General features: G+C 37.4%; 2 protein-coding genes across 4 annotated transcripts; one reads left to right on the forward strand and one right to left on the reverse strand.

Annotated features, from left to right (window-relative positions):
• Positions 1 to 823: 823 nt before the first annotated feature.
• On the reverse strand, positions 824 to 29,856 carry GPR180 (G protein-coupled receptor 180). Of its 3 annotated transcripts, none has more exons than XM_057707728.1 (10): positions 29,605 to 29,853; positions 26,516 to 27,124; positions 23,954 to 24,112; positions 17,660 to 17,860; positions 11,120 to 11,300; positions 10,928 to 10,977; positions 6,848 to 7,005; positions 4,192 to 4,383; positions 2,240 to 2,317; positions 824 to 1,248 (listed from the first exon to the last, which is right to left on the reverse strand). In XM_057707728.1, exons 2-10 carry the CDS (start codon positions 26,658 to 26,660, stop codon positions 1,090 to 1,092), a joined length of 1,323 nt encoding a protein of 440 aa, XP_057563711.1. In that variant the 5' UTR covers positions 26,661 to 27,124; positions 29,605 to 29,853; the 3' UTR covers positions 824 to 1,089. The 3 variants fall into 3 exon arrangements, 1 of the variants encoding a protein (XP_057563711.1); XR_009049057.1 differs by having other exon boundaries at positions 1,180 to 1,248; positions 2,240 to 3,803; positions 29,605 to 29,856; XR_009049058.1 differs by lacking the exon at positions 824 to 1,248 and adding an exon at positions 3,696 to 3,803 and having other exon boundaries at positions 2,249 to 2,317; positions 29,605 to 29,856.
• Positions 29,857 to 30,051: 195 nt separating this feature from the next.
• Positions 30,052 to 47,240, forward strand: TGDS (TDP-glucose 4,6-dehydratase). Its single transcript, XM_057707770.1, has 12 exons — positions 30,052 to 30,206; positions 32,308 to 32,374; positions 33,409 to 33,477; positions 34,546 to 34,636; positions 37,780 to 37,922; positions 39,102 to 39,200; positions 40,161 to 40,220; positions 41,426 to 41,469; positions 42,065 to 42,230; positions 43,650 to 43,708; positions 44,464 to 44,561; positions 45,777 to 47,240. The coding sequence occupies exons 1-12, from the start codon at positions 30,121 to 30,123 to the stop codon at positions 45,860 to 45,862; spliced, it is 1,068 nt and encodes a 355-aa protein (XP_057563753.1). The 5' UTR covers positions 30,052 to 30,120; the 3' UTR covers positions 45,863 to 47,240.
• The last annotated feature ends 13,848 nt before the right edge of the window (positions 47,241 to 61,088 follow it).

Genomic DNA, 61,088 nt, shown 5'->3' on the forward strand with positions numbered 1-61,088 from the left:
GGCACTTGATAGAGTGTATACTCAATACTGGGGCATCACACGCTAAAATATGGCTTTATTACAAAGGATTCAAGATGGCAACTACTTAGAATCCAGTGCCAACACGGATTATAACAAATCCAGTGAGTATTTTGTTTTTCAATTATTCATAGAAAATTTAATCCTGATTAAGTATCCTTGGGCAGGAATTCATGGGTCGTTGATGACTGAAACCAACATTTATGTGAAATGCTTCTGTTAATTTAATCTGTGTATACAGCTTAATTATGATTGGGGATTCAGTGTAAGAGAAATGAATTATATCAGGATTAAAATTTTAGTACCATATCACAGAGTACTTTTTCCTTCTTTCTTTTTAAACATGTAAACCTGCCCGTCCCTTCACCTAAGTACTCAGATTTTAAAACCCTTTGTACAACCGATGCAATGTATCTAAGTTTTTCATAAACTGTCTGTCCAAAACCATTTGCTAATCAAGCTAAAACCTAACTAGAGCCAAAAGTAATAGAAAAAAATGGAGAATAACCCCACCCACAAATAAACAAAAGCTTATTCATTTAACTATGAATGTATTTTATATTAATTTTCTGAAGTAACTTAACTTTCAATTTCTTTAAACTCCAATATGAAATGCATTTTCCTTAAAGCATAAAAAGAAGAAGTTTTTAACCAGTGTATTACACTGATTTCATAACTGGACTTAGTTTAGATACGTATATGCAAGTAATCATTAACTGATTACTTTTTATAAGACTATCGAACCTGAGTTAACTATTGATATGAGGCATTGTAAGTGGTGAATCTCTTACCAAAATATCATATAATTCTTTTCATCTTTATTTCCATATGGAAATTGCATAAATCACCTTATAACAACACACTTTCTTGAAAATTTATTAAGTATATTTCAAAACATTTATTATCTTTTTTTCAGTTTAGCACTGCTTAAATGCAGTTGTATAAATAACATGCTCTGCTTTCTCTGTTCAATTTTTCATACCAAAAGTATGAAAAAAAAAAGTCACTGTGTTTGGATCCTTATTGCACTCTAGTAAATCAATTCACTCTTCCTCTAAAGAAAATCAAGTATCAGAAGTGAGGTCGACTTTTGTGACCAGATGATATGGTCAGTGGCAGTGTTACTGAGGAAAGTGAAGAAACTTCCCAGTACAGACTGTGGGATAGAAAGAGTCTGTAGAGAATGACCATGGAAACAGACTGGCAAAGGATAACACCTACTGTAATGACCTGAAAAGAAAAGAAAGGGAATGCTTTAGTGCATGCAAAAACAGAGAAATTATTTTCAATTTATCATGAACCTATATATACTTTACACATATATAAACTTACATATACTTTATATAAATATATATAAATAAAAAACTGTATCCTTCCCATCTTTACTGTGGGTACATTTTATAAAAGAAATTTTCAATAGGAAAATGTGGCTAATGTTCAGAACTAGAATTGTTCAAAAGTAAAATTCCTTTAACAGTTAGTTTATAGATGTCAAAATAAGACACAAAAGAATAATTTGCTAAACCATTCTCTCCTCAGGGTGCATGCACTAAAGAAATAAGAAAAATCAGGCTCCTGGCTAGTCTAGCAACAGGAATAAAGCATGCCCCTACCTGAATCCTGAAGAGTACTCTAAAAGCCCTTTCAGAGATTCTCAAGTCGCGTCTCTACTTTTGTAGACTACCTCCCTATCTATTTACGCTTTGTAAACACCTCAGGTTCAAGAAACATCTGTGTGTTCAACCACATACTGCATTGCTTGTAAAGGGCTCCTGGCAGAACTCCACTCTGAAATGATGGAGTCATTCACCTAAGAAGGTAGGTATCAACACAACCAAAATGTGGCATACCTGAGCATAGCACTCCAGTCTGCAGGCTGTTAGAGCAACTAGACTGACTTTTAGAAAGCTGTCTTGATTTTTAACATCATGCAGCAAAAAATTTTAATCATTTTTTTCTTAACAACAAAGATGTGTTATAACTTCTATAATTTAATTTATAAAACAGTATTATGAAATAGGCTAAAATAAGAATAACAAAAGCTATTTTCCATCATTTTGCTTATAAACTAAATTTAAATATTCACTGGTTCAATGTTGTGTTTCAAAGTTTTATTTTAAAGAATCCAAGAAACTGCTGAATGGCTAAATAGGCCTTTCCTACTGTAATAATTTCCCAACAAAGACTACAAAAAACTATTTTGATCATGTATATTATTTACCTTATCTCTTTGGTAGTCATTAAAAATGACAGAAATGCATGCAAGACCTGGATGGCACAAAAACCACAGGATACAGCCCTGAAACGAAAAAGAAGTCAAATAAGTGCAGCTATGCCTTTGTTTTCAGAATGTACCAGATAAAAAACATTACTAGCATATTTAGGAGGTCTTGATTGATCTCAATTGCCCTGTAGAGTAGAACATGCAATAAAATGTAGGAATATATTTGCTATTGGTGTGACAATGATATTTTATTTCTAATCAAATGGGTGATTTTTGGAGTATTTAAAATCCTATGTCTTTCACACACACACATTTTGGTATTTTGACATATAAGTAACAAACCAATAATTGAGAAAAGCAAGATACAAATATGTAATATTTCTATAAAAGACAAGTAAGGATATACAATCATATTTGCATATATCAATAGATACATAAAGAAATTCTGTAAGAATACACAAAAAACTGATTAGCAGTGGTTACCTGTTTGAGATTTAGTACAAAAGACATTAGAATTAGGCAAGTAGGAAGGGGAAACTTTTTAATACTATACCTTTCAAACATATATGTTCTGTTTTTCCTAGAATATGGCAACATATCCTTCTCCAAAATTAAATTTGAAATAAAATAAGTTAATACTAGTAGCTTTTGAAATGCTTAGTACGCTGAGGTTATAAGAAAAAAAAAAACCAAAATGTAGAAAAATGCATTTAGTATGCTACTATTTGTATAAAAGTGAAGGGAAATATAAACTAATATATATTTTAAATTCTCTAAAAAATAAATTAGGAATTAATAGTGATTACATGAGGAGGTGATAATTGCGTAGATAGGAGAGAGGTAAGAAACATGTTTGCTATTCTTTAAATACTTTTGGATGTTTGAACCTATTAAAATAGTTATATTAAAACATAAAAATAAAAATTAAAGTTTAAGAAGAATTTTTGGTACTGTTTTAAACAGAAGAAAAGAAAAAATTTAACTTAAACACCTAAACTATTTACTAACTTTTCAAACAATAAGCATTACTGTCTCTGTGAAGAATTCCAAAGTGAAATGGCATATCCTTGTCTGTTTGGTACTCAGAGGCCTGACATGGGTTCCTAGGGCTGCAGCAGCAGCTTTAAAACGCTCCACATTAGGAACAAAGAAGGAATTTGGCCCTCCGTCCACAGCAGCCTTGTTCTGCTGACACTGTGGACAAGGGTGGGCTGACCAAACAGCTTATCAGGATGCTGTTTTGAGTTGCCAAGAGGCTGGATTATGGATTCTCTCAATCTGACCAAAAAAATATAACCTTCAAGGGAGGGAGGCTTCTGTAATGTTACTGCCTCAACTTGTCTCCTGATCTTTTGCTTTATTAAATGGGTACAGAAAGAAAATCCATTTGCCTTTAGATCTCACTAGCATAAGAAGGACACGGAAAGGGGGAATGAAGTAAACATGGTCTCACATGGAAGCCATGAAATGGCTGAAGTGTTGAATGTACTCTGCCTCCTGGCTCCCTCTGCTTATGCTGAAGGACGGCTCTTCATGGTTTGTTATAAAACATTGCCTAATTCTGGGAGTAACAGTTCACAGTCAATTAATAACTGTTCTTTGAGAAATACAAACTGTATTCTAATTTTGTTATTTAAAAAATTCTGATGCTACAGAAAAAATGGAAAATCCCTACTGATAAAGAAATTATAATCCAGGCAAAACTGACCTGCCAAAGATTATATGGAAACTACTGTTTCACCAGTTCTATAAAATGGGGATAAATAATATCATCTACATGTCATAAGTTGTAAAGATTAAATGAGCTGAAGCACATAAAGGGCTTATTACAGTGCCTGGCACATACTAAAAGTTTACTAAATATTGGCATATGGTTGCTTATTAACTTCCCAAGTAAAGCAGAATGAAGTTGATAATTCAAAGAAGTCATTTTCTAACCAAACCCATACTTTGGCAAAAGTAATGTAGAACTCCCTTTTGAGTGTACTTCTCTCCACTGTGATGATCTGGTAGAGTCCACAGCCTAATGACAATGCTAGGCAAATCCTTAAAATGATTAGAAGGATCCCTGCTAAGTTGTGGTGTGAATGGTGGCTATGAGGACTGGTATCTTCAAACTGTTCCCAAAGTAGCAAAATACTCTGCAAAACACAATATTATGTTTAGAGAAAAAAGTCTTATCTACTTACAGTAAAGTACTTTCTTCACTCTCTTCTATATCCCCTTAAACAGTACATAAACATTCTTAAGAGGTTCTAAGATTTATCAAAACATATAAGATGCTGAATAACAAAGCACAGGCAGTTTTTTCCTCACTGATACCCTTAGCTGGAGAAAAGGGATTGTTATCAAATGAGACCACATATAAGACATGAAAATGCCACTGCTACCATGATTCAAGTAAGACATCTCTAATGATGAAAATAAGTTGAAAAGATGAACAGAATAAATATAAACTTTCTTCTAAATCAATCTCTTTCTTACTTCAACACCTTATTAGGAATCAAACCATTCTGCATTCAAGCCCATATTTATCAGGATAAACTTTCAAATATTTCAGTATCTTTTGTAATCCAGAAATTAATAAGTCAGAATTGTTGATTTCAGACCTCACTCTTTTTCCACTGTAACCTCCCTGGGTAAAGAAGAGTAGATTTTTAATATTCAGGGCAGAGTTATTCATCCTTATTTATTTGTTCACCTTTTCTCCCATATTGTTACTATCCCAGTGAAAAGCTCAGCAAGTTCCTCATTAAGCTGTTCTGTTTATTGCTATTCAGTTAGAAATCAGTGCCCACATTCCCTCCATCTTTACCAAACACCCATCACTTAAATTAGGATAATTTTCACCATCACATGTCAGTAGCCCTCTGTGTTGCTTTCACTTTCCAGCCCAGCCCTCAAAATGGGTCTTCAGTGACTTCTAAAGAATCAGAACTTCATTATTAAATCCAATTTTAGGCTTTATAGGGTTTACCAACAACTACTTCCTTTCCTCGTTTTCAAATCTTCCACCCAAATTTTACTCCTGCTACCATTCTTGCTAGGTGAACTCCTTTCTCATCCTGCACATATAAATTCCCTTCTTGGACCGAATATCTGACCTTTATTACTGAAAGTTATTCCTCCACTCCACCAAATTATACCTGATTCCTCAATGTGCATTTCTAAACTTAACTTTTTACAACAAAGAAGTGCTATTATGGAACTACCATTTCCTGCTATGTGAATAGATGATGGATATGTTAACTGGCTTGACTGTGGTGATCATTTCACCATATATGTATGTGAAACATCAAAACATCAAGTTGTATACTTATACATATATAATTTCTATTTTTCAATTATAATCCAATAAAGCAAAAAAAAATGAAAATAAACTACTGCTTCCCATGACTCACATTTTTACATATTCATACTCTCATAGTTTCACACACGTATGCTAATATGTGACCTGTGGAATATGTTGTGCGTATTTACGTGATCCTTTGCTGCCTGTCTCACCCACCCAGTCTGGCTGTTGCTGAGGTTCAGGGCCATGTCTAACATATTCTTCACAAATGCCCACATAAATGCTAGGGTAGTGTTATAATCTCAGTTTCTATTTGTTTATGATAATGAATTTAAATGATGATGAAATAATGAAAATTCAATTTTTAAAAAAGTTATTGAGAAATGAGAATTTGATATTAACACTACTCTCCATAAATCCTGGATCAAAAACATTAAGTTGGTAGAACTTGCCCTTATTTTAATCCCCTCTAATTCAATTCTTTCTCATCAGCCCTCCCTTCCTGGCATTATCTGCTTTTTCAATATCAATACCTGTGATATGGTCTGTTTCTAAATCAATCACGTAAATTCAATAGACCTTCACTCAGCACCTAAGGTACTAAATAAGCACTAGAGATTTGGGGATGAATAAAGCACAGGCCTTACCCTTCACTCGTGAGTTTTTCAATTTATTTAATGCATTAAACTTAGATTATGATGTCCTTTACAGAGCCCAGGTGTATATTTCATTTCCATCTATAGCTAATGATGGTCACAAACTCAATGCAAATTTTTATGTTTATATCTTTCTTCTTAATTTTTATACATCCAATGCATACAGGCATATGGAGATCCGAGAATAATGTCTATAGATTGCTATAGAGGAAAACAGAAAAAAGGCACAGAGGACCTTTCTAAAAGACCAAGTTCGCTTTTGTATTTGTTTTCAAAAACAAGATCCCACTCATTTTTATTCTACGTTTTCTTTTTTCTTTAATCTGATATCCACTTGAATTCTTTCATGTATAAAGAAGATTCTTGCCAATGAATGAATCTCAAATTCATTACCTGACATTTAATATTGAGTACTAAGTGTTAGAAAATATGAAAGAAAGCTCTCTTAATTAGGAAATGAGAATCTAACTGAATATTAGACAAACTGCACTTAAGCTGATAGGAAGCTCAGATTCAGGTAAATTACAATGAAATCCTACAATACACATCTACTAGCACTCAGAAAATTAACAGGCTATTTATCACTCTTTTTTGAGACACGTTCAAGTTTGTATTTCTCAGTAATGCAAAGCAGAGATACGTAGCGTCACCACTCACCTGTGCTATGACGATGACCACAGCGATGCCAGTGGACGCAGGGGTGGAATCCCACTGGAGAGGTCTGCTCTGAGGCTTCTTCATTCTGACTACTGTCCAACCCATGCATAGGCTCAGAAGCAAGTATAACATTTGAATTTGGGAAGCAATGTCAAAAACTAATGGGAAATGAAAACCAAAGTCAACTGAGTTTTCATAATACAAAGAATTTCATCCTTTTTTTTGGCGGGGGGCGGGGGGGGCACACTGCACAGCTTGCAGGATCTTAGTTCCCTGACCAGAGACTGAACCTGAGTCCTCGGCAGTAAAAGCACAGAGTCCTAACCGCTGAACTGCCACGGAATTCCCTGATTGTATCCTTTTTGCATTGAGAATATAATTATTTTATTAACTACAAAAGACAGGCATTTTCAAAAAGAAACTGATGAAATGTAATAATAGAGATTCATGTGTAATAATTCTAAAGAATTAAAATTTTGTCATTAAATTTGTAAACATTTCTGAAAATAGTTACAATGGCAATATTCCTATTTATAAAAATATGTGTCCATATCATATCTTTATTAAAGCCAACTTTAAATCTCTGTGTTTCTTATCTTCCTTAGTTTTTCTAACTATAATCTAAAACTCACTGCTTATTAAAAGAAACACATTTTAAATATAATTTCTGCAATGTGAAAAATACTAGTGTCTACATTTCTGGGTTGTTAATTTTTTTTGATGGCTGAATTATAATGTGAAAAGTATTTTCTAAGTCTATTAATAAGAAATAGCAGAGCTGCTGTAACATCCAATTACGTGGGCTTTAGTGTCAGAGTCCTGAAGACAAATGAAGTGCTCCAAGCATTAGTGTGATGTGCCACCAGGTGGCCACCAGTTACACTGCAGGGGAAGCCTGCCGCTGTAAGAAAAGCACGCAACGAAACTGCCTGCGTCCAGTTCCGTGCTACAAGAAAATAACAATCATTAATACTTCAACTTCCATGTGTACTTATTTTAGAAGTTCTATTTATTGATTTTTTAAAAATCATCACTTTTTCATCATAGTGGATTTTGATGTGGATTTTGGAATAAACGTGATCACAATTTAACAAAATAAAATTTTCCTCAAACTGCCATTTAAAACTTTGACATCTTTGGGTATATGCCCAGGAGTGGGATTACTGGATCATATGGTAGTTCTATTTGTAGTTTTTTAAGGAACCTCCAAATTGTTTTCCATAGTGGCTGCCACCCAAACTTAAACTGGATACTTTACATTTATACCCAAAGCATACCCAAAGAAAACCATAATCCCAAAAGAAACTTGTACCATCATGTTTATTGCAGCACTCTTTACAATAGCCAGGACATGGAAGCAACCTAAATGCCCATCAACAAATGAATGGATACAGAAGATGTGGCATATATATACAATGGAATATTACTCAGCTATAAAAAGGGATGAGATGGAGCTATATGTAATGAGGTGGATAGAACTACAATCTGTCATACAGAGTGAAGTAAGTCAGAAAGAGAAGGACAAATATTGTATGCTAACTCACATATACGGAATCTAAAAATGGTACTGATGAACTCAGTGACAAGAACAAGGAAGCAGATACAGAGAATGGACTGGAGAACTCGAGGTATGGGAGGGGGCGGGGGGTGAAGGGGAAACTGAGAAGAAGCGAGAGAGTAGCACAGACATATATATACTACCAACTGTAAAATAGTCAGTGGGAAGTTGTTGTATAACAAAGGGAGTCCAACTCGAGGATGGAAGATGCCTTAGAGGACTGGGGCAGGGAGGGTGGGGGGGACTCGAGGGGGGGGGCGTCAAGGAAGGGAGGGAATATGGGGATATGTGTATAAAAACAGTTGATTGAACCTGGTGTACCCCCAAAAAAATAAAATTAAAAAAAAAAAAAAAAAGAATCAATCCAAGGAAAATTATCAGAGACCAACTGCCAAAGATATGTTCAAGGGAAGTCATTCAAGCGTTATTTTGTCTTGATCACTGTCAAATCCGTATCATGGGTATATGACAATTCATTGTTCAAAAAATATGTAATACTCATGATATGTTAAGTGCAAGGGGGAGGATACAAACTAAATGTATAATTTGATTCTAATCTTACTTTCTAAAAACTGTATATCTTATATATGCAAAGAAAAAAGATTGGAAGGTTAAAAAAAAAAAAAAAACTTTGACATCTACAACCTTAACTTCTTTTATCTAAAGATATTCTTAGAGAAACAGATAAAACTAGCTGTAGTATAACACTTACATTAAAAGTTACAAGTCAAAAACCTATTAATAATAGACCCTTTCAGCTTTATTTTGACATATTTTTCTCGAGCTCTGCCACCCAAACTTAAACTGGATACTTTACATTTATGCTCATATACTTGTAATAGTGAATTCTAATAAGGAACTATCACTGCATTTCAGTGATATAAAATGTCATGGCCTTTCACATCAAGCACAATTTTCTTTCACCATAGATTTTAAATGATTGTGATGTTAATTACTTTTATTAAACATTTCACAGATACATATTCAGTTACCTAAAGAAGTTAGCCAAAGGAATATCACTACATAAGTAGCTAATTAGCAAAAACAAATACTGGGGAGGGGGAATGTTGATTTTCTGACTCATTTCTTTACATAGTAAGTAATATACATATTGGTATAACACCATAACTGTGAGGATAGGTAGAACACGGCTTATCTGTTCTTGAAAAGTAACTCGCAGATAAAATACACAGATCACATAAAAACCACATTCTGTGGAATTTGATTAAAAATCTTCAAATTTTAATCATTTAATTAACCAAACCTGTTGTCAGAACTAACCAAAAATGATCAACATTGATTTACTGTAGTTTTTAAAAAAGACTTTGCTTTTAACATACCATGAAGATGCCAGACAGCCTAAGACACTATTTGGTGTACAACAGACACTCACAAAACTTCAAAAGTCCTTGATTTTAGTAATAGCTTTGCTACTGATGGGCCTCTGTGTGCTTTGCCTCTTTGGACCACAATTTCCTCATATAAAATGCATAAGCTAAACTATGTCTATGCTCTGTCCAGCTTTAAAACTCTAGAATTCTATCAAACACCCTGAGTCACCTAAGAAAAAAATGGGGGTCAAAAGCAGGGTTCTAGTAATGTCAAAAAAGGAAAAGCAAATCTTGTTCATGCCCAAGAGGTGAACAGTATATATCCTCTTCACAAGGAAAAGAAAAGGTTCTCGAAGATTTAGAATCTTAAAATAGGTAGCAAGATCAGGATAAATGGGTCCTGAGACAATTGCAGAGATTACCATAAGATACCCTATCAAGAGTAAGGAGACTAGAGGAGAAATATGGAAATATAAGGAAAGTAAATCCTAGAATGGTTTCGTATTCAGAATCTGCTTCTTTAGAGCAAATCTTAACTTGTCTTTCAGGATTGAGAATGGCATATGACCTGATGTCCCTCTGAGGTTCTCTTTAAAAAGCCATGATTATAGGAACTTTTATTTTTTCACCATCATGTTTAATTGAAAAACTACCTCATAAAAGTTCCTCTTATAAATTTGAGACCGAAGCTGAGAGGTCAGTTCAACTATAGGTGTACTCTATGGCTCTGGGTTAGAAATAGAGACAGAGTCAAAAAAGGGATGAATGAAGGAAAAAAACTTTAGCTTTGTGGTCAGAAAAACTGGGTCGAAATCTTAGCTCTGCCATTTACTTAGCTGACTGACATTTTGGAATGTGCTTCCTGCCACTGAGCCCAGAGATTCTTATCTGCAAAATAGGGGTAAAGCATACTTACTTCACTGAGTTTTTACTGAGGATAAAAATGAGAGAATGCATATAAACACGCTCTAAAGATAATGAAGAGCAACACACACACTACCTATCACTAAAGAGGAACTGAAGGGGCTATATGGAAACTAAATCTGTAATCTTGTTTCCAGTTGAGCCAAGCTAAGCAAACTTGGATAAAAAAAACTACATTATGACAAAAAGTAATTGACAAAAAAGGAAAACATACAAGAAGCAGACAGCAAGTTTCTGTTTTAAAAAAATGCTCAGTAAGATACTCACATTCTGCCAAACTTCCCATAAAAGGTACCCCTATTCCATCTCTGGAGTAACTGAGGAATTGAAGAGGAGAATATTAGCATAAATGACAAATGTGAGAAAAATTATTCTTAATCCAAGCAAGCATCATTTTGGTGGACTAATTAGGATTAATTAGACATAATGATGAACACAGTTTTAATGGCTTTGAGTTACCTGGAGAAATGAATGTAATTAGCGAAAGCTGAACCAGCTTGTAACAGCAATGCAGTTGTCAGAACCTTTAAAACCATGTGCATGGGTCCTCCTTTCTTAATAGCCTGCCACAATGGCTGAGCATAAACGCAAGCAATCACAAAGTACACTAGGACCAGGAGGAAAAAGAACTCATGTAACCCTGTGAAGAGAAGAAAGGAACAAGCCAGTTACAGTGTTGGGTCGCTTTCAAATCTTCCCGTCAATATATTTCCACAACTTGTTTTTTAATTGGAGTCATTGTATTTACTTTTGTAAGACAAAAAAAGGAAAATTGTTGAAAAATAATTTTCTACTTTGGGATAAAGTCTTAACTATGAGAACACAGATTAAACTAAAGTCAATCTCTAAAAAAGCATATTGGTCAGGGAATAAGCCCAAAAACTAACCACAAGATCATAATGTTGTTCAAAATAGTAAATTAAAATAATTACTTCAGCATTCAGTTAGATATGCTTTTTACCCCAAAGTGGATATCTTTTATAAGATGTTTAAAAATAGATTTAGTCAGTCACTAATAGTTTTATATACCCTGATAATGATTCTCAAAGTGTGAGCCCTGGGCCAGCAGCAGTACCATCACTAGGGAAGTTGTCAGAAACGCAGATTCTTGGGACTCATCCCATATCTACTGAATCAGAGATTCTGGGAGTGGGACTCAGCACTCTGGATTTTAGTATATCCTTCAGTGATTCTGATGCAGCTAAAGTCTGAGAACCACAGCTCTGGAAAGTATTGTAACCTTAAATTCCCATTTGGACAAAGCGTCAAAATACCTGTCACTATCAGAGCCTCCTTCCAAAGTAAACGGCCTTCAGCTCTGTCAAAGAGGAAAACCTATGGGGACCATGTGACTCCACTCCACAGGTGACTGAAACTAAAACATGTAACCAAATGGCTACCAATCCAAAGACTAGCATTGGCCAACAGCATCACTTGGTTCTCAAAGATAAGAGGCTAATCATTTTGTCTTGGGACATCAAACCACAAAACATAGAAAGGATGAGGCAATAGAAACGGAAGTTGAAAAGGCCAAAGGAGTCAAACCAGGCCAAGATGAAATAAAAATTCTGAGTAAGCAAAAATTTTGAATGAGCAAAGGGAGCTGGTTGGTAAAGACAAGAACAAAGTACGTAAATGTGCAGATTTTATATTAAAAATGGTGCCAGTCATTAAGCAGCCTCTTGTTTCTACCAGCTTTTCAGTACAGTCTTCACGCATTCTTATGATAAACACCCCTTTTTCTGCATTACCTGAAATCTTTTGATTGTGTCTTCATTTTTCAGAAATTTCCAAAAATTTTATAACAAACCAGAGGGCAAGCTTTGAGTTTAACAGCTTACATTTATGTGGTTACATCTAAAGTTAGTCCCTAATATTAGGGCTTTTATAATCTATCTAAATAACACTGGATATAGTGACAGTGGCTACAGCTATCTCTACTGAATCTGTGGATGAACAGTCTAAACTGCACTCACTTCCATCCTTACTTGACCCCTGAACCTGCTCCGGTTTCCCATGTGGGATAAACTCCAAACAGGCAGAGAAGGGAGTATTTCCACTAGATGGAAAATAATTTTGGAAAAGTAATCCAGAAGATACAAATAGTAGGAAAAATACTCAATAAATAGTTCAATCTCAATCATGTTTTTGACATGGTTAGGAGAAAGAGAGAGAGAGAGAGAGAGAGAAAGTATTTCAGCCACTGGGTGTCTCTCCTGCTCTACATATACAAATGCTGATCGTCCACTTCTCTAGCCCAGGTGAGAAGGCATGTTTAGACTTCAGGAAGGGAATATCAAATAACAGAATGGGCATATTTTCTTTTAAAATTCCTGACATAGAGAGGTATTCTAGCTTTATAAATAATGGAATAATAAACCTGGGATTTTTATAGTAATGGAACAAGACAGAAAATATTATAACTGTGGGTCAGTAAAAGTATGCTATCCTGTGTTCTGAATCTGTTTTTATCTTTTCTTCTTAGTATAAAGAATTAAATATGGCATTCTATTTAAATTTTTATTTATTTATAATACTTTACAGTATATTCATTACAGGATAAAGTTTCAGACTCCATTAGGTTAGAAAGCACCAAGAAAAGAAAATCCTCAGACTATTTACTGAGAACCAGAATAATATAGAAGGAATGGACTTTTGAAAATAAGACACATGAAAATAAGACACAAATAAGACACATGCACTAGCAAAAAATGTTTTAGGATTATTCAAGATTACATGTATCCTCCATAAAAAGCTAACATTGTAACCAACAAATTATTTCATTGAGATAATATATTAAAATAACTTGAACTAGGACATTTGTCCTATACTCTTTTCACTGCATTTTGCATAAATTATTCTTACCTTGACCCTGATACTTGGAAGATAAAACTCTGGGTCTGCACTCAGTGTTCTTTTAAATAAACCTCCTCTAGGGAAAAAAGTCTGGTTTTTGTTTTTGTGTTTTCTCTTCAATAGACTCTATTTTTGTTCTGCCACCATCCTTCACAGGAAAGTTGTCTATGTTCACCTTGAAATTAAAATCTAATTTTAAAATAGGAGGATACTACTAATAAGAAAAAAAATATCGAACTGTACACTTTAAATACATGCAGTTTACTGTATGTCAATTATATCTCAATAAAAGTTCTTAAAAATAAAATAGGAGGATTCTAGGTATTAAATCTTATCTATACAAAAAAGAAGAAAAACATGCTTAAATAAGTATGCCACAGGTGACAAACACTTATGTTATATAAAGGAATGAGTAGATTTTAAGCACACTTAACAGGAAGAAGCATTGGCAAAATTCAGTAGGAAGAAAACCCCCAGGACAGCTTTAAAAAGAATTCAGCTCTGGCTAAATGATGGGAGATGGAAGAAAAGAGGGTAAGGAAAGAAGAGGGTTGATGGGTCATGGGGCAGCCCCTGGAACACTCTCGCCTACCCGTGATGCTTGCTGTCCCAGAACTCCAATGTCCATCCCACCCTCAAGTACCTCAAGATATATCCTGATGAGCTGAAACCAATTAGAGAAATTCCTGTATTCCCCTTGCCCAAACAGGTAAACCTAACTCTTCACTTTGACACGTTGGTTTACCCTTATCTCCCTTCTGATACCTTCACTTACATTTCTCTTCTGATGTTAGATAACAAGGTCATGTGTCAAGTTCTAGACTATGAAATGTGATGAGGGAGCTTCTGGGAAACGTTTCCTTGCTCTTAAAAAGGAGACATTAAATCCTGCCATTGTCTAGATGTAAGGCCCAGACTGCTGCAGTTAACTTTGAAGATGAGGAAGCTGACAAAGCTGATAGTCAGGATAACAAGGTAGAGAAATGCTACATAAATTACCCTGAAGAAGCCTCAGAAATTATTGTTATGTAAGAGAATTAATTTCCTTATTGTCTATACCACTTGCATTAGAGTTTTCTGCTACTTTAAGTTACAGAGCTAAAGGTAGATCCAACCCATTATCTTTTGGGATAACAGAGAAGAAAAAGGAAAAAGAGAAAATAATAAACATCTGGAATCTTAAGAACAGTGAGATGGCAGATGTGACAGAGCTTGTAATATTATTCCAATGAAAACCAGTCTACGTTAGAAAATAGTGCTTCAATTCTCAGGATTCTGAGTACTTCTTTTGGTCTCTACCAATCACAAATACAATTAACAAGGATTCTAAGTATTTAAGAGGCAGTTTTATTTTATTCTACCTTGAAGCATGATATTTCCATGTAGTATTTTGTCAAGTAGCATCAAACTTGCCTTAGTCTAGGTTCAAAAAAACCCCCAAAAAAACAAAAAATCCCCTAAGTCTGTAAAATACAGGACTAACTAGTTTGGCAGATATAAAATACACAGTTGGTTTGAAAGAAAACAAAATATAAAATTTAACCAGAGTAACATTAATTGCAGTTTTTTGTACCAGGTTTATTCTAATTCAAACCTCTAAGATACATGTTTTAAAAGTCAATTCTCAGTAAAAAGCATAGCAAATCAATTTTCTCTATTCAGGGCAGAAAATTAGTCAAATGAGGAAAAGTATCTAAAATGAACTAATTGGGAATTATTCCCTGGAAACAAATTCTATACCTGAGGCTACAGAATAGGAAGACTCCCTCTTAAGGCTCTATGTTGAAACCAACACATTACCAAAACAATGTGGAATATGGACTTTTGGATAAGTGCTTCTGCACACTAGAATCAACTTCAGAGCTTTGACCAACTGCAAACGCCTGGCTTCCACTCCAAAAACAAGTCTATCTCAGTCTCTGGGGGCGGACATTTGTATTTTTTCCAAAGCTCTCCAGATGCATGGAATTCTCATGGGTTGAGAACACCAATTTAGACTTCAATGTAGAATTAATCATATTTTAAGGCATTTAGGCATTTAAATAATAAAATGATGTGATCCCTGGAAATTATGCCAGCCACCTAGCAATGAATACTTTTGAGTATTTATGGCACTTTTCAATAATCAATCCTCACAGATTAGCCTTGCACAGAATCCCATGCTTAAGGAAAATCCATATTATAGTATGATTTTCTTCCCCTCATTTAAATACTTTTGGTGACATGACCAAAGTAACTCTCCCCATTCTAGTATAAGAAAGACAGATTTTAGATGTACTATAAGTATCAAATCAAAATTAGTCACAGAAGAAGATAGGTCAGAAGGAGTCAGGACTAAGAACTGAGTCAGAATGGTTAGTGGGAACCTTAAAGAAAAAGCTAGCCATAATTCAGGGTGTTGAAAAAAAAACACTAGAAGATATGGGCAAGGTTCAGGATGAGCCACGGTAAGGATGACTGGCACTCAGTAATCCAAGCATGGCACAGGGCACAAATGTGATTACTTGATGGTCCATGGTCAAAGTTCAGATATCAAATTGGCAATGAGGAGAGAGTCTGGAAATGAGAGGCTGGATAAGAAGGCAAGAAAAAGAATATCAGGATCCAGTGAGTCTCATGGATCCACATAATATATAAAACAACCTCTTAAGCCTCTAGCCTACTGCCTGAAGGCAGGAGCGGGACGGGCTAGTAGATTTGGACTCCACTAGAGGCAGTGGGGTTTGCATGTACAGTGAGCACAGAAGAGCATCACTTCCTGCTGAAGCTTGACCAGTCCTAAAGATAACTGTCATATGAAATAATGAAGCCTTACAGTTAAAAGAAACCTTAAAAGCAAGTGAATCCAACCATGCAGCCAATGCTATTATTAGCCTTGGGTTTCACCAATGCCTTTCCAAACTATGGAAAATTAATATCAACATCTTTTACTAAGATAAAAGAAATGGAAGGACAGAGTTAACTTTCAATAATGATCTACATTGATCCAAAATAGCATTAAGTGAAATTTAACCTTTACATTCATTTGTATTCAGAAACAATTGTCATTTCCTTCACAGAAAAGACGTTTAGAAGGAATTATTTTTAAATGTCAGGACACGACTCTGTCACTATGTATTTTCTCAAACTAAAGGATATTAAAAAAAAGTTTCTCTTTTCACACATTAAATTGCTTGTGACTTATTGTCTATAACACAAGCTCCTTGAGTTGCTTTTCTAGTTGTGGTAGTTTACACTTTGAACTTAACAAGTGGTTCAGTCTAATGTGGCCTCAACTCCTGGCCTACCTCCACCCACCCACCTTGATGGCAAATGTAATGTAATGGGATTGAATTTTTCTCTAAGCAGATTGACTCTTCCAAGTGGTTAATGAACTCATGAAGAGATAAACACCTAACCCTTTTCTTTGACAGATGGCCTAGACATTTTAGTTTCCCCATCCTGACGTTAATTTCCAAATCCATAATATTTTATAGCATGTCCATCATTAATCACAAGAAGTCATTCATTTCTGTTTGGGCTAGGAATTCACTTCAGTAGGGCAGAACATAAAATTCTGTCAACCTAAAATTTTGACAAAATATTTTATGGGAGTAGATTTGATTTCAGAAAGTTTTATCAACTTTGATCATTCCAAGAATGTTTGCAAGCTCCAATGAAGACAACCCCTAAATATGTTCAAACAACCTAGTGAAGGACAGCTATACAAAGTATGGAGTTTCTATCTCACTTAATCATTGGGTTACTAATTTAGACTGCTCAGTTTACTAACATTCTTCTGTTTATAAAAATAAAGCTAGCTTATCATAAAAACAAAAAGATGTAGAATGTAGAGAGAAACTAAAAACTATATGTAATTCTACCACCCAAAATGTGGAAACAATCTGTTAATATTTTTGTACTTCTGTTTATTCTCCACATTTTTTAACACACTTGATATTGTACAATATAAAACTTCCAGTTCTGATTTTTAAACTTAATAATAAAGCTGTTACAATTCTATAAGATGATTTATTTAACCATTTGTCTACTATTGGACACAAGTTGTTCTTAATTTTCAGTATTCTAAAAACACAACATAAAGATACTTGTGCATAAATCTTTTCCTGTATTTAGGACATATATTTAAATACATATTCTTACCAGATTCTCCAGCACTGAAATGATCAAATGGATTCCCTTCGGCATCTGGGTTTAGTAACATCATTTCAAATGGGATATCTTCCACCTGAGAATTCTCATTGTCCTCTTTGCAGGTATATTTGTCTGCATAGAACACGTGCCACGTTTGTGGATATGGAATCTGGGACACTGTCAGATTATGTTCAGTCTGATTCATGGCCACTTTAAAGAGAAAAAATAGCACTTTCAAAGCAAAACTCTCAAATGTATTCATTGTTTTAGTCACATAAACAATTTGAAATTAGAATTCTTTGTTTAGTTCTGATTGCCTCAGTAGTCCAAGCCCTGATGTAGTACTGAAATAAGTTCTGTAAGTCATAAAGCAGATAAAAATAATGTATTTTAATCAACCAAAGGAATCACTATAGAAGTTCTATGAAATACCACAAACGACTACAATGGTTTCACTGAAACTTTGAATTTCAATTTTAAATATTTTCGAAGTTTTCAAGTGAGTTAGCAACATTAAAAAATTTATTGTTGTGGTGGTAAAATGTATACACACAAAAGTTACTATTTTAACAATTTTTAGTTGTACAGTTCTGTATTAAGCACATTCACAATGCTGTATAACCATCACAGTGACATTTCTGAAAATTACTTATTTTGTTAAATTTAAAATGGAGCATTCAACTTTGGAAATTATTATATCTAAAAACTATGACTGACAAACACCTTCAAAAGATTTTCCAAAATCTCTCCCTGATTGGTTATTCTTTAAAAAGGAACTAAAAGTAAGAAAATAGAGGTTACAGGAATGTAGGAGTTGTTATACTGGGTCAGATCTATATAGGGTGTTGGGCAGGGCCAGGAACTCATAAATTTTGGCCTCACACAGATCTGTACTTGAATCCTGGCTCCAATACTTACCTTCTATATGACTTTGGGCAAGTTACATAAGCAATGACACATTTTTTTAACTGTAAAATGAAGATAATACTTAGAGCAAAGAGCTGATGCAAGGATTAAGTTAAATGAGTCACTTAGCATGGTATCTGTCATATAGTAGTTGCTGAATAAAGGCTATTGTCCTTTTTCTTTCAATAAGATGGTTATACCAATAAGTGGTTCTCAATCCAGGGCAATTGTTCCCTTGTAGGACATCTGAAAATGTGTAGGAAAAGTTTTGTTATCACAGCAGTTGAGAAGATACTTGAAGTGGGGCTGTGCTAAACCTCATGCAATCCAAGGTAAAGTCTCACATGATAAGGACCTGTTCTACCCACAATGCCAACAGCACCCCTTTTGAGAAACACTAAATGATGTCTAAGATCCCTTCTCTATCTAAAACCATGATTCTGACCTAAGAGAAACTCACTACCACCATCAGTGTTGTAGGAGAGTGGTGTCTCAAACACTGTGTAATGAAGACAACAGAAGAGGTAGAGGAGCATGTCTTACTAACCTGTGACTCATGATATACATTACTTAACCTCTCTTAATTTCTTTCTTCAGTAGTAAACTTAAGATACTTGCCCTATCTGCCCAAAATTCTTGTGAGGAGCAAATGAGATAGTATATAGAAATCCTATGTGAAGAGTCTGATTCTGTACAAAGTATTCTTAAAATACACCATTATGATGGGCTCAATTTCTAAGTCTCGATTGCCCCTACTGTATGCCAGTTAGTCTTGATCTTTTTCTCAATTGAAAAAGCAAAACTTTTTAATAAATAAAATGCATTTCTTGAGATAACTGTGGAAATTTGCATATGGACGAGATTTTAAAGGATATTATGAAATTATTCATTTTCTTAGATGCAGTAATGGTATTGTTATGGTAATGGTAATGGTTATGGTGAAGAATGTCCTTACTCTTATAAGATGTATGTTTAAATATGGTGAACTGCTCAAGGCACCCAGCTTATTTTCATTTCAGTTAAAAACAAAAATCACACACATACAAACATAAAGCAAATGTAACACAATATTGATAAAATTATTAAATCTAGGCCAAGGATATACAGATGTTGGTTGTACTATGCTTTCAACTTGTGTGTATAATTGAAAATTACCCTAATAAAATATTATTTATAGGTTGTTGTTATAAATGAGATATAGATTTATCTCGTCAGGATTCAAATTCTGAGGACTTAAGCTTTATGTTTGGGAATTTCATTAACAGTAGTTAGACTGGACAAGATGATTTTATTAAGAATACCACAGCATTGTCTTTTTGGATATTTTAATTTAGCTGACATTATACTGTTTTTCTTATTGCACAGCTTCTGGAAAAAAGTAGCAAAGACTCTATTTTCTGTTAAATATTTGAAGACCTTTTATGAGAATTCAATATATGATCAATAAGCAGCTCAGAAATAAGGCTTTTGAAATGTGCAGCTCAAAATTATATAACCTGGACTTCATTATATAAAGGCTCTGCTATGTTAACACTTTTTTCATCGGTAAAATGACTTGCACTTTTTCTCTTAGATAAAACAATATAAAAATTTAACCATTATATTTTCACCAATACACTTTTTGATGTTTCATTTTAAATTATGTGGATCTACATCAAATAAAAACAAAAGTGTGCTTCATAAAGTGATATTGCCCTTAGTTTTTGTCTTGCTGCCTTTTTCAGTAAGCCTAGGAAACAAGCCTCTTGACAAAACTGCATGTTCATTGTTTTTGAAACAAAAGGCTACAGCACAGCACACTTATTGTATGCTGATGTAATTAGTTCCTCAAATATCAACAAAACTTGAATTGCAGACAATGGTATTGAATGGCTAATTGCCCAATAATATATAAAGGAAATGAATACTGTTAACAAAATTACCTAGAATAATAAAATACTAACACCTTTAAGCGATTTATAAAATATACCAAATGTACAAGAGGAAATATATGCATATTACGTAAAATGAAAATACTGAAAATGTTTTATATACAAAGTTACATTTAATTTTTGTAATCTGACAGCAAATTTTTTTTGCATAAAACTATCATTTTCTGTGCACTTAAATATCTTCTTTGCTTTAAAAACCTACAAAACAGTTTTTATCATTTAAAAAATTTGTTTTATGATAGTACTAAAAGAGAAAAAAGAAAGACTGAAAAATAATTTCTCAAACACTAATTTGGGAGAACATAATCATAACCAACATTCAACACTGAGATTTTTCAAATCTACTAATGTCTTCATAATTCACGGCAGCGATAAGGTTTTACATAGGAGTTAGGCATAGTTAATGAGCTCATCGCCAAGTAGGTGAAAGGCTATTCTTAAAAGTCTCATTAATGGTCAGGAAATGAGAATTATTTCTATAAGGAATTATTTTCAAATATGTGATACTACTACACTGTCAAGAATTTAAGGATATATTTTTTGTTTCAATGCATCAAGGCTTCTAAATAACAATATACTATAAATATGAAAATAATATATAAAAGTTGAAGAATACAGATTTTGTTAAGACTTGGTTTATGTTACCGGAAAAAGAGCTGATTAAATGTGTAGAAAGTGATATATATGTCATTAGTACTTAATTTATTTCAGACCTCTAAATTTAACAAAACAATCTTCATTCCTCAAAAATTCCTGTTTCCTGAGATCTTCCGTTCCAACAATTCCAAAGAATACCCTTGCACTTAACAGAGTAGGGAAGAGGAAGGGAAAATAGAAAAAGAAACAACAGCAAGAGGTTTTATAAATTATAGCTCTCTATATACACAACTCCACCTAAAGAGTCATAGTTAGAATCACAGCATTTTAGGACTTTTAGGAACCTTAGAGAAAACCAGTCCAACTTCTCTGTTGTACAGATAGGTAAAGTGCAGCTCAAAGATAAGATCTTGTTACAAGCTACTAGCACTGATTCTCAGTTTAGCTGTCTTTCCAATGCACCGTCTCTCTATATACGTAAGTCCTGCAACTGAAGGTATTTGACTGATACAAAAATTATGTTTTTGTTAGTGTATATAGTATATGGTATAATATTGATCATGTAATATAAGAAAACAAATTGATTCCTACAGCTCAAAGCTTTAAGCCATCTGATAAGTTTTTAATAGAGAAAGAAAAAGACTTTGAGGAGCCAAATACAAAGCAAATGACCTACTATTCAAGCACTAAGCACTAACTAACCTACCCTCAAGCACTAAGCTCCATGACAATTCATCCTACAAATAGTTAGCCAGTGCTTAACTGAGCACTAGGGTATCATAAATTCTCACTCATAGCACCATATAACTAGCATTCATAGTCCTTATCACAAGGGCAGTTTCACATTTATTCACAGTGATCGGATTCATACCCTCGGCACCCTTAAGGACTATGAGAGTGTCAGTATTTTGGTCCCTTGATCTATCACTAGTGCCTAGCATAGTGGAAGTGCTGTGAATGAACGGATGAATAGACCAAAAGAGCCCTGCTGCTCTCACTAGCCGATTTTATAAATAAAATGTAAACTTGTAACTATAATAAGTGCTGTGGAGGAAAACAAGAGGCTATAAAAACTCAAATGTTAACTTAGTGGATGGAGGAGCCAAAGCGGGGAAGGAAGAGCAAGCAGAGGAAAAGCCTGTGCAAAGCCCCAGCGTAGCACTGAAATAAAACCAGCTCTACAAGTAAAATGAGGCCAAAACGGCCAATGCTGTGAGATGCAGCTGGGGCTGGGGGTGGGGAGTGAGCAAATGCCAGACTCAGATGGCTTTGCTGATCAGGTTAAGGAGGGCCGTCTTTGTCCTAAAGCAGCTGTAACCCACTGAAGTACTTAAGGATGTGGTGAGGATGTGAATGTGACATGATCAAACCTGTTATTCAGAAGAATCACTCTGGTTACAGAGGGGGACCAGCAGAGCTGCAGTGGCCAGTTAGGAGCCACTGCAATAGTACAGGCAGCCTGGAATAACATGGTGGGGGTAGAGATGAAGAACCGTAGATGAATTCAAGAGATACTGAGAAGTAACTGACTAGATAGGAAGGGGACAGTGAGGTCAAAGAGGGGATTGTTTGAAGATTCCTTGGTTTCTAGCTTATTCACTAGATAGACGGTGGTGCCAGTTCCTGAAAAAGGGAACACTGGAAGAGGACCAGGTTTGGATGGGCAAGGTGGTGGACTTTACGAGAACTGGCAACAGAAGGCTAGGATTTTTTATACATACGTGGAGCAATCAGATGAGCAAATTGGTGGAGAGAGGAAAAGATAATTGACAGTGAGCATTGATACAAATTTCCCAGATAAGTTCTAAAATTCAGGGTTGAGGTCAATAACTATGTAAGGAACTGTCTCTCTGATATGTGAATCCAGTCATTCAGGCCTCTTCAGCATACTGTCAATGTCATCTCACAAACCTAGACAAAAGATCCCCATAGTGGGTGGCAATGATTGGGGACTTGTACTCTTCCCTACTCAGGCTATGAGGGAACCAGACAGCTGCTAAGACTAAGAAGAATGGATGTTTAGAAATGGCAGTGCTTTACGACTAGACTAAAAGAAGATTCAGAGACTCATCAATATCAGAACATGGCAGGGGAAACACAGCGGGGAAAGGAGAGAGGAATAATTCCTGTTTTTCTCATGGATGTTTCACATTCCTAATCAACAACCAGTTAACTTCCAAGGGATAAAATGGATAGCATGGCACAGGCTCTTCATTTCTACATTAAAAATATCTGCACTCACTCTGGATGGCTAACACCCTAATGCATGGGACAGTGTTGATGAGAACGGAAGAGCTTAAGAATTCAGGCAACTAGAATGATAAAAGTACAGCCTCTCCAGAGGCAAACCTAAAGTTTACAAATGATGTGGTGCTGGTATATTCCAAAATGACACATTGTGTCATCTTATGACTTGGTCCCAAGTTCCAATAACATCCCATGTTGCAAAACAGGATCACTTGGGCTAAATTATACAATTAACTGAGATAATGCATGATTAGTGTTTAGCTCAGTGCTAACAGATAATAAGCATTCAACAAATGTTATCATTCACTCCATGCTGCCACTGGGTCAAAATATATCTGCCATATTGGTATGAATTATGTGACCTGTAAGAAGTCTGAATGAAGGAAAGTACACCTTTATAAATTACCTGGAAATTTTTTCAAATACTTTGAATAAGAGAGGAAAAAGGCAACCTATCTTTTGATCAAGGAAAAAATTAGTTTCCTTAAACTTTGGCTTAGAATGTACTAGATAGTGTGATGTGTGCCATGCCATGAAACATCTTGATATGTAAATACTATACTCCCAACATTAAGGAGGAAAGAAACATACATAACGATCAAAGAAAAAAGGATATACTCACTTGTCAACTGCGCTTTGGATAATTTTTCACTACAACTATAACCATGACTGCTTTTCTGTAGCTTTTGCCATTCCTGGGCTTGGAACAGGTAGAGTTTAGCTTCCTTTCCAACAGCGACTGCTATGTCGTTGATTCTGACACACAGAAGAGCATGGTCACCTGGACATTAAAATGAAAATTATCAACTAGTTTGGTCTTCTATGGAACTTAGATGGTAGGACAATTCAATACCTCTATTTATCAGAATGGGAATTAAAAGAGCACAGTTTTTCTTAAATCTCACTTTAACTAGGCAGGTCACAACAGAATGACCATCCCATTCACATGCAAGTCAAGAGATTATTCACATTAATTATCCAAAACAACGTGTGGTGTTTCCTTATACTTCAGCTGATAACCGATGGTTTTTTACTGAATAAACAGCAACATCTACCGTATGTAGACACTCACTGTGATAGAATTTTGCCTCATTTTACAAACACTTCACATCTTTAACACTTGTCTTTAAACTATCCATAGAAATTTCCTGTCAGTTTCTTTTGTTTTTTAATATAATATGGCTGTTAATATTTAATTATTCTTTTAATATAAAAAACCATATCTAATAGCAAGAAAGTTTACATAAATGAGCTTTGGGATAGACCTGATACAAAATTTGACATCTGTGACTTTTACAAAGGAATTTTCAGAACAATGTATGTTGTAAGACAACTACAGAATGAGCCTTGTTTCATAGAGCAACTACATTTAAGGCCCAGAGGAGAAATGGCAAAAAGTAGTTGCCTCTAGGGAAAGGGATTCTGGGCGAGGAGAAGTGAAACAGGACGGTTTTTTCATCTGAAGATCTTTTTATTCTCCTGTTATTGTATTTTTTTTTACTATTATCACTTTGACTAAACATTTTAAATAAATTTAAAGGTATAGTATGTATCAAAAACCATCTAAATCTCTGACATAAACTAATTCCGTTATAAATTATCAACAGCCTTAAAAGTGACTCTAAGGCCCTATTAACATCTTAAGTCACATTCTGAATTAAAGTTCATATTTCAGTACTATATGGTCTTTGTATTATTAGCTTCTTGAATTCAAATTCACTGAAAATTGGTAATAGTAAAATACACACACAAGAGAGAAAGTGTGTATGTTAATATACTTGGAACACTCTATTCCTCAATCTTACCTGAGAAATCTGGATTTACTACGTTTCTCCTCTATGTTTATCAGGTAATCAGCATGAAATACTGTGGTTGTCTAAGCCTGTCTGGGAGTCGCAAGTAACAAGCCTTGTCACAGCTTCCATACATGCCAGATTTTCTGTACCATTTATTGTAGTGACATTACTATCACTGTCAATAGTCAAAGTATAGTTACAGCCAGTTGATTCAGTAACCAAAAATGTTACCTAAAAAATAATAATAAAACTCCCGAGTTTCTACTTCATTAACCCAAGGTCTATTCCACAATGGATTTTGGAAAATGGGTTGCATCTCCTTTTCCTAGTTATTTTTTAAAACTTCAGATTAAAAATAATAAAGTTTCCCCTCTCTTCACACCAACAATTCTGTAATTCAATACTTTAAATTTCCTTTCCAACCAATTAGCTTCCTGTTTTTATTATCTTCTCCTAAGAATCCTCTCTAGGACAATATTTTGATCTTGCATCTTTTAATGCTAAAGACTCTATGAATCAAGGATCTTAACCTCATCAAAGCAAATAATTATTTGAAATATAGTAACAGTCAAATTAAGAGTACCAGGAGTATGTACCAAGAAAACCACTCAAATTTTGAGGGTGCAAATAAATGATGCAAAAATTAGAATGAATGCAGATTCATTCATTGAAGAATTATGGATTTTTGAGGGAGAGGAGAGGGAAGAATCAAATGCAATCTCATTTCAGAAGGGCCACAGAGGATACAAGTTATAAAGATTCCAGGACACTTGCATGCATTTCTGTCAAATTAATTCTAGGCCTCGTGGTCCACAGTAAAGCTACTCCTTTCCTAGGGAAGTAACCAAACTATTCCAGCCATTGTGACAACTAGATGATCAGGTGTTTTTGTTTGTTTGTTTGCTTGTTTGTTTTGGGGTGGTGGTGTTTCCAAAACCTCTCTGCTGCAAGTAGGTTTTAGCAAACTGATCTTAAAAAGAACAAAACCCAGGAAATCTGAGTTCTGGGACTTATATTCATTCACATGTAATTACGGTGCATACAATCAGGCTGAGATCGGAGTAAGCAAACGATGCTTCTTTCAGCGAAGGATCTCGAAACTTGCAGCAAGAGAGCCATCAGCACATTCGTTAGTACGGAGAGGACTGGGGAAACGGTCTTTTAGGTGCAGAATACAACCACTAAGCGGGGGAGGTGCTGACAAGGATCTGGGGAGCAGCAACACAGGTGTTGGCCATAGACGTATCCCACGATTCCGGGAAGCTGCGGTAGGGGAGGCTGCCGGCAACGCGGGAAGCGCAGGTGAGCTGGGTGAAGTCCCCGGCCTCGCCGCCGCCGGCTCCCGGCTGCCCACGCGCCTTCATCCCTCTCCCGGACCCCGCACCTACCGTGGAATCCGAAGCGGCCGATGCTCTGTCCCTGAGCGTCTCGGGCCGCGGCGCTGCTGAAGCTGCCCCGCAGAGTCTTACCCTGGCTTCCCGGTGGCCACCAGCAGCAGGTGAGGGCCACCGCCAGCAGCCGCAGGCCCCCCATGCCCACCTCCTGCTTGGCACCCACACGCCAGCCCCTAACCGCCTGCGGCCGCGGCCCCACGTCGACAGCTTGAGATGGAGGAGGGGAGGGGAGAGGGACCGGCGTCGCGGGCCAGCCTCCAGGCGACTAACAGCCAATGAGGTGGGCCCCTCCGCCACGAGCCGAGGATATCCACCAATCAGAGGCTGAAGTGGGCGGGACTGCAGATACGCGAGTCCCATCACTCCTCCGCCTGTTGGCTAGTTCCCGCCTTTTTTATGGAGACTCTGGAGGATGTTGCTTCAGGTTACGGAAAAATTATTGCCGTCCTCTCTGCCATTTGCGTGGTGCCACTGCGCATGCGCGGGCGCGACTCGGGCCCCGAAAGGTTTTTCCAGGGATGTATGGGATTCCAGAAGAACTAAGCTTTGTTGTACAGCATAAACTGGCACAACACCGTAAAGCTATTATACACCAATAAAGATCTGAAAAAAAAAGAAAGAAAGAAAAGAACTAAGGAACCCACAGCATCATTTCTGGTGAGGCAAGGAATACTCCAGCAAAGAAAGCCCTACTTGCCTATGTAACCTACCGGACGTTCCCAATTTAATGTCTCAAAAGCACATAACTGTCCCTGTCCACAGTTTAACGTCTCGCCTCTTGGCACCTCCAACCGACTTTTTCCTCCTAGGTTTCCTGTCTTCTTGAGCTATGCCATCATCCAACAGGACAGACAGCTGAGAATTAGCAAACCCCCCTTACCCCCACCCCTTACACCCCTACGTCAGATTAATTCAATGAAACAGAAGTTTATTAGCGCCTCTTCTGGACAGTTAGGTTAGGAAGTACCAGCCACTATCCTATTCAGGCTACCATCTTATATCCAGGCCACCATCTTACCATCGTTTACTTGGCCTATGGCAACTGACCTGACAACAGTCAATTTTCTCCAAGTGGTTATACACAGTCTATCTCTACCCTAGAGCCACAGAAAGCTTGGGAAATGCAGTATGACCGCATCACTTTCCTTCAAAATCTCTCAGTTGCCTTATGACACAACCCAAACTCTTTAGAATATGACTTTCAAGTCTCTCAGATTTCCATCTCTCAACGTTTGATGTCCATCCTTACTGAGCCACTGTCAGTTTGCTAAACACACTCCAAGTTCTCCCCTCTGAGCCTATAGCACTTGCAGATCCCTCTGGCTGGAATACTTCACATATTCTACCATTCAACCCCCACTTCATCTTCTTTTCCTACTTTACTTTCCTAAGGCATGGTAAAAAGCCTTTCTCAAACCCTCAAATCTGTGTTAGATAGCCCTGGTACTAGAATCCCTTACTGCCCTACCATGGCAGTTACCACACTATATTGTAAATGTATATTCATTTATCTGAATCCCTTACTATATTATAAGCTGCAGCTTGTCAGAGACTATGTCTGTCTTCATGAGAGTAGAAGCTCAAAATCATTTCATGAATAAATGTATACAAATTATTTTCATTTGACAACAAGCTTTTATTACATATAAGTAAGTTCTCACAACAGACCTCATCATTTAGAAAAAGAAATCTTTAGGGAACATTGCATATCATATACCCAGTGTTTTCTATATCTCTGGCTGACCAGGAATAAACTGGAGGTATTAATATACAAGGCTTTTTAAAATAGCAATATTTTTAATTATAAAAATAATTCATGCAGCTTAGAAAAAAATTCACAGTCAAAAAAGTATGGAAAATAAAGAGTATGAAGTAAAATTGGAAGTCCTCATTTCCTCCTTTCCCTGCTCATATTGATACCCAAAGGTAACTCCTTGTTAATAGTTTAGGGTGGTTCCTTTTAAGACGTGCATTTACAAATATGTGGTGTTTGCAAACCGGGGACAGGAATAAAACTGGTCCTGAAAAAAGTCTGAAAATGGACCTTGAATAGTGTGAATCTTCTCTTTCTTCTCTTCATAATCAACTTTGTTTTTCTCTCTCACTGAAGACAGGCTTCTTGATTCCTCATTCATTTGAATGAGTATAGCTACCAACAAGTCGCAAAATTTTATAGGTCCTCAGAGTTCAAGAAGAGCAACCAGACTATGCTAAAACCTTAGTCCAATTCCAAATGCCAGGAAGAGGATACAGTTAGCCTATGGTGAGTCAGGTGTACATCCTGTGGTCTGCCTGGGTGGGTCAACTTGGGGAGTCGATAAAGGGTAGGGAAGTCTGGTCAGATAAAAACATAAGTATCCACTACAATATATCTTGGTCCTCATTCCATGTTGGTACATTCTTTTTAAAGGCTATATGTCAGCCCATTGCATTTAAGAAGTGAGACAATACTAGTAGGCATTTAGATTGTATCCAGTTTTTCATTACTATAAGCAATATAGCAATGAACATGTTTTTCTGCAATTATCTATATTATACATCATGAAACTTGGGGATCATAGAGTGATATGTATATTTGAACTTTTCATATATGTTACCACTTGGACTCCCTAAACGGTTGTAACAAATGACACTTCCATATATAACGGGTATTACCATTCTTAGGCTTTATCAGCACATTAAGTGGAAAACAAAACCAAAAAATCAAGATGTTCATTCCTTTGAATAAACAGTATTTACTGATGGTTTATTCTGTCCCAGGCCTGGTCCCGAAGCCTTGGGATTATAGCAGGAAACAAAACAAAGCCCCTACCCTCATGGAACAGTTAGATGGCTATGGAAAAAAATAAAGAAGGGTAAAGTGGCTCGGCAGGGCTGGGTACGGTTTGCGATTCTAATTGGAGTGATCAAGGAGAGACTCTCCGCTAGGGTGGGATTTAAGCTGAGACCTGAGGGTAAAAACTAGGCAGACATCTGGGGAAAGGGCAAGGAAGGCCAAGGAGGGCAGGGAGGCTGGGGCAGAGTGAGCAAGAAGGAGAACAGTAGGAAAAGATCTAAGGCTAGGATCTAAGGAACGTCTTTACCATGATTGCAGGCAGCCCGCACTGTCTGTAATAATATCGGCGAGCAATTCCGATCTCCAATCTCCACACTTTGCAAGAAGAGAACTCCCTGGAATTCTCAGCTCAACCAGCGAGTAATCCGTGGAGATCTCTGTAGTTCAAGAATGAAACGACGGTAATCATTCCTATCTCCGACCATCTGTGTAGCTAAGTAAAGCGTAATCTACGCTGGTGTCATTTGCACCGTAACGTTTAACACCCACCTTTCACAGCTACCCGAGTAATGCCCATACCCCCCCCCCCGGTGTTGGCAGAAAAGAGCTGCGCACGCGCAGTAGCCGCGCGGCCCGCACACCCGAGGGCCCCGCCCAGCCCTCAGTGGGCGGGGACAAGTCGGCCCAAGCTCCGGAAGCGGCCTCAGTCTGCCCCTTTAACGTGTCGGAAGGGGACCTAGACGCGTCGCAAAAAGTCGCGGTGGAACTGCCCTACCATCTACAAACTTGGCGCTTTACGGTACCAGGTTTGCTGAGCTGGGAGATGTCGGCTGCGGGCAGGGCCGAGCCCGTGGGCCCTCCCAGCAGCTTTGCGAAGCGGGTCCTGGTGACCGGCGGTGCTGGTTTCATGTAGGTAACGGCGCCGCTGGCCGAGTTCGGGGCTCCCCAGAAACCCCAACCGTTTCCTGCGCCTCTGCTCGCCCTTGGCAACTTGGGGTCAGCTTTGGGGATCTGATTGACAGGGGGAGGGTCTTAACGCACGACCGGGATCATCCCACCTTCTCCCCCTTTCCCGGCCTTCGAAGACGTGGCTCCTTTGAAACTACGACTTCTTTAAAATGTTTCCCAACCAAAGCAAAAGTGCTGTGGTACTGTCCACCTTTCTACCTGGCCTGAGGTATACCTGTCACTCTTCTGAGTGCGCCCACCTTGCAGTAAGCTTCTCACCGACTGCCCCAATCCCAGCCCAGCCTTGTCCTCCCTTTCCCCCAGCCCCTACTATACACAGGCTTTGTACGTATAGGCTCCGTGAAACGGATTTTGGACTATGATAGGGGTTTCATTTATTCAGCAGACTTTTAAAAAAAAAAAATCCTCTGCTGGCGTTTTAATCTGTATTACTCGTTTGAAGCTTCTTTCCTTCTCACAGCCGTATTTAATCAGCAAATCGTCTCTCACTAACTTCCAAAGCAACCACTTCTCACCCTCCTCCCCTAGCCCCTGATGGTGTGTGCTTTTTCCTAGACGGTTGCTGTAGCCTCCTGATTGGTCATACTGCTTCCACTCTTGTTCCCTTAAAGCCTGCTCTCACGCACAAGTCACTGTTTATTAAGTAAATAAATCCGTACTTTCACTCCAAAGATTCCTATCGGGCTTAGAATAAATTCCAAACACTTTACCAGGTCCAGAAGACTCACGTGTCCAAGCCAGAACCTGATCTCCTGTCATTCCACCTCTTGCTTTTCTGAGCCTGCCACACTAACCCTCTTGCAGTTCCTGAAACACAGGAGGCTAGTTCTCCCTATTTTGAGACCTTTGCACTTGCTTCCCCTTTGCTTAGGCTGTTTGCATCACTCAGTTCAGATGTTTACTTAGACATCACCTCCTCCTGGCCTTACCTGACCACCCCTCTCCCAACTAACACACTACCTGAAATGGTATTTCATATTTGTTCACTTGCTTGTCGCCTGCATTCCAACCCTAGGATGTGAACCTGGTGAGGGCAGAGACTGTGGTTCCCTCAGCACCTGGAATAATGCCCCCCCCCCCCCCCAATTAGGATATTAGATCACTTCTTCTAATCTGACAGTGACTTGGAGGAGGGTGCCAGGCAAGTTTCACTTAATGAAAAGAGGAGCCTGGGCATGAAAGGGTGGTGGTCTAGGAAAGGTACGTTCTGAAAAATTCTGTGGAAAGGCTGTCAGGTGCAAAGTCTGAATTCATAATTTTATCCTAGGAGCCCAACGGTTTGGTGTATGATAAAATCTGGTGGGTCATCTCACTGAGAGATGTCTCTGACTCCACTTCAGGGTCCTCTCAAACCCACTGTGCCATTATCCACATTCACCTCAGGATGGTTTCAGCAGTTCTTAGCCTTGGAAACCTAGGTTAACTCTAGGAACCCCTTCCCCCTGCCCCACCCCTCCAGGCTTCTGCTTTACACTACCAAATTCTTATACCAAGAAATAGCAATTGCATGGCACAACAGTGTAAAGCAATTATATTCCAATAAAGAGCTTAAAAAAATGGATTGAAAAAAAAAAGTAGCATTTGCAATATGGTTACTGTGAAAATGGACGACTCCTATGCTCCTAACAGCTTAATTTTTACAGAGTTATACCTACAACCTCTGAAAAGGCACATTATAGCTTAAGTCCGTCTGCACTGACCACCACCCACTGTATTTGTGATATTGCTTTCTCCCACACTCATAATATTCATGGACAGCTTCGTTTCATTAATTATTTTCTTATACCCAGGACCAGTAAATTCTCTTTTCACCAGAGTGAAAGGGGAGTGTAAAACTGTTGAGAAGATGAATGAAAAGTATGGATGTGTGTATATTCAGCATAGTTACATCATTTCTGTTTGTCTTACCTTTTACATCATTTCTGTTACAATTTGAAGGTATCTTTGAATAGTTTCCTAATACTCAGCAGCTTAGGGTAGCATTTGAGAATTTAAGGGAAAGGTTAAATTTTCTGCTAACAAGATATGCTTTTTTCTATAGTGCATCCCATGTGATTGTCTCTATGGTAGAAGATTATCCAAACTATATGATCATAAACCTAGACAAGGTAAGTTTTATAAAAATGAGCTCCGTGTAAAGATAAAAAAACACAGCTCTGTGTGCTGAAACTTAATGTTTTTTAAAAGTATTAGAATCCTGTCATGCTGATATTTTAGTTTTTTATTTAGTCACTTTGGCAGCTTAGGAGCCTGTATAGTCATGTGTTCATACAGTTTTTAATTTTACATAAAGTCTTGAAACTTTTAAATTTATGATAGCCCATAACATAAAGGTTTTAAGTGCAGTATTTTTACTATAAGAAAATCTTCACTCAATTCATGTTTAGTGTAATCTTGGGATTGTTAACCTTTTTTGGCACTGAGATACTCTGATTATTTTATTTTATTACATGGTTTTATAACTGCTACCTCCTGAAAATTGTATATTTATTTTAAAAACTAAAGTGCAGTTAATTTAGTTTTGAGAATTTTTCTGTAATAATTGGAATCTCCCTGGAGATTCTAAAAGCCTTGATTGGTAATCACTGGATTGTTGACTTTAAACACAAGATACAAGTAGTTACCTTAATTTCATAAAAAATAATAGTAAAACATGTATAGACAAAAAATAATCTTTAAATCTTAATAATTTTTGCCTGCCGTAATATCATGGACAGTAAATCTCCCCCCGCCCCCCATCTGTATAGATTGATTTACCAACAGTTAACTCAGGAAAAAGTGTCGTGAGTTACAGTATGTGTAACACAGGTGTAATTGTATTCAGTCACTGATTCCTTTTCAGTAAGGAATGGTAAACTCTTACAGCCCCCAGTGGCTGGAGGCCAGTCTGAGCAGGAAAATTTTTTAAAGGAGAGGCTTATAAAAATTATTTTTTTTGTATTTTGAAAAGCAACAAAATTACATGCATTTTGTTTTTTACCTTTAAGATATCAGAAACTTCTAAAAACATTGAGAGCAAACACTTTAAGACATGTTCTTGTGTTATGATCAAAAAATCTATAGTATTTAAAATAAACTGATATTTTATAGGAAAAGGTATTATCACTTTTTGTGTTGTTTTCCCCCCCTTACTTATTTTAAGCTGGATTACTGCGCAAGCCTGAAAAATCTTGAAACCATTTCTAATAAACAAAATTACAAATTTATACAGGTATGAAAATGTTCTTATAATTATATAATTATTTTATACTATGCCTCTTTGTCATTCAGACATTATATCTTTCTGTTTTATAAACTTGTGTAATATGGGCTTGGAAAGCATGCTTATTAAAGACCTTTCTAATTTCCAGGAGTACCACGGGCTATAGAGAGTATTACTGGTAGATTGATACTGCATATAAAGCTACATGTGATTTTGGTGCATTGGCACATCTATGAGTAGCTGATTGAACTTCCATGGCGTATGATTTTTAGGTCCTCACTAGCCTTCTTAATAAGGCCTTGCAAGGATTTAAAGAGATTGATATAGAGTAGGGTGTCACTCAGGCCAATCAATAGTCAAAAACCCCACCATACAGCCCATGGTAGTCCAAAGTATAAACCAGGCAGCTAGGTCACTAATTCAGAAAGGGAAATTTTAATGAAAAATGAAACTGTCTTATGATTTACGTGTTTTTAAGTGATTCTATAAACTCTTTTTAACCACAAATCTTAAAGGATATATAAAGCAAACATTTCATAATTTTTTTCTTATTTGAAAGTGTCTCCTTCAGTAACTGAAGAAATATTGAGAATACATATTTTTAGAAGAACTAATGTATATATAACATTAAATATACTCATAAATTTACTTAATTGTGGTGAAATCCATCATTCCAGTTGTTATATTTTAAATATATTTCAGTAATGGTTATCTCAAACTTTAAAAAATATGTTTAAATTTTGTGCTGTTAGCATAGTTACCTTAGGTTGGCAAGAATGTTAAGAAAAAAAGTTAGCACAGTCCATAGTAGTAGTTGGTGCTCAATAAAATACTGTTTCAGATGCTTATTTGCAAAAACATATTTTGAATTGACTATCTTGTATCCTAGGGTGCTAGAGAAATACCTCATTACTATACTTGACCCCTCAATTGAATTTTCAAGATATTCTCTTTTATACCTGGGTTGGGGGGATTAATTTTTTCTTATAAATTTTTTGTTCATGACATGAAATTGTTATTATGATTTGGAGTACTCAATGAAACTTAGTTTTTTCATGTTTGCTAATTTTTATATAGGGTGACATATGTGATTCTCACTTCGTGAAACTACTTTTTGAAACAGAGAAAATAGACATAGTCCTACATTTTGCTGCACAAACACATGTGGGTAAGCATTGTTTTATGTTACAGTTATGATGGGTAATTTTTTTTCCTGTAGCTAACTAGCCAAAATCAAGGTCCAGTAATGGCGTTGAACAAGTAGGTACTTAATGTGTGAAAGAACATATTCCATGTTTTACCAGAAAAGCCTGTGGGTACTCTGTCATCAAGATACTTGGCACTTTTCAGATCGCTTGTGTTAGTGTAAAGTAAAATGTAAACTTGAATGTTATTTTAAAACAGTTTAACCAAATCCAGAATAGTGAGTACATCTGGGGAAATGGGCCTTCAGCTGTATTTTTATGTTGTTTTGCTTAAGGTGGGTGGTAGAGACACAGTTGAACATAGTATTATTTATTATCTGTACTGTTTTGTCCTGAGATATCTTCTAATAATTTGTCTAGTGGTTTATATTGTGAAATATAACATATATTCAGAAGAATTTAGAAGTAAGGTTAAATGAATAATGATAATGGAATACCCATGTAGCCATCACCTAAACAAAAGAGAGACTGTTGCTGAACCCTCTTTGGTAGTAGTATTACTACTGCCTTATTAACTGGTTTTTAAGATATAATTTCTCTCAGTGTTTTCTACAGTTTTATTGTCTCTATTTATCTCTAAACAGTATAGGTTACTTTTGCCTGTTTTTAAATTTTATAAAAATGCATATATAAAATTACATGTAGGTGTTTTGGTCTTGCTTTTTCATCCTTGTAGATTTGTCCATGCAGTTAGGTGTAGGTATAATTTGTTCATTTTCAGTGACATACAATATTCCATTCTAAGTATATACCACAATTCCTGTATCTGTTTTACTCTTTATGGACATTAGGATTGTTTGCATTTTGGGGCAATTTTGAACAGTAGTACCATGAGCATTCTTATACATGCATCTTGGTACACATAAGTACACGTTTCTCTCAATATAATGGGAACCGTAAGGTCTGCACACTTCAACATGGAGATAATTTCCAACCATTTTCCAAAGTAATTGTACCTATTTCTTCTCCTGCAGGAGTGTATGAGACCTCCTATTGTTCCAGATCTCACCAAAGCTTAGTTTTGTCAGTCTTCTCACTGAGTAGTGTGTAGAGTGGTATCTCATTGTGGTTTTAATTTGTATTTCCCTGATTACTAATGAAGCTGTGTACCTTTTATATATTTATTAATAATTTAAATTTCTTCTTTTGTGAAATGCTGTTGAAATCTGCCATTTTTAAATTAGGTTATTTACTTTTTTCTGTTGATTTGTAGGAGTGTGTGTGTGTGTGTGTATACTGGATACTAGTTCTTTGTTATGTGTATTACAAACATCTCCCACTCTGTGGCTTATTTTTTCATGTTTTTGCTAGTGTGTTTTGGTGAACAGATGTTCTTATATAAATTCTTAATGAATTTATATATCTTTTATGTTATACTTAATGCTTTTTGGGTCTTAAGAAATTCTCTTTTGCCCCAAGGTCATGAAGATATTCTCCTATATTATCTTTGAAAAGCTTTATAGTTTTGCCTTTCACATTTAGATTTGTAATCCATCTGAAATTGATTTTTATATGCAGTATGAGATAATCCAATTGCATTTTTTTTCTATTTGAATAACAATTAGATCTCTACCACTTATGGAAAGTTCACCAGTTTCCACTGCCCTGTCATATATCAAGTATTTTTATATGGGTGTCTGTTTCTCAACTCTCCATTTGTCTCTTTGTTTATGCCTGTGCTGATTACACAATATATTGACTAATATAGTGCTTTCATATCTAGTAGAACAAATCCTTTTACTTAGTTAATGATAAAGCAGTTTTCCTTCCAACAATTTATGAGCTACTTACCAATACTTCCTGTTGTTGGGACTTCCCTGGCAGTCCAGTTGGTGGAACACTATGCTTCCACTGCAGGGGGCACAGGTTGAATCCCTGGTTGGGGAATGAAGATCCCACATGCTGCACAGTGCAGCCAAAAAATAGGAAAAAAAAAAGAAAGAAAGAAAACCCAAACTTCCTGTTGTCAATGTTTGGTGGTTTTATTGTATTTTTCCCTGATTATTATAATGAGATTAAAAACCTCTGCATTTGTTTTTTGAATTATCCTCCTTCCTTTCCTATTCATATATCTCTTTAAAAAGTTTTCTGTGTAAGTCTCTTTACCATTTTCTAGTGGATTGTCAGTTTTTGGGTAATTTCTACAAGTCCTTTATATATTCTGAATCCAAGCCTTTTGTGACTACCTTTTTTCAATCTGTGATTTGCCTTTTCACTTTCTATTTATTTATTTTTATTTTACTTTATTTTAGCTATGCTGCTTGGCATGCAGGATCTTAGTTCCCCTACCAGGGATCAAAGCCTGGCCCTTGGCAGTGGGAGTGTGAGTCCTAACCACTGGACTGCCAGGGAATTCCCCTGTCTTTTCACTTTCTTAATGATATCTTTTGACCAATTGAAATTCTTCATTTCAGCCTTTTCTTCTGGGGTTAGGGCTCTTTGTCTTCTATGTAAGAATTATTTTCCTACCTCCAGGGCCGTGAAGATACTCACATATATTGTTTTCATAAAAGTTATTGTATTGCCTTCTACATTCAGATTTTTTCCCCATATGAATATCAGTTTAACCCAACACCGTTTATTGATAAGACCCAACCGTTCCCCATTGCCGCCTTTGTTGGAGATCAAGTAGCCATATATATGCATGGTTCTGTTTCTGGGCTCCTGTTCTGTTCCATTGGGTTTTGTCTATCCTTATGCTATTACTACACTGTAATTACTGTAGCTTTATAATAATTCTTGATACCAGCAAAGCAAACCCTCCTTACCTTTTAGTTGTTCCAAAATTTTTTAAAATTTAAGGGCATTTAAAATTTTAGATGTATCATTTCTTTTTTTTTCTTTGTCTTTTTAGAATAAAATAAAGTATTACCTGCAGATACAGCACTGATAGTTTTCTAGGTTCTAAGAATTTACATGTTCTGTGTAATTTGGGCTTAAAGAAATCATAATTAGCAATGCACCTTAATGTTATTTTTAACACTGTTGCAGTTGTGGTGAATGAAGAAAAGTGAATAGAGCTCTCCCTTCAGCCTGAGTCTGCTGTTTAGTAGTATTTACTCTGTCCCTTGAGTGGAATTGTTCTAGCTTTTTCTGCTTTTTTTAGATCTTTCATTTGTCCGTGCCTTTGAGTTTACGTATGTTAATGTTTATGGCACTCACGTTTTGGTAAGTGCTGCTCATGAAGCCAGAGTGGAGAAATTTATTTACGTCAGCACAGATGAAGTCTATGGAGGCAGTCTTGATAAGGTGAGCTCAGAAAATGTCTGTTTCACCTACTTACCCTGTACCACCATACAAACCTGTCTTATGAAAACCTACTCTGGACTTTTTTCATCCTCTGATAATACACACTTATGGGACTCTTCAGAATGTTACTCCATTATGTCTTCTGTTCATATCAAGTAATACCACCCCAAACAGGGAATCACAGCCTACTCTGGTACAAATTTGTTCGTAATTTGACTGACAATATTTTGCAAGCGAGCAGCAGCTCTTCCCTGATCACCCAGTCTTAGATCATGAATGTCATTCCCATGGGCCAACGCATGTGTAAGTTATGTTGCAGCTTAGGGCCTGTCTCTCTTCTCTTCCGCTCACGAAGGCACATTGCACTGTCTAGGAGTGAGTGTAAAATTGTTGTAGAAACTAGAATCTCTTCTTTGTTAATCGTTTGTAAACATAATTTTTATGCAAAAAGTGGTTCCATTCTTCAGTCTGTATTTCTCATAGTCAGTGTTTACAGTGACCTCATTTTGTTTTGCTTTATTTTTTAAACATATCTATTTACCAAAACGCTTACATAGTTAAAAAACAAAAAACAAAAAACAAAACAAAACAAAACCAAGTAGCTTGAAAAGACTTATAGTGAGAAAAAGCAGACCCTGACCACTTCCCCTCAATGCTCAATCCCACTTCCAAGAAACAACCATTTGCAAACTCTCTTTGCAATTTTTATCAGGTAAGCTTCTTTCTTCTTGTACTCCTGTCACCCTAGTCAGATCTGACACAGTAGCCAGAATGCTTTTTAAAACATAAGTCAGGTCTTGATATTACTCTGATCAAAACCCGTCAGTGTTTTGACAGAGGCCATCAAGGTTCCACATGCTCTGGCCCCTAGCTTTCAGACCTCATCTCACATATCTTTTCCCTTACACTAGCTGCCTTATAGTTCCATTGGCAGGGCCTTTGCACTTGCGGTTCTGTCTGCCTGCCTTAGAGGGTTGTTGTGAACTTTAAAAGAAGTTACGACATGTAAAGTGCTTAGAAGAATGCCAGGCACATGGGGTTTCAAACATTTATTGGGTTTCAATAAATGTTTTTTAAAAGTACTGATTAACATTTCAAATTTGTAACATGTTCTCTGACTTTTCTACTTAGTAAATATACATAATACTTATTTTTTAAATATATCCTTTTTAAAATTAGGAATTTGATGAATCTTCACCCAAACAACCTACAAATCCTTATGCATCATCTAAAGCAGCTGCTGAGTGTTTTGTACAGTCTTACTGGGAACGATATAAGGTAAGAATTGACTTCAGAAACTCTGGAATCATTTTTCTTTGGACTTAGGTGTTAAAACTCCAAGTTAGCATTAGCAGCATTTCATTTTTTAGGGTAGCAGACATAGATTCAGAAAAGTTATATGTTAAGGAATTTAAAAAACTGATTTCCTATATTGTGTGGACAAGGCAGGGACCTACTTCTTCTTATCCAGTTCATTTAAAGGAACAATTTGTGTATATATTATTTTCTACTTCACTAATAGGTAGAGTGTTACAGCTAGAGTGAAAAGCTCTGTTGGAATATCCTGATTCCCAGGAGTCCTCTGAGTGAAGGAAGGCAGAGGGAGGGCAGATTCCCTTAGCTGCCGCTGCTCCCCTTGGCCCCTCGTGAATGGGAGGTAGATTTGCCCTGGTGGCTGTGTGAGTGTCCCTGCGGGAGCCTTGCTCACAATGAATCATCAGCTCGAACCCCTGCACTTGGCTTCCCACCGACCTTCCAGAGGTATTAGGGGCTGGGTCAAAAAGGTGAACCAAGGAATTACTTCAGGTTCTCTAGTCTTTGTGTTCTGGGAGCATTGGTCTTTTCCCTCCATGGTAGCTCTTTTCATTTGTAACAGTTGATACAGCAGAGAAAACCAACTTGAAGTTTAACATCTCAGGTGGTCTCTGAAATAATCAGGTGGAAATGTCCTTAATTTCCTGCTAGCAGACCTACAAACCTGCCTCCATCTATATTCAACCTTTCGTTTTCCAGTAAAGAGACTATTCCTCCTCTTCCTTTTGGAACCTCTGCCTTTATCTGAATCTCATCCTTTCCTGTCTTTTCAGGAGCCTTACATTAGAAAAAAATCCCTTCGCTTCTGTCCTAAAGGTGTGTGGAATTATTTAGCCAAAAGTGCCCATATTTTAAGACTGCTTATCTTTAGATAATCATTATTATTGGACCTTCCTATTACCTTAATGTCGAATTCTCTTTAAGTTTCCAGTTGTCATCACACGAAGCAGTAATGTTTATGGACCACATCAATATCCAGAAAAGGTACATTTTACTTTTGAATTCATGAAGTGTTTTAGTGATTGTAGCTTCTCATTGTTTAAAATAATCTCACTTCAATTATTTGTCCAAAATTATTTATGTTGTGATTAACCATAATTATAAATGCTGTATAGGCCACATGCAAATCTCATGAGGTTTAGAGTTTGAAGACTTGAGTTTAAGTCTCAACTTTATACTTATCAGCTGGCTCGACCTTAGTTAAGCCCTTTGAGCATCGTCTTTAAATTGACAGGTAATGATAACACTTGGGAAGGATTTTGAAGGATCCAGTGAGATGATGTATGTGAAAATGCCTGTACTTTGCAGGATTCTAAAGCGCTATAGAGTACTCCCATCACTGCTGTCACGCCAGTGAAGACTCCTTCCTGGTTTGCAATCAGACCACTTGTCAGGCTGTACGGAAACATAGACGCTAGTTAGAGCATTATGCAGGAAGCTTGCATATAAATTTGTCTGAGTCAGCTGATTAACTCTTCCCCAACTCTTCTGTGTTGCTTGCAGGCCTGAATGTCTTCCAGAAAGTAGTTTAGCAAATAAAGAAATGTAGTTAAAAGGCTGAAAATGTGTGTGTGATTGATTCTGTATTATTAAGCCCAATGTTAAGTAACTACTAGTCTCTCTGCCTAAATTTAGAGCTGGGTTTTCTCACTTCTTAACTGTTGCATTGATCTATCTGCCCAAAGGAATTATCATGATCTGCTGATATTAATATATGCTTGGCTTAATTTTTTGGAGTATATTTTAGCATATTTATTATAAATTTAACAATGTCTTTTCTCACTGTGTTTAACATAAGTTTTCTTTGAATCCAGTGGCACTGGAAGTACTTTTTATTAATTTCACAAGCACTTACTGAGTAGGTACTATATGTAAAGTAAAGAGCACAAAGGAAGCTCGTAGTGAGAGCAAACTCTTCAGGAAGACTTCTTCTGAACTTTTTCACTATTTTTATCATTTTATCTTCATTTTTATCTAGCAGATAACTGGTTTTTGTGAAATAGGGAGCAATCTTAGAGTTCTTTTACTTATCAAAATTATAATAGGTATTTCTTGAATCCTGATAAGAAGTAGATTTATCTCTAAGGGTATTTCTTAACAATAATAATCTTTTAATCTTATGATGAGTTCAGGTTTTTATTAATGAATGAATTTCCAAAGTCTGAAATGATATTTAAATATTCTTTTAGGTTATTCCAAAATTTATATCTTTACTACAACACAACAGGAAATGGTATGTTATTTACCTTTATATGCATGTTTTTCTGGTATGTTAGAGTATTTAGTGTCAGTCTTTCTTGAAGACCATAGTGTTAGAGTTGGAGGCCTTAGAATTTAATGTCCCAACAAATTTAAGAATTCCTTCTACAATCAGTGTAATAGTTTTTTAAATTATTACAAAGTGTAATTCATCTTTATAATTTGATTACTAAGATCATTTGAATTCTTATATAATCTATCCTAAAACTTTGCGTTATCACATTGATTTGTCATCTACCTTTATATAATTTTACTTTTTCAAAAGATTTATTTAATTCATAGAACTATGGATAGTCTTCGAAGTGAACTTAAGGTATAAAATTGATGAATAATATTTTTGCACTTACATGTTTGCCACTTTCCTGTTGAGTACCCACAGGGCGTTTGGAGATCAGTTAAGAATTATGGGTAAAATTTAGAAGTCATGAGAATTTGTATTTTCAGTAAGAGCTGTCTAGGATCTTCATGGGAATTGCCTTCTCTGAAATTGTACCCAGTCATTGCCTTACCCTGGTTTGAGAGCTTACTTTTTTTACACTTTATGATTCCCTTTCATTTCATCTTTTTAGCTGCATTCATGGATCAGGGCTTCAAACAAGAAATTTCCTTTATGCTACTGATGTTGTAGAAGCGTTTCTCACTGTCCTCAAAAAGGGAAAACCAGGTGAAATTTATAACATTGGAACCAATTTTGAAATGTCAGTTCTCCAGCTTGCCAAAGAACTAATACAGCTGGTATGTATATATTATAAAAGGGTGATATTTTCAAAACTGTCACTAAATTAGTGACAGTAATCACTAATCGTCAAAATCAACAATTTACAGTTTTTTCATTTGAAAAGTGAACAGGTAGATAAAGGAACTTCATAATTACATACGTATGCTGAGATGCGGCATTATTTGAAATTGCATCACTCATTTAGTCACAGCTTTTCAGCAAAAAATTCCACAACATTAAATATACATACCCATTATGAGACATATTCAGTTTCAGAAAATCGAATATTAAAACGTGTGCCCTAGAATCAAGGAACAGTCATATGTAAATAAAAGTTATGAGTGTATGTATGTATTAGCATCGATTATAAATCTCAGGATTCATTAGGAAGAGTGACTGAGAGTATGGAAAAACTTGTTTTCCTTTATGCTACTCACAGAGCACTCTGTACTCCAAATGTGTGGGTTTTCCTCACTCAGCAATTCTCAGACACGAGCTCAGTGTCCTACAATTCAACTCCATTCTGACATTACCTACCTGAAGATAGTGTCAGATCCCACAGGTTAAGGGCTCAGTCTCACAAGACTGCCCTAACTTCACGTCAGTCCTGAGACCTGGCTGTCACCCGTGCTTCTCATCAACCAGGTATAACTCTGAGGTAATCTGTTACAGGGGTTCACAGAACTCAGGAAAAGAGTTTACCCACTAGATTACCAGTTTATTACAAAGGATGGAGGAGAAGCCTAGGGCAAGATATGAGGGAAAGGGCATGGAGCTTCCTGCCCTCTCTGGGTGTGCCACCTTCCCAGCACCCCTGTGTGTTCAGCAGCCTGGAAGCTCTCCTCTTGGGTTTTTGTGGAGGCCTCATTGAGTGGGCATGATGATTAAACCATGGCCACTGATGCTTAATTTAGCTTCCCGTCCCCTTCCCCTCCCTGGAGGTGGGGGCAGGGAGGCTGAGTTCCATCCCTCTAATCACATGGTTGGTTCCCTTGGCAACCCTTAGGGGTTTCCAAAAATCACTTATTAACCTAAACTCTGGTGTGGTTAAAAGGAACCTGTTATGAATAGCAAAAGACACCTTTATCTCTCATCATCAGAAAATTCCAAAGGTTTTAGGAGATCTGTGCCAGGAACAGGGATGGACACCAAATATATATTTCTTACTTTAAATCAGAGGATCACACTGAGTAATAACCAAAGGCCAAAAAAATTGATTTTCGCTTGTAGTTTATAGAATGTGTATTCTCTCTGAGCTTCAGATGGAATTTAGGTTATAAAGTAGAGAAAGTGTTAATAAAATGCTATTCATCTTAGCTGTCTTCCCCACTTGGAGGATGTTGTTTTTCTTGCCTTTTGAATCAGTTGCTGAATACCATTTCTATTCTCTGGTCTCATTTTATAATTTGACTCAAAAATCTTCTCCATTTTGACAGATCAAAGAGACCAGTTCAGAGTCTGAAATGGAAAACTGGGTTGATTACGTTAATGATAGGTGAGTAACAAGTTAAAACATTGGGGAAAGGTTGTGAAATCTTAGGTACTTATAAGATTATAAAATGTATGGACTTACCCAGAAAAGTTTATCTTTTTTGAATTTTCTGCTAAAATATTTTTTCCTAATTATAAATGCCATAACAATAAACTAGCAATATTACTGACTGTGTGACTTAAAGTTATTGACCCTTTCCAAGTCTGAGATTTCCTTGAGTGTGAATTAGGGATAATAATATCTTGCTTATAGAAGTATTTTAAAATTTAATTTATAATGTTTATAAACTACCAGATCCAGGGCATGGAACATAAGAGTCCTAACAAATTTATGTGTATTTTTTTATTCATTCATCAGACATTCAGGTATGAGGCATTGCATTCATACCTAGATTGTGGTTGAAATAGGAAAGGGATAAGCCACAGAGGGGGTTAGGCATCTGGATTATAGAAGATTTTTAACATATACTTTATTTTACAGATTTTCTATAGTAAGTGTGTCATCAGGGAGAATTTTTTGAGAAAAAATTTGAATTATGGGCACACATTATTTCTCTTAGTGTTTGAATTTGTAAATAGGGAATTTCCTGGCTGTCTAGTAGTTAAGACTCTGTGCTTTCACTGCTGAGGGCCCGAGTTCATTCCCTGGTCTGGGAACTAAGATCCCACAAGCTGCACAGCGCAGCCAAAAATAAATAAACAAGTCAATTTGTAAATATATATCCACAATATCATTTTAAATCTGTTTTGTTTTCCAAGACCTACCAATGACATGAGATATCCAATGAAATCAGAAAAAATACATGGCTTAGGATGGAGACCTAAAGTGCCTTGGAAAGAAGGAATAAAGAAAACAAGTAGGTTATGAATTGATCATTTGGAGGGGAGGGGGAGATTCAGAAAAATTTTAAGGCACAATATTTCAGCCACTACAAAGTGTTGTGGGGAATCACTTTCACTTTTCAAATTTTTACATTTAATGTATTTCTAACATTAGTAATTAAGTATCTTGAATTTCATAGACTAGCTTCTGATTAGGCTTCCTTTGTCTTATTAGCACTTATCAGATACCTATTTCATTGATTCTTAGATGCACATTTTTCACATCCTCAAGAGCTATGTTTTACAATCACTAGTGCCTTATTATTATTTCAACTTTTTTTCTTTCTTACTAATATGTTAAAGTAATGGTATCTTATGATCAGGCATCTGAGATTGGTAAAATAGAGACAGTTGCAGTCTTTGAGTGTCTTGAGTCTTTTTATACTAAAACAAACAAATAGGAAGCGAATTTAGTATGTGCAGAAATACCCATTAAAATAAGTGTATATATAGTCTGTGCATATATGTTAAATTCTGTTTAGAAATGTACTCATGAGAAAAGATACCCAAGTGTAGGAAAAAAAGCTTGGTTCAGAGCTTGACATACAAAATACTTGTGTTGAATTTTAAACAGCAAATTCAGGGACTTCCGTAGTGGTCCAGTGGTTAGGACTCCTTGCTTTCACTGCCACGGGCCCTGATCAGGGAACTAATATTTTGTAAGCTGCACACGCAGTGCAGCCAAAAATAAAAAAAGCAAATTCAAAGATAATTTATTATTTTTTTAACTAAAAAAAACTTTATTAATAGGATAGCAACATAAAATAATTTTACATATTAACAAAAGGAAGTTCACATCATCTCACTATCCCTGCCATGCAGTGTTGTGACATTTACATGAACAAAATACTACACTTTATTCCTGTGACTTTAAAATCACTACAAGTGACTTATCTCCGTTTCCCTGTGAATTCCATAAAATCAGAATGTTTTAATACTTATGCCAGCAAATTCAGTATTGAAGGACTTCTGAAGTAAAAGAGTAAAAAAAAAAAATGGTTGATTTTTAAATCTGGGTTTTCAGGTGATGAAATATCTTCTGATTAACATCATTGATTTATTCAAAATCAGATTGTTTAGGGGATCCTTGCCTACACATTAGCTGATAGGCAAGACTTTACTTAGCAGGAGCTCAGTCAGTATTGGTTAACTGATGTTTAGTTTTTTATTTTTGTCTTTTGTTTTATCAGTTGAGTGGTACAGAGAGAATTTTCACAACTGGAAGAATGCAGAAAAGGCATTAGAACCCTTTCCAGTACAACCACCATTGGTATAGTCAGGACAGTTTTCAGAGAAAGAAGAAAATTATCCTACCTCGACAAGTGATATGAAATCAAGCAACCAAGTCAAGTGTCATCTTTTCATTTGAAATTAGATTATGACTTTTTGTGTAAAACTGAAATGTAAAATGCCTCAGTTTTTAGAAGAGGCTCAGTATTAGCATAAGATTTAAATATCAAAATTTTCTCAGAAACCTTTTCTTCTGAAAATTGAGAACCAGTAGGCATAAAGACTCCTCCATAGGTATGGGCCAGGAAGAAGGAATCTCCTGGTTCTGAGAACAAGGACAGGTAATAGCTCTGGGCATGTGACAGCCTTTGCTGACATTGAACTCAGCTTCCCAGGCTTTCCCACTGCCTAGAAAGTCTCTGAAGTTTTTTAGGCAATATAGGATGAGCCTCATGCTCTAATTATCTTTTTAAGGTCCAGTGTCGCGCTACAACTGCTTTAAAAATGAAAGAAATGGAAGCATATCTAGCACTTTTTTAACTTTTGATAATTTTGTAAAATTAAGTTAAATATTTTTTAAAAGAAGGATGTAGTTTTTATATTTTCAAAATCAGTCATTGAACTATATAAGTAACCTTGTATCAGAGAAATTTTATCATGTATTTACTGTTTAAAATAAGTTTATTTATAAAATTATCAATATTTTAATGTATTTAATGTATAATGTGGCTTTTTAAAAAATAATGTATGTTTTTGTTTTGCTGTAAAAAATTTTTAAAAGTACTTGATTACCATGTATTTTTGATTCCTCTCTCCCCTAAAGACTTTAAGATGATCTGAAAAGGTAACTGATTGGATGTTACATTGAGAAAAGGAAAAGACTGTGCCCAGCTTTCTGGCTTCAGCGTGTGAGTGGTGGCTTGTTTTCTCTGTGGAGTAGGATGCAGGGTTATTAACTCAGAGGTGATCGAGGAAGGGCAATAGGAGTGGAGGAAGGGCCTTGGGATGTGAAGATTGGGAAAAGAGTAGTAAGCAGATCCAGAATTAGTAAGGGGATTTGCCAAACAGGAATGAAACACAAGCTGAAATTGAACACTGTAATCCAGAATTCTGATACGTGTCAAAATAGATTGAGCCAGAGCTGGGCACAGCATGAGGGGCAAGGACTAGAGACCTGAGTGAGAGCGACCGAAGTGATGGTCCCCTGGTCTTAGTTGTGTCGGGAGGAAGTGCTTCTTGGAGGTAGCTTGTAGCTGTAGAGAAAATGGAGGGGGGAGACGGCCGAAAGGAGCAGGGGTAAAAGCTCAGGGAGGCAACTGTAGGAAGTTACAGGCAGAAAATGGGACCAACTGAGAGCAAATAGTCTTTGATGGAATTTGGTCATTGAGGGTCGATGACAAAATAAAAACACTTATTTTGTGTCATTTGTTCTGTCATTTGTTTTTGCACATATTTTTATAATCTTTCAGGCAGTGAAAATACCCTATATGATAATATGATGATGTTCATATGTCAGTTTACATTTATCCAAACCCATAGAATGTATAACACCAAGAGTGAACCCTAAGATAAACTGTGTACTTGGGGTGATTATGGTGTGTCAATTTGGATTCATCCTTGGTAAAAAAAAAAAAAAAAAAAAAAAAAAAATGCACCATTCTGGTGAATGATACTGATGGTGAGGGAGGCTGTGCATATGTAGGGACAGGGAGTAGCTGAGAAGTCTCTGTACCTCCCTCTCAAGTTTGTGCTAAACCTAAAACTGCCCTAAAAAATTGTCTTAAAATTGAGGGAAAAAAAGAACAGCTTTAGAAAAGAAATTGGCTAAGTTGAAAGCTTTTAGTCTCCAAGAGCCCTCTGAAAGCTGTCTCCCTTTCTCCCTGCCCTATACTCAACTTGCTGCCATCTGGCTTCCATTCTATCTCTGCTGCAGGAATTCTCCCTAGAGTCACCAGTCTCAAAAACCCTCCTGGAGAAGTGTCATCTACTCTCATCGCTTTAATTACTGTTTTTTCCCCCCAATTTCAACTCCTTATCTCTTTGTCAAGATATAGAGCTTCTTTTCTGAGCTTCTGATCTCCAGTTTGAAGTCCGTTTAATAGGGGCTCAAAAGTTTAAACATAGAATTGCCATATAATACAGCAATTCCACTCCAAGGTATATATCCCAAAGAAGTGAAAGCAGGATCTCAAACAGATACTTGTACACCAGTGATCACTGCAGCATTATTCACAGTAGCCAGAAGGTGGAAGCTACCCAGATATACATCTACAGATGAATGGATAAATATGATGTGGTCTATACAAACAGTGGAATGGTATGATTCCACTTATATGAGGTACCTAGAGTAGGCAGATTCGTAGACACAGGAGAGCAGAGGTTTACCGGGGGCTGGGAGGAGAGGGGAGCTATTGTTTAATGGGTATAGAGTTTCTGTCTGAAATGAGGAAAAATTCTGAAAGTGGATAATGGTGATGGTTGCACAACATTGTGAATGTACTTAATGGCACTGAATTGTACACTTAAAAAATAGTTACCATGGTAAATTTTTTGTTATATGTATTTTAGTACAATAATAATTTTTAAAAATGTGTACCCAACAGCATTTTTATCGGTTGTTAAACTGCAAATTCCTGAACTCCATCCCAGACTTACAGAATCAGAAACTTTAGGGATGGGGCCCAGTGATTCTGTTGCACCGTAATGTTTGAGAACCCTGCTCTACAACGTGAGATGGGGAGATGAGGCCAGAGAGAAGTGTGGTGGCCAGGTCATGGAGGGCCTTGTCTGCCATGAAAACAGTACTTGGACCTCATTCTGCCAGAAGAGAGTTAATTCAAGATTTTAAGGAAGAAATCAACATCTTTAGATTTGTGAGATTTATCTGATTCCTAATTTCAAAACTAATACGTTCCCATTGCAGAACACTTGGAAAACTAAATCAATAAAAAATGCAAACCACCCACTGTTCACCACTGGAAGATAACCCCTGCTAATATTCAGAGGTAGGTTCTTCGTTTCATTTCTTGGAACATATATAAGCATTTTAAAAAACTAAAATGAGGTCATAATGGACATACTATTTGGGAACCTGCTTTTTTTCACTAAGCAGTATATCATGAACACGTTTACATATTTTGAGCTCTTTTGCCATTTTTATTGACTGTAGGATTACGTTTTTGATAGCTCATTCTGGCAACAGTATGAAAGATGAATTTAAAGGAAGGCAGGATTGAGCTCCTGCAGGGATCCAAGTTAAGAAGCTGTTGCAATAAATCAGGCTGGTGATGATAAGGCCTGAAGCACAGCACTGCAGACAGGTAGCATCGGCGACAGATGTGAGAACTCTTTAGATTAAAAAACGTGTTGATGTGGGAGGTGCACTTTCTTGACTTGGGTGATATTTTAAAGTTTTGAATATTGAATTGGAAAGAGTGGTGAATGGTAAATTTTATTTGGGAGATGGTGAGATTTAGGGCTCTGTGGGACATCCAAGTGGAGACACCCAGCAAACAGTCAAACATGAATCTGATGTTTGAGGGTTTGAGACCTACAGATACATATTTGGGAGTTAAATGGCTCTCCAAACCCTAAGAGTGAATTAAATCCCCCCAAGGAGAACATACAAAATGGCAAAGTTGATGGTGATGATTCATAGACGAGCCATGAGAAAACCAAGGTTTTAACTGCAGGCAGGGAAGCCAGGGAGGAGATTAAGAAGGAATGGTCAAAAAAAAATAAATAAATAAAAGGAGAGGGCTGGAAGAGAACAGGAGGAAATAATACCACAGAAGCCAACGGAACATTCAATAACAAGCAGGTGGCCAGTTGAAGTTCAGTAAGGCAAAGACAAAAAGCACCCACTGGTTTCAGCCACGTGCAGACAAATTTTCTAGAGTGGTTTTAGTGGAGTGTGGGGTGGGGGACAGGGAGAGCATCTGGATAATAAAGATTTGAGTCGTGATTAGGGATGGAAGGATGGAGATATGGAATCCAGACCAGACTTTCAAGGAGCTGAGTAAAATCAAGTTAGGGCCAGCTCTAAGGATGATGCATGGTCAAGGAAGCTTTAAGTGGTTTAATAAGAAATATATATGAGAGAGAGAGAGAAGGAAAGAGGGAGAGAGACAGAAAAAAGGAAGGAAGAAAGGAAGGAAAGAAGAGCAGAAAGAGAGGAAGGGAGGAGGGAGGGAGGAAGGAAGGAAATCTGATCTTTGCCCCAGGCTCCTGGCACATAGGCTCCTAAAACCCTTGGTGTTTCCTGAGTGATAGGAGTGTCTTTGTTTTTCATAAGGAGCCCCTTTAGATCACACTTGTTTTTGCTGATGAAGTGACTTAGGGCGGGGCCTCTAGATAGTCTGGGGATAGAGTGGGTCACCAGGAAGACCAAGTGATTAGAGACTGAGATCTTTCAGCTCCATCCACTGACTTACAGGAAAGGGAGAGAAAGGGAGCCTGGAGATTAAACACTATAAAAGAATCTTGAACAAAGAGGTTTGATGAGCTTCCAGGTGGGTGAACAAGTGGAGGTGCTGGGAGAAGGGTATACCTGGAGAGGGCACAGCAGCTCTGCCTCCCTTCCCCCAGTCCTTGCCATACGCATCTCTTCCATCTGTTCCTGAGTTGTCTCCTTTATACTGAACTGGTAAGTGTGGGTAAAGAGTGTGCCTGAGTTTTGTGACCTATTCTAGCAAATTATTGGACTCAAGGAGGGGGTCGAGGGAACCTGAGATTCTTATAGTCAATTGGTCAGAAGTACGGGTGGTAACCTGGACTTGTGATTAATGTCTGAATGGGGGGCAGTCTTGTGGACTGAGCCCTTCCCCAACGGAACCGCTAGGTGGCAGTTCTACTTTTAAATCTTTGAGGAACCTCCATACTGTTTCCCATAGAAGCTGTGCAACAAATCAACAAACTCTGGAGAGAGTGTTGCTACTCAGTGTCCCGTGTCCTCACTTCCTGATCCCTCAGCCCCTCGTTATAACCCAGTTTTTGTTCCTGTTACCTTACCGAGTCCTTCTTCACTTGACCATAGCCACTCATAAGCTCCTAACCTGGGATGACCAATTTTCTTCCTCATTCCCCAGCAGCACTTAGCCTTGTTCATGCCCAGTTGTTTAAAAATTTTCTTCCAGGACTTCCCTGGTGGCCCAGCAGTAAGGAATCTGCCTTCCGATGCAGGGCACTCGGATTCAGTCCCTAGCCTGGGAACCAAGATCCCACATGCTGTGAGGCCCGACCCCAGTTAAGACCTGATGCAGCCAATAGTAGTAAAAAAAGAAAGCTTTCTTCCTTTGCCTTCAGCAGCACCCCTGTCTCCCACCTCACTCACTGTTTAGATTACCCTCTTTTTCTTTTCTTTTTTTTTATTTTTTATTTTTTTTCCCTCCTACTGGTGGTAGTAGTGTCACTTCTATTTATTTATTTATTGGCTGCATTGGGTCTTCGTTGCCGTGTGCAGGCTTTCTGTAGTTGCAGAGAGCAGGGGCTACTCCTCATTTCATTGTGCAGGCTTCTTATTGTGGTGGCTTCTCTTGTTGCAGAGTATGGGCTCTAGGTGCATGGGCTTTAGTAGATGTGGCACGCGGGCTCAATAGTTGTGGTTCACGGGCTTAGTTGCTCCGCGGTATGTGGGATCTTCCCAGCCCAGGGCTCAGAACCCGTGTCCCCTGCATCGGCAGGCAGATTCTTAACCACTGAGCCACCAGGGAAGCCCTCCCCTCTTTTTCTTGCTGGCTTCTTATTCTACTGCCTATTCCCTTGGTTGTGGGGCTGTCCTTTGCATTGAAGGAGGTTTGATAACATCTGGTCTCTACCCCCTCCCCCAGATGTGACAACCAAAACTATCTCCAGACTTTGCCAAATGTCCTCTGGGGACCAAAAACGCCCCGAGCTGAGGAGCACTGCCACGTGCGATGATGTTCCTATCCTCCTTGGCCTCCTGCTCATGTGCCCTCTCAGTCATTCCTGCTTCCTCATCCTCATGATGACCACAATTCCCACATTTCATTTCCCAGAACCTCCCTTTTTGAACCTGGGTTCTAGGCTCAGAGTGCCTCTTGCATCCTGGACTCATCCATTTGGAGTCCAGAAGATGCTTCAGCTTTTACAGCTGCATCGTAGAACTCTCTCACCTCCACTGCCCCACGTCGTGCTTCCTGTATTCTCAGTCTTGAAAGAAGATGTCATCATCGACCTTTTCCAAAGCCAGCAACTTTGACGCTGTTGTTGACTCTTTCTTGCCACCCATGTCATCACTAAATCCTGCAGATTCCTCCTTAACCAGCTCTGAAGTCTGGTATCTCTTCTTCAGCTCTTACCACCACTGCCTTACTACTCAGAGGGACACCCTCCCCGCTGGTTTCCCTGCTTCCAGACCCTCTCCACTCAGAACTTTCCTTCATACTTCCCCAGACTTGTATTTTTATAAATCAAACCACTCCCTGATGTAGAAAATACGTTTGGGTTTCCTGTTGCCCAATGCGTGAATCTCCACAGAGTGGCCCATCCCCAGGCCACTCCTTGCCTTTCAGCTCCATCCACAGCTGCCCTCACACATGGCCACGGTGGCCTTCTTAGGATGCCTTCCAGGCCCTGTACCACTGCGCAGCTGTCCATGCTGCCAGAATGCAGCTTCCTCTCAGTCTGAAGAATTCCTGGTCAACCCTCAAAACCTTATCTAACTGTCAGCTATTCGTCTGCAGATGGTGAGATTCTGCCCTCCATATTATCATCACACTTTACTCGGTTGATTCATCTGTTTACAGGTTTGTGTGCGCCACTAGACTTGTCACTCCTGGGAGTGTAATCATCTCTGTACCCCAGACACTCAGCATCTCTGTTCATTTGTGAGGGTTTTAAAGGAGCAGGTTCTTTGTTGCTGTCTCTTTGTCTTTCTCGGTTTCCCTCTGCCTCTCTCTCCACACACACATCCTCACTCCGGGTAGAACCGTTTGCTTTTCCACACACCGTTGACCACATAAAGCTCACTTTTTCCTTGAACTTCACCCTTTAAGAAAGCGGTAAACCAGTTTTGCAAGTCATGGGCTCGCTACTGATCTCACTTATGTTTTGTTGTTGTTTAGAAAGACTGATCTTTAATCCTCACTTTTGTTCTTCATTGTAGAAACTTCTATCTTTGAAAACTTCTTCTTTGATCTTTTCTTAGCTTTACTAGCTGGTTTTTCTACTACTGTTGTGTTTATAGCCAAACTCATTATGTTCAAATTGACACACTCTTAAAAAAGATGAGTTTTACCCGACGGTGGAAAATATTCTACTTTACCAATGTAATCTTTCTATCCTAAATGCAGAAAGTAGGAAGCCCCTTTTTCATCATCCTGACTTAATCAGGTCAATTTTGAGGAGCAAAAGAAGCAATTCTAATTCATGGTCTCTCTCTCTCGGCTCTAAACTGCTAGAAAACCCTCCAGTCAAAAGTCGAATAACAGTTTTATACTTTGCTTAATCCCGCATCTCACTTAGTGGCAATAGTTGTGAGAATTAACTATAAGGGTAGAAGAGAAGAGAAGGCACATTTTCAGGTTAAAATGCTGAGTAAAATTTACAGAGATAAGAAATTTAAAATAAGATCGGCCAAATAAGCCCTTGAGAAACACCTTCCTATTTCCAGCAAAATTTTAAAACTTTGATTAATGGTTCTGGAGTTCTGTCCTTTATATATTTTTAAATAAAATAAACTTAGATGAAAATATAAAGCAATTTTTCTTTGCCCAGAAAAAAGCCTCCAAAGTCAGATTTTCATGTTAGCTATTTGGATGTTACATATCAAGTGAAAATTCCATGTGCTAATGTTTAGAAACTACACATTTCCCTTAAATTAATCTGGTACTCTGCAGGTTTTCCTTTTGCTCTTGTAACATTCTAAGTAATGTTACCTCTGACTTACTCTACAAATATTTCAGCTATCATAAAAAAAGAATAATGTACCACATAGCTAAAATTAAATCAGTTAAAAATTTTCAGGAGTTGAAACTGATTGTTTAAGTTAATGGACTAATCAAACCATAGTTTTAGATGATGTTTCTACAATATTCTAATGACTGCAATCTGATTTTCCTTAGTAATTACAAAAGTCCAAACTGAAAGCCCGATTCAAAAAGGAAATTAAAAGTTAAGAATAAAAGACAAGGAAGACATTTTTATCTCCAACATTTGTCTTGATAGATTATTTAGATGACCTTCTGAAGTTAAAGAAAGCTTTTGCTGTAAATCACACTGGAGTTGACTACAAGGTATTGAACTGTGTTCCAAATCTCCTTGAAACAGCATAACTTCATTTGTGTTGTTTTTCAAGAAAGGTGATTCATTATATATTAAACAAACAAAATTATATCTACACATTTTGATTTTTATGCCTTTGTAAGGCTTTTGTGTGTGTAAAAGCAGACGTATGAAAAAAAAATCCTTTGTCAGACCACATGTCCAGAAATATGTTCCTGAAATATATAGGACAAACCTCAGCATTAGGTGAACTAAGGTGCTACTTAGACTAATTATGGATTTGGGGAAGAGCCTCTCTGTTTTCACAAAATATATTTCTAGTCACATTCTGATGCCTAAGATCCCATTATTAAGGAACAGAGTTCTTCAATCTTTAGTAAAAGATAGCATTAACAGTCAGAAATTTCTAGGATCTGTAAGATAAGACTAATATTCATCTTTTTTCAAAGTTTTATTATGAAAAATTTAAAGCATACAGAAAAATTGGAAGATGTATTTCTCCACCTAGATTCAACAATTGTTAACATTTTGCTATTTGATTTTATCCATATATGTGTGTGTTTGAGACATTTAAAAGTAAGGTATTGACATCATGACAATTCAGCCCTAAATACTTCAGCATAAATCTCCTAAAACTATGGCATTCTCCTGCACAATGACAATACCATTTTCATACTTAAGAAAATTAATAGTCATTTCTTAATATCCACAGTAAAATTTCTCCATATTTCCCTGAAATCTAGTAGAATATGCCACCAAAACATGCCACTTTGGTGGTATGATGTTTTGAGCTGAAGGCAATTGAGAAGATAAAGATACAAGAAAAGCTCTCTGCCTTTCTCCTATTTGCCTAAAAGCAGGATACAAAGTTGTAAAGATGTTCCCTTTCCGCCCCCCCCCCCCCCCCCCCCCCCCCCCCCCGCCCTACCAGGAAGGACAGAAGTCAATCCCCAGAGACAACTGTACACCCTGATCAGCCCACAAATGGCACCAGAGGAATTCTATGTAACAAACTTTACTAACCAGTCTTATCTACCATTAGTTTCTCTCTATGTTTACCTTCCCACAATTTGCTACCCTAGAAACTTGGTGTTTTTCTTTTGTCTTGTTACTTCTCTACGAATTTATTGTTCTTTTGTAAGGGCAAGTTCTAAGCATGCTTTTGAGTTACTCATCACTGGGTACTGCCATGAGTATATGCAATGCACAGGTTAATAAACTTCTGTTTATTTTTCCCTTGTTAATCTGTCTTTTGTCAGAATAATTTACAGGGCTCCATTCAGAGAACCTAAAATAGTGGGTAGAGGGAAAACAGATTTTTTTTCCCCTCTACATTCCCCAAATTCCCTTCATAGGTTTTGTTTTGTTTTGTTTTCCCTGTACCAGGCTCCAATAAAGGTCCATGCATTACTTTTGGTTATGTCTTTTTAGTCTCTTGAATATAGAGCTCTATCCCCATCTTTTTTATTTTTTAATTTTTTCATCACATTGGTACATTAAAGACAGCAAGCCAGATGTCTTAGAGAATGTTTCATACTCTGGATTTGTCTAGTTATATTTTTGTGGTGTCATCTAACTTAATTCTCCATTTTCTGAATTTCATATAAACTGGAAGTTAGGTCTACCTAGAAGCCTGAGTAGTTTCAGGTCAAACATTTTTTGTCAAGTAGGCTTCAGAGCTGATGCTATGCACGTTATATTACAGGACTAGGAGGCCCATAAAAACAGGTTGAAGGACTTGTATTTACACTAGATGATTCCTAGCAGTCCTTTTCTGAACGCAGAATTTTATTAGGAGACAGTGAATTGAAAGCAATTAGGCCTCAGGATTCTCAGAGCAACATTGGCATAAACTTTCTTCCTGTGCTGGGAGAATGGGCCAGGTTAGTGTAAGAGCAAGGTTCTGCACTAAGGTCAAGAACCCATTTGCCTCAAAACCTAACATCCTCAAAGTGCACGTGGACTTTAGATTTAAAAGAACTGCTGTATTTTGATAAAGCTGGTTTAATACAGGGACAAGCATGATGCAGTGTGATAGCCCTAGCCTGGGGGCTCAGAGTTGAGTTCTGGTCCCACCTCTGTCACCAAATGACTGTGTGACACTGGCATCATTAGCCTCTCTGGGCTTTTATCAACTCACAGGGTAGAGGCCACTGTCCCAGCTGATCAAAATGAGATCATTTGTCAGTATTACACAAGCACCATTGTGATTGCATGTCAGTGTTTACTTCTTGTGGAGACAAAAAGCACTTTGAATTTACTTCTCACATTCCTTATGGGGCGAGCAGGGGAGCCTCAGTCACTCCCAAGTCAAAGCATTCTTCCTTTTCCAATCATCCAGACAGTCATTACTAAGAGGATTATATTAACAGAGGAATATATTGACTGCAATATATTAACAGTCTGAACAGGATGCTTCTGTCTGTGGTGCGATGAGTTCCTTCCTGACCCTCAGGGAAGCTCTGGACACTGGACCATCTATGGGAAAATGCGTGGAGCCGCAGCCCCTTCTGAATCCTATGCAGCGCTATGTGGTTGGGGAAAACTGGGTGTAGTCAATTTCCCAATTGCTAATGATGGCAAGGAGCTGGATAGTTGCGTGGGAGAATCTGGGGTCCGGGCCTTGCTTACTGACCCGTAACCTAGCAGCCCTGGAAATGTGCCCTGACAGCTCCACCTGCAGGACAGAAGAGAGTGCATCTGCGGAGGCTTCTGCCTCCCGCTGTGGGGTCCTGAACACAGCAAGCAGCAAAGCTCAGCTGTCCCTCTCACCCCATCCCTCCCACGCACAAACATCCTCCAGAGAAACTCCGGCCTGTGTGTGCAAGGAAGACAGGGAGGAAGGGTAGAGAAGAGCCGCCTTGTTGCCAAGGGTCCTGAGTGAGGTGCGTCAAGAAGTGGCCAATGGAGGGACACAGAGTTGGGGGTGTAAGGATACAACAAACAGGACTAGAGAAGTGGATGAAAGCAGGGGAGAGTCAAGAGTGCAAGGCACCTGGGAGGCTGGACGGGCATCAGGACCAAGTGGCACAGGTGGTTCTGTGGCCTCCTTTTCTGAGCCTCTGGTTATTTAACACCATCTTTTGCATCTTCAGTGGGACAAAGGAAGAGACTAATTTCTTTCTTTCTTCTTTTGTTTTTGTTTTTTATTAATAAGGGATTTAGGAAAGTCCTGACTTAAGTTTATTCTGCTTTATTTCTTTGGGTGAATAACCAGGCCTTACCCCCCTTAATTGCTGGATAGGGGTAGGGTGGGGAGATGGAGCAGAGATGCAATTGGGAGACTGGCCCAGTTCATCAAAAAAGAGAGACAAGCAAGTAAGCCAACAAGTATTTAAAGCGCATCCAAGCCTCTGAAACTCAAACTCTGGAGTCCAAGTTCTCTGGCCTTTAGGGCATTGTGCAAAATCCACATGATTAGTTAGGCGTTTGCTTGATGAATGTGGGAGGATTGGATTAGCACATAGGAAAAACTCAGTAGGTTGTTCTTGAGTATAATTTACTTAATTGTTTCTGGCCTGGTAAGTATACCCCAAGGCTTAATATCGATGTCTGTGATTCAACAAAAACAAAACCCAAAAGGTCTTTATTGACTTGTGGTTTAATGGCTTTAAATAAATTAACTTCTTTTGGATCAATTCAGCACACTGATGATATTTGCGATCTATTACCTTTTTTATACTTCTCCCCTACGTTACAACTTTAATATATAAGTTTTGGAGACATCACTTTCTATCCATCAAGAAAGAAATTATTTCCACACACAGAGAACTTCAAAAGGCATAGACATGCCCATAGAAAAGCATCTATAAGAACAGCTGAGCCCTAACCCTGGATTCCAGATTCAGATTCAGACTCATGTCAATTTTCCATTGAAATAGGGTCTTTCTTTTAAAAGAATTAAGAGCATTTGGTGGAAGCTACAGAACATGCTTTATGGATTAGTAGTCTGTTCCGCCCCAGATTAGCTGTGTGACTGGTGTGGACTGAATCGTGTCCCTCCTCCAGTGCCTGTTGAAGCCCTAACCGCCACTGTGACTGTATTAGGGAGAGAGGGCTTTTTGGAGGTAAAGGTTAAGTTTAAGGCAGTCATAAGGGCCAGAGAGTATTGGTGGCTTTATAAGAAGTGGAAGGTGAAGAGAAAGCAGGAGAGAGAGAGAGAGGGAGAGATCTCCGTGCACAGGGACCAAGGAAAGTCCACGTGAGCACACAGTGAGAAGATATCCATCTGCCAGCCAGGAAGAGAGCTCTCACGAGGAACCTAATCGGCTGGCACCTTGATCTTGGACTTCCCAGCCTCCAAACTTTGAGAAAATAAATTTCTGTTGTTAAAGTGCCTTGCGCAACCCTCCCAACTTTGCTGTGGCAGCCAAGCCAACTAAGACAGTAACCTTAAGCAAGTTGCTTACAGCATCTCTGGGCCTCAGTTTTCTGATATGTAACATTTGTGGATCAGGTTAAATAAACCCTATGTTCCCTTCCATATCTAGCATTACCATGATTCTAGCTGAAATTGTCTAGCTTCAGAAGAGCAGCAAACTTCAAAAAAAGGTTTTAATTCTGTTTCCAATTTTCATAAAAGTTACAAAATGGTACAGAGAAGTCCCAAGTATGTTTTCCCCTTATTCATCAACTGTTAATATTTTTCCCCATTTACATTTTCATATTTTCTCTCTGTGTGTCTGCCTCCATGTGTGTTTACACACATATTATTTTATTTTTCTGAACCCTTTGAGGGTAAATTGCAGATATGATATCTCTTTATCCCTGAACACTTTGGTATGTATTTCCTAAAACAAGCATATTTTCTCACCTAACTATGGTTGCCAACTGCAGGGAATTTAACATTAATATGATACTTTTATGTAATCTACAGCCCACGTTCTAGTGTGTTTAATTGTCCTAATAGTATCCTTTAAAGCATTTCCCCTCCAGAGTAGAAACCAGTCCAGGATCACATATTACATTCAGTCGTCATGTTTCCGTAGCCTCTTTCCATCTGAAACAGTGGCCCAGCTCTTCTTTGCTTTCATGACCTTAACAGTTCTGAAGAATACAGGTCAGTCATTTACTAGAATGCCTTTATTTTGTGATTTGTTTAATGGTGCTTCATGGTTAGATTCAGGTTATGCATCCCTGGCTGGATCACTATATAAGTGACAAGTTGTGTCCTTTTGAAGGAGTCACATTAGGAGGCACATGACGTCTCGATGTTCTTCACGGGTGAGGTTCCTCTTGAGGACCAGATCAAAGCATTGTCCAGTTTCCCCACTGTATAGTTTCTATTTTCTCTCTTGCAACTATTAAGCAATCTGTGGACAGATACGTTGAGACCGTGCAATGATCCTGCTCATCATATAACTTTCCCCTCAGACTTAGCATCCACTGAAGATTTTTGACCGAACCGGTCTTTACTATGATGCTTGGAAAATGGTGATTTCCAATGCCACTGCTCCCTCCACATTTATCAGTTGATGCTAGTTATTCACCTGTAAGCCAGAACAGTCTCATTCTCCCTCCATTATTGTACTCATGGATTTTTATTTTATTCAAGGGGTAAATAATCTATTACTTTTCTTATTTATTTTGATGCTGGGATTGTCCTAGATTTGACCAGTAAGAGCCCCTTCAAACTGGCTCCTATGTCCTTTTGATATATTCCCATCTTTTTAACACTTCTGAGAAATACTGATTAAAATCAGAGGCAACTAAAGATAGGTGCTACTTTTTTGGACTGTGGGGTCCTAGGAGCAAAGTTCAGGACAGATTATCAATTGATAGCCGTTCAAAAATCTATTAGATACTATAACTACATACAAAATATTCTCTTCAGTTTTGTTATTCTTAGATCTTCTAGTTAGTTCTCATAATTAGTCTTCGTGGTTATCATAGGTAATTAGACTGGAGTTGGCCAGAATCCTCGGACTAGTTTGGAAGACAGGATTACATCCAAAGCTTCTTTTCAACATGGAGTCCTTTTTCAGCATCCTTTCCCTGATTTGAATGCCAGCTTCTTTACTATCTGTTCCTTCTGACTGTGTGTTCATGGATTTTTCACTTCACTTTAGCCCTTGTTCTTTGATCTCTGTGGAAGTTCTGATGGTTCTTCTTGCCTCTGTAACCTTGCTGAACGAAGCAGATTTTCTCCCAATCTCGATAATAATTTTCATTTCTGCTATCAACACTAAGTCACTAAGATAGAGGTTTCCAAACCTTCTCTGTCCATAATGCTGTCAGTGTCTAGTAAGTTTTTCCAATGCCCCCAGGCCAAAAGAAATACCGAACAGTTCCTTTTATGAAGTACTCAGGCCCAAACAATGTATTATTAATTATTTATGTCCAATGACTTTGTAACTGTTTGGAAAAACTTATGCATACAGATCAAAAAGAAAGGTATATTTTTATTTCATTCTTAAACATCATTACTTACCAATGGGATGTGGGTACCTGTTGGGTAGTGCACAATTTCTCCAGACTTGGAAGCAGATTGAACACTGCTACTCATTTCCTGTTACACATTCATTTTCATGGGCACTTGTTTTTTTTATCACAACTGCTGAAAACCTAGCTTTGCAAAGAGATCACGTCACTAAAAGAAATGTAGAGTGATCTACTGCTGAAACTATGAACTACCTAGCAGTTTGTGCAGTGTCCCACAGATGTCCAGTATCACTGTGTTTCCCTCAAAAATGTAAAATATTCTGCAGCCCTCTGTGAAGGCACTACAATGTCCTAGGTTGCTTGCTGCACAGACTGGAAACTATGACACTAAGTCTTGAAACCTTTCAGTCCCCTTTGTAAAACACAAATCACGAATATTGAGTTGATGTTAAAAATATTTTCACTTGTGGTGAAACTGGTAGGGTTCATTTTGTAGCCCCAAGCTGTGTCTCTTTTTTGTAGTTTATAAGTTGGGGGATCACATCATTGATTTTTGATTCATTCTAGGATACTTTTAAGAGTGAAAGGGGTGCTACCATGACAGGATTCTGGGAGGTAAACAGGGACTGTCCTGGGCAAACCGGACT

Source organism: Hippopotamus amphibius, chromosome 14 (genome assembly GCF_030028045.1).
Source record: "Hippopotamus amphibius kiboko isolate mHipAmp2 chromosome 14, mHipAmp2.hap2, whole genome shotgun sequence".
Lineage (NCBI taxonomy): Eukaryota > Metazoa > Chordata > Mammalia > Artiodactyla > Hippopotamidae > Hippopotamus > Hippopotamus amphibius.

Excerpts from the sequence above, each read along its gene's own strand:
- TGDS (XM_057707770.1), top strand. The coding sequence starts at position 30,121 with ATGTCGGCTGCGGGCAGGGCCGAGCCCGTGGGCCCTCCCAGCAGCTTT. Across the intron at positions 30,207-32,307 it reads ACCGGCGGTGCTGGTTTCAT|TGCATCCCATGTGATTGTCT; the intron begins GTAGGTAACGGC and ends TTTTTTCTATAG. Across the intron at positions 32,375-33,408 it reads TGATCATAAACCTAGACAAG|CTGGATTACTGCGCAAGCCT; the intron begins GTAAGTTTTATA and ends ACTTATTTTAAG.
- GPR180 (XM_057707728.1), bottom strand. The coding sequence starts at position 26,660 with ATGGGGGGCCTGCGGCTGCTGGCGGTGGCCCTCACCTGCTGCTGGTGG. Across the intron at positions 24,113-26,515 it reads CGGCCGCTTCGGATTCCACG|GTGACCATGCTCTTCTGTGT; the intron begins GTAGGTGCGGGG and ends TTTAATGTCCAG. Across the intron at positions 7,006-10,927 it reads TATGGGAAGTTTGGCAGAAT|TTTTTGACATTGCTTCCCAA; the intron begins GTGAGTATCTTA and ends ATTTCCCATTAG.